Here is a 54,863-nt window from a genome sequence, read left to right as displayed (position 1 = left end):
ATGAGTAATTGTTAAATGCGTGCTTAGCAATCAATCCAAGAAAAAACCATTTCAAACTATTTGTTGTCCACTATTTGTGTTTCGATTTGATAAAATTGAATACACCCTACAGGGTATTGCAGCACTTAGCAGTCTCGTCATATTCATACTTTATACGGACATATATTTTTTTTATTTGACCAACAAACTAAGAATAATTTGAACTTTTGGTGTTTGTGTTTTTTTTCCTCGCATGCGGCTCCTACAATTTTTGTTTTTTTTCTGTTTATACCCGCTACCCATAGGGTAGAAGGGTATTATAACTTTGTGCCGGCAGGAAATGTATGTAACAGGTAGAAGGAGGCATCTCCGACCCTATAAAGTATATATATTCTTGATCAGCGTCAACAGCCGAGACGATATAGCCATGTCCGTCTGTCTGTCTGTCCGTCTGTCCGTCTGTGTGTCTGTCCGTCCGTCCGTATGAACACCTAGATCTCAGAGACTATAAGAGATAGAACTATAATTTTTTTTTCGACAGCATTTGTTATGTTTGCACGCAGATCAAGTTTATTTCAAATTTTTACCACGCCCACTTCCGCCCCCGCAAATCAAAAAAATTGAATAACAAGCGAAATTTTAAAGCTAGAGTTGCGAATTTTGGTATATACTATAACTACTATAGTAGTTATGATTCCTGAAAATTTGGTTGCGATCAGATAAAAATTGTCGAAGTAATTAAAGAAATACTTTTGTATGGGAAAAAACGCCTACTTACTAGGGGTCTGTGTTCCTTTAGCTGACAATCTGGTATATTGTGCCGTCTATGGTATATTTTGAATGCGGTACTATATCGATATACCAAACATACCATTTGGTATATTTTCAGTATTTTTTCAGTATATGCAGCATATTTCGAGAAAAATACCGCAAAATATATTTCTTTTATTCAAAATGGGTAGCGGGTATCTCAGAGTCGAGTACACTCGACTGTAGCTTTCTTACTTGTTTTTTTTTTTGGGCAAACCGAAACGAATTCATTTATTTCAAAATACGGTATTCATTTTTGTTGCCTACTTTTTGTTGGGGGCAGAGATGACAGCAGTTGGGGCAGCGACGTTGGTGGCAACGGCGGCGGCAGCGGCAGCTTCAGCTTTTAGGGTCCTTTCCATTGTGCAGCTGTCACGTCCGTCATCAGCATCAGCTGTCAGACTCGGAAGCCGACTACGTGCCGTGTGGTGGATTTCTCTTTCTCTCTCTCTCTCTCTCTCTCTCTTTTTTATATGTGAATGTGTGTGACATCTAGATGTGTGTGTGTGTGTGTGTGTATGCTGAAATGTTTGTTAGTTTTCATTACATGCTCACTTTTGTTGCTGCTCACTCAAATTGCCATCAAGCCTCCTCGAAAAATTGTGTTTGCCTTTGACAAATGAAACTCGCAGTCAAACTGCAAACTGAACGCAGAGCTCTGTCAGCTCTCGGCTTTAGCTTTTTCTTGTTGCTGCCCCCAGCTGCTAATTATGTAATTAATTTTGCACTTTTTTTCCGTGTTGCCAATGTTAATGCGCTTGCAATCGATACGAAAGTGAAGCTAAAAGCCTGCACACAAATATTTGTGCTGCTCTTCGAGTTCGGTGCGCGCACTTAGACCAAAGAGCATTTGGCTAAAATGCTAACAAAAGCCAAATCATTTTGATGTGCAAATACTTTTGGGGGGAAGTTGAGTTGGCAACCAAAATAAAAAAAAAACACACACACACTAATGACTTTGGCCATTTTGACAGGCAGCAAAACCGCAAAAGTATTTGGCGCTAATTGAGATAAAATACAATTTAATGTGCATGCAAAATGGTTAATTTTTGCATTTCGAATGTATTCTGGCAAATGAATGCAACTTAAAATCGTAGAGTATACAAAATAAAACAGCAAATGATATGGAATTTGAATTAGAATTTCAGCATGTTCATTAATGATTACTATTTTCGTATTTAGTATGTTAGAGTATGTTTAGTATATATTCATTTAGTATGTTTAAAAGAAAAAAAAATTAAATTTCTAGTGAAATTTCAATAAGAATTTCAGCATATTTATGTATGTTTAGTATTTTCCAATTCAGTATGTTTGGGTATATTTAGTACATCATAATTTAGTATGTTTAGAACACGCCAAAACTACAATTGATATGGAATTTCTAGGGGAATTAAAGAAAAATTTCAGTATGTTTATGTGTGTTTAGTATCTTTGAATTTAGAATATAAGTATGTTTAGAAGACACCAAAAACACAAATGATATGCAGTTTCTTGTGGAATTTCGATTAGAATTTTAGCAATATTATACTTTTCTTTAGGCAGCCGCATTAACCAAAAGCTCATCGCTCAATGTGTCAATTGCTGGAACGAACCCAACGAGTACAACTGCCTGGCAGCTGTGGCAAACAAAAGAGGCAGCCAGTGAATGTGAATGTGTTGCAACAGCAGCCACAACAAGTTTGCCATTGCTGTTTCACAGCTGCCACATTGACAATGACAAGTAGAGAGAAAGAGAGAGCGAGGGAAATGCAAGCCGAAAGCCGAAAGCTGAAAGCTGACTGCAATTTATATAGCACTAGGTTGTAGCTGAAGTTGTTGCGGATTTTCAATATGCATTTACAGAGAATACTTAACAAGTTCTTCTGCGTGTTGCAGTGTCTTTACAAGTGCCACAAATAGCGGCAGCTTCACTAACAAGCAGCAAATCGCTTCGCAGCAAAACTAAACACCCTCAAGACTAATTCTCTTTTGCCTTCTCTCGGCACTCCAATTCCAATTCTCCAATCCAAGACAACCGCATTGCCAAAGCAAAGCTTGAATCTGAAACTGAAATGCTAAAATTGGGAGAGGAACGAGGAGGGAGGTGGGAGGAGGGAAGCAATCGCTGGCTGCGCATTGCGGTCAACAATTTTGATTGTTTTGTGGCCAAGTTAAAGTTAGCATGCCAATATCAAAACTGTGGCCCCAAAATGCCGGCCTCTATTTTCATAGATTTTCCCACAGTTGGTTTTGCTTGATTGTCAGTGTGTGGTTGCCATTCGCTCTCTCTCTCTTTCTATCGTTCTTTTTGTCTCCCTCTCACTCTCTGCTTAGCACGCCAATCAACGGTAAACAAGCATAACCGACTCTCTCTCTCTCTTTCGCACCCTCCGGCAGCACACAATTTCCGCACACTCTGTTGCCACCTTTGGGAGAGCCACAAAAAAAAAAATGCCTTTGATAAAAACCAGCTACAACGTAGACAATGGCCGACTCTGAAATATGCTCAATCGACTGCTGTGACTTTTGAGTTCCTCTATGAAGCGATGAAATCTTTTAGTGAAACGTTTCAAAGTGGTTTGCAAACGTTTTCAAAATTGCCTTCATAGCTGTGCTGTTGACAAAAAATTTAGAATGCTTATGTATGTTTAGTATATTAGAATTTAGTATGCTTGTTTATATTTAGTATATTATTGGAATTTTGTTTGTTGAGTTATTTTTGGTATATTCGAATTTAGTGTGTTTATGTAAGTTTATTGTATTATAGTTTAGTATATTTATTTATATTTAGTATATTCAAATATAGTCAATTTATGAATGTTTGGTGTACTAGAATTATTTATATTGAAGTATGTTTATTATATTAGAATTTAGTATGCTTGTTTATATTTAGTATATTATTGGTATATTGTATGCTGATGTATTTTTGGTATATTCGAATTTAGTGTGTTTATGTAAGTTTATTGTATTATAGTTTAGTATATTTATTTAAATTTAGTATATTCAAATAAAGTCAATTTATGAATATTTGGTGTACTAGAATAATTTATATTGAAGTATGTTTAGTATATTAGTTACTATTTATTGTGTGGGCACAAGACTAAGTAGAAGTATATTTAAATATCACTGGAATAAACTTTAAGTTTTAATTAAAAAAGGTCGATTTCTAAATAAATTTATAATTAGACATTTCACAGACCAATCGGTAAAAGAAATCAAATATTCACCAAACAATTCTCATAAGTTGAAGACAATTAAGTGCTTTAAATTGAAAAGGAATAAACTACTATAAACACCTATTATTAGATATTTTAGAGAAAACGCAAAATAAATAAAGCAATAAACTTTGAAAAGTAGCTTAGAAATATTCAGCGAACATTTTTGGTGAGTTAAGTGCTTTAAAACCGAAGGGAATTAATTTAAAAAAAGTCTAATCAACATTTACATGAATTCATTGATATATTAACTTGCCTAAATGAAAAAACCGTTAAGCTTGATAAGTAATTTTATGTCTTTAACTTAGTTATAAGTTAAGTGTACTATTTATGCTTGCCACAAAAAGTAAAAAGCTGCTTTTCCAATCTCTTGACTATTAAATGAAATCGTATGATTAGCAATTCACAAATGAAGTCGAAGCTATTTCCAATCACATTTATAACTAGTGTTAAATGTTAATCGCTTATTTAAGCAGCAACATCTGTAGTTTAACCTACTCTACATATGTTCACAATTTAGCATAATCGAAGAGCACATTTATTCTCGTGATTCAGACGCATTTCATGGACTTGTGCGAGATCGTTACAAGAGACATGATGGATGTGCTATGCCCAAGCCTGGCACTCGCTCGCAGTGGCTGTTAAAAGCCTTTTGGCAGCTTTTATGTTTATGCGCGGCCCAAGTCCATGCCCCACAAAAATTGGTGAACATCGCAGTCGGAGTTGGGAGTTGGAGTCGGAGTCGGAGTCGTAGAAGGAGTCCAAGTGGCATACATTTTATGCACTTGCAATCAATTTGCGGCCATAAATTCCATGTGGCCCCAGCTCTCAACTCTCGACTGTTGGCTGTCTCGGTCTGTCTTGGTTGATGGGGTGGTGTTAGTCTGTTTTGAGTCGCCCCTTGGCGCATCTTGTGCACGTCTGCGACATGGCCAAATAAAAGCTAAAAGCAAGCATAATGGTCCTCCTTACAACCCTTTGCTGCAGCAAATAAAAATTTATTACCAGCCAGATGAGGAGGGCAGAGCAAAAAGAGAGGGAGGGAGGGAGAGAGAGCACGGCACGAGCTCAAATAAAATATTGGCTAATAATCGCATAATAATGCCGAAAGGATTCACATTTCTCGGGGGCAGCAATGGGGCATTATGTGTTGTGTTGTGATGTTATGCTCTGGGGACAGCGCACGCTGCGTATACGCAATCTACTCACTACGCACTGCGAAACCATTTACACTTTTGGCATTTTGCGCTACTTTGTGGCACGTTAATAATGCTCTGGTTTATTTCACTGCCTCCGCCTTCGACTTGAGTGAGTGGGGGGGTGGGCAACATTCATAATGACAACTCGTTTACTGCCCTCGGCATCAAGTGTAGCCTCGAATGTCTGACTTGCTATTCACGAAAGCAGCTTCTGCTTGCCTCGTTCTCCCTCCTTCTTCTCTGCTGCTGCTTATCCTAATTGTTGTTGTTGCTCACTCAGCTGAGCTCAGCGCTCGCAGCCGTGCCGCAAATAAAACGTTGCCCCAGTGGCAGCTGATAAGCTGCCGTCCGTTAAACTGCACACTGAAGTTGCGTTTAAGTGCAGCTTCCCTCTACCTCCACCTTCTCCTCCTCTCCTTCTGCTCTTTTCCACTTTTGCACTTCCTTTGCCACCCCGCTGGCTGGAACACATGTAGTGTGGCACGGCAAGTGCCTATGGTTAAGTTGTTGCACGTTGAGCGCCTGTAAAACTTATCCCTCTATTATTATAAGTATGTAATAGTCCTTGGCCAGAGCCTTGCGCCTTTGTCATTCCGTTTGCCACGCACAGGATTAAGTTTTGCCATATTATGCGCATTTTACTTCTAATATGAATCACACATTTTATGGCACCAACTTAAAACCTACAACTCCGCAAGGCTATTTACCATTTAATAGAAGACTTCGTCTTATAAAGTTTATATCATTGCTTAATGGATCAGCAAGAAGTTGTTAAGTCAAATTCATATGTTTCCAATTCACTTTGCATACTTTCCAGTAACTTATTTTTGAACCTGATAAAATTTGAATTACACTTAAAATATGATTTTTATTTCCACATTAACAACTCCTTAACACTTTTCTTTATATGTCAATTATTTACGTATTTCACTTTAATTTTGGTCTTCAGGTTACTGCTCGAATGATTCTTTTTCGAAAAACCTACAAATTTATATGTTTGTTTTTTAAACTGCAATACTTAAAATTCCTTATTTTAAATTCTTTAGTTTGATAAGTTTGTTTGCTTTTAAAACCTGTTTATATAAATCTTCGATCTTTTGTCAGAAACTTTTATATCAATTAACTTAAATATTCTTTAGATTGCTCTAATTAAAATATCAAAATCGCACACCAAATATACATAATTCTAAAAAATGCATTTTTATTTTAAATTTATTACAACTTAGGTAACGCTTTTTTGACATTTTGTAAAATAAGTGCAACTATTGAATTGTCTGGTTTGATTGTCGTTTTTTTCATCAAACTAAATAAGACTTTGCTTATGAAATTGTTGTTGTGTAGTAGGACGTGTGCCTACACACACATACATACATATACTTTAACTCAATGCTCTCTCGGCTATCCGAACTCTCTCTCTCTCGATATTGGCTCTCTTTATCATTTCTCTCTTTTCACATTCGTATTATACATAATTAAGCTGCGGGGTCAGTCTTGATCGAACAGCAGAATAAATCGGACGCCAAAATACAATTAGTGTTGTTTCTTTAACTACCACAGTTGTAAAACAACTAGAAGAAGCTGTCGCAAATGCGATTATTTTAAGCTGAAGCCGCAGCAAGTGTAATGTCAATTCGTGTGGCATGGCAAGCAACTTATCCATTGCCACTCATTGATGTAGTTGCTGTGCTTGTGTTGCACCTGTGTGTTGCTGCTTGTAGTTGCTGTTGCTGTTGTTGTTGCATTTCCTGTTGCTGCTGCTGCTTCAAGTTAAACTTGTAACTTTTTAACGTTTTTAGTTGTTGATAGTCCAAGTTGGCTAACTCTTTTTGTCAGATATCAAGCAAAGTTGCAGTTTTGCCTTGCAACACGCTTTAATTATGTGGTTCAACACACACACACACACCCGAGTACACGCATAAACACACACACACACCAGTACACACATGCATTAGAAGCACGCAAATCGTTTGGCTGGTTTTTAGCTTTGCATTTTTTATGGGATTTGGCTTCGCCACTTTAAATTGTGCGAATAGAAAAAGGAATGGAAAGCATACAAAATATGTCAGCCACAATATGCTTCTGTCTGTATGCGAGACTGTATGTGTGTGTGTGTGTGTGTGTGTGTGTGTGTGTGTTAACGGGGCCAGCGGCCACAGGCGGAAATCACTAAAGGCGTTTCCTGTCGCAACGCCAGCAAATGGTGTAAAAAAATCATGAAAGCAACACGCAGCTAACATAATGTTGTTGTTATTGTTATAGTACTTGTTGTTGTTGTTGTTGTCGTTGTTCTACACCTATACACAGATAAGCTCGCACGTTAAACGTACTCAGAAGTGGGAGAGCCGAGGTCAATGGGTCGTTCGCTTTAAACGCCACGTTTGCTTCACTTTCTCTCTATTTCTATCTCTCTCGATGCTAGCAAATGTCAGTCATACTTGTCATAACATCCCACCACACACGCACACAAACACACACGTACACATATGCAAACACACACACACACATACATAGTCTAATGCTAAGCCGTCAAATGCCGCAACACTTTGGCTCTGGCTCAGAGTCTGAGTCTGGCATTCGAAATGACGCAAACAAACCGCACAAACTGAAGACTTTCCCAACTGCCGCATGTGTGTGTGAGAGTGTGTGGCACATTTCTAAGAAATTCTGCCACCCAACACACACACACACACAGAGAGAGAGAGAGAGAGGGAGAGGGGAGAGAGCGAGGCAGCCATTCTGGAAGCAGCCATGCAAAATATGCCGACATTAAATAACTTCAATCTACTCTAAGGAACTTGTTTATGCTTAGCTTCCCCCCCCTCCGCCTTCGACCCCTCTCTTGGGATATGGATAGGCAAGCTTTTTTGACATCTCAGCTAGCTGGAATTTCACTGAGAATCCACTTTGACAGCACACACACACACACACACACACGCCTCGTATATGTTTATATCAATTTTTGTAGCATACATTTCAGCGCTGCTGCTTCAGTTCGTTACAAGTCTTTAAGCAGTTGCTTTCTGTGCAACTCCTTCTTTCTCCTTCTTATCGCCTTGTGCATGTGTAAGTCCAGATTGCCAGTGTCCGATAATGTGCAGTGCCTGTGGCTTTGCATTCCCAAGTAAATACAAGATGTGATCACTGCAATCTCTTAGCTTTCAATCCTCCCATCCGATGGTCTGTCTGTCTGTCTGCTTGTCTCCCTCAGTATCGATGGCTTTTGCAAATGACATTGGCAAATGGAGTGCTGACCAAAGCCAAGCTGTGACATTTCGTATGTAAACTGCAAGAATTTGCCAAAGTCAATATTGATTACATATTTCCAGAGGGAGGTTCAAGCAGTTGGACGGCAAGCAAAAAAATGTGAAATTCCAGAGACAAGTTTCTTGATGAATCTAGCTTTCAATAATTTCAAAATAAATTATATTATTTAATATATAAGAGTTATTCTTTATTACCTTAAACAACTCACTTTTCCATAGAATTTGCCTTGAATGCAAAATCCATTTTTACGTATTTCGCTTATTTATCATAAATTTGTATTCAATATCAATTCAAAATTTATTTATAAACGTAAATTTCGTAAATTTCTAGAGAATTATTATCAGTTTTGCCTGACAAATTTTTATTTAATCGAAGCTTAAAATCTTTCCAAAATAAATTATATTACCTTTTCTCGTCTATTCTATTTTACTTTCAACAATTCACTTTTACGAATTCTCTTTGAATACGAACTCTGTTTTGCATATTTCTCAGAGAATTAGTTTTAGTTTGATAGATGCCTTAAAAAATTCACTTTCCCAAACAATTTCCTTTAAATACAAAATCTGTTTTAAATATTTCTCATCTTTATATTTTTATTCAATATCAAAGCAAAATTCATTTATAAACGTAAAAGAAAAAGTAATGTGTATTTTGTTTTGTTCAATATTTTGCTTACATTTAAATGTTAATAGCTAAATAATACAATGGTATTAATATATAGTATATGTCTATGCTATTGAGTAACTGTACAATACGAAAAAATACGAACATAATTTACAATAACGTGTTTCTCATAGTATTTTTTGGCACACAATTTGACTATAAATACAAATTTTGGTTCTCTTGCCGTATGAAAATATTTACATTGTTCTAGAGAGAGACAGGTAAACTGGGTAAAGAAGGAGATAGCGATAGAAACAAGGCGTATGCACTTTTCGAACATTTTTGTGCTTGGCCCACAAAAATGCAAAAGTTTGCCTCGTATTTGTTATTCCTTTGGTACAATGTGTGTGTCCTTTTGCTTGGCCGGATATATAAAAATTACTTCGTTTACATTTGGCAGCATAAGGTTAAGGATAAGAAGCATAAGAGCGAGTGATGAAGCAGACAAGGAAAACGGGTCACGCAGTGACCAGAGAGACAAGTAATAACACTTGACGCACGTCCGGGCTGCCGACGACGAGGACGTGCCTAGGACATTCGCCACTCGCCACTCGCCACTCAGGTGTCCCAGCACCCGAAAACTAGACAAAACTCTCCTGACGTGTTAAATTGAATTTCAGCGACGACGACGATGGCCTTCTGCTTCGTCCACTGCTGCCCGCTTGAGCTTCAGGCGTCTGATGTCCACTGCTAAACGTTGCTCCTCCTCCAGCTCCAGCTCCAGTTCGGACTCCAGCAGCCAGCAGCAGCTGCTCCTGCTGATGGGCCTGCAGCAATTGTCGCGCCAGCTGAGAGATGTCTCCACTGTATCCGCTGCCGCCTCCACTCTGATCCAACTGGGCAGCTCCACCCGCTCCACCTGCTCCAAGCTTGTCGGTGTGCATGGCCAGCGAGTGGCGCAGGAGATCGGGGAGACACCACTGCTCCAAGAGCTCAGCTCCGAGTGTGTGCGAGTGCTGAACGAGACGCGTCAGCGTGTGGAGAATCGCCTTAATGCTGCGCCGCTGGGCATCGCATTCGGCACGTGAGTCGTAGGTCTTGTAGAATTCCGTTTGGTAAACGGACGTGATGAAATTTATGATGATGCCGTTGGCCAAGTGGCTGTGGCACTTCTTGTTCAGCGACATGTTCTGCAGCATCCCAACGATTTGCTCCTGTTCAAACGATATAAAGCACAAATGTTGATGAGCAAAAAAATACATGTAATACAAACGTATAAAAGAGACAGAACGAGAGTGAAAGGAAAATAAATAGAGAGAGAGAGAACTGTTTGTGTGTGTGTGTTCGTTGGACGCAAGGCAAATGAAAAATCGTGGCCAAGATTGTGAAAAAATTGCTTTGCAAATGCACAAATAAATTTTACGAGCTACTTCCAAGCAATGCTTTCAATAAAATTGCCCAGCAAAGCAGCAACCAGGGCTGGCAATCGATGCTCAAAAGCAACAAATTAGCTCACAAATCGATTCTCAAATCGTATTTCAATTATTAGCGTCCTTTAAAGTTTTAAAGCTTTAAACTTATGTGTAGTTAAAGTAGAGTAAAGGAACGAATTCGCGAACTTTAAGAAAAACGAGATATCAGTAGAGTTATTCTAAAGAAATGAGAAGTTTTTACTAATTAATATAATAATCAAATTAAATATTTAGAACTGAATTTAGTTGGGAACCAATTATAAACTTATAAACTTAAACAGTGCTTAATATAAAAATCGTTTAATGATATCTTTGATTTCAAAATGAAACAGAAATATTTCAAATGCTTTAATGAAAATAAAATTATGCATATTTAGAGAACTAATTAATTTTGAAAGTTTATGAATGTTGAGGAGTCTAAATTAAATAAAATCAAACACAATTTAAAAATTTAAAGAGCGTTTAAGTCAAATGGCATCAATATCTCTTTATCCATTGCAAATTTTAATATTAACATTCAATGAAATAACGTGTAATATAGAAATAAAATGAAGTGATATTTGAACTACTTTCGGAACTAGTTCCTTGCCTCACACACACACACACTAAAACATCCATCCCTGCTGCTCAGTATAATTCAATGTTCAAAGAAAGAGATGCAGAGAGTTAGCACTTACATAGAGAAAGACGCTGATGCCGTCGCTCTGATGCTCCAGCGTCGAGATCAGCCTGAAGATGGCCTCATTCGACATGATGGAATAGTGCGAAGTGACCTCCATGCGGCTCAGATTATTCAAAGCTGCCGCACACAGCAACAAGGTCTGAGCACAGCACTCGGGCGTTAACAAAGCAGCCAACCCAGCAACAAGAGTTTCAGCACAATCTTTGAGTCCATCCACACGATGCTCGGGTCCATGCCAGCTGGCTGTGATTTGAGCTAAGAGGGAAACCGCCTCCCTCCGTTCGATGCCACCGCGTTCCACGCTGTTGTTGCTGCCACCCACTTGAAGTATATCCCGGACAATCTCAATGCCACCACAAGCGCCCAGCTGGGCAATTGCTTGCGGGGCACAGCAGAGTGTGGCGAGTGCACGCAAAGCCAAAGCACGCACCGAGCTCAGCTTGTGATCGAGCACAATGATGAGCAGGGCACGCACCGCTTCATTCTGGACAAAAGCATCGGAGAGCGAGGCGAAGCCATCGTAATCAATGTTCATCAGAGTCGCCAACATATTGATGTTGGCACGCAGCAAAAGATCGCAGCGACTCTGCTCGATGCTCAGCACCAAAACACGCGCCAAACGCTCAAAGATCAGACGCAAAGTGATCAAAGTATGTCTCTTAAGGAGCTGCACATCATCAAGCAGCGAATCGAGGTTCATGTAATGCTGACGCTCTAGGGAATAGCGAGTATCTTTGCTCACAGTGCGTATCTGCTCCAGATGCTGCTCGAAGCGTCGCCGCTCAACGCGAGCATCATTGAAGAAGACACCTCGCCGCTCCAGCACACAGGCGAACTCATCCAGATGCGTCAGCAGTCGGGTGGCACCAGACAAAGCTTCGGCTAAAGTTGTGGCCTGCATCCCGGCGAGCACGCGCTCGGTGCGTTCGAAGTGCGCCTGGAGATCGAGCGCCTGCTGCTGCAGCTGACGCATCAGTTTGGCCACCGCGCTCGTCGTGATGGTGAAGTTCTTGTACGCCTCCTGGGCAATCGATTTGTGCTGCAGCATGCACATCACCTCCGGCTCGCAACTCCAGCGCTCCTCGTGCAGCCAACTCTGCACAGCTTTGTTCTGCTCCAGCTGCTGAGGCTCTGGCTTCATGGGTTGCGTTCTCGCTCTCGCCTTGGGCGTGCTTGTGCTGGCTGTGAAGCGACTGCGCAGCGGCGAGAGTGGCTCGAATTTCAAAGTATCCTCCGCATCCTGTTGTGGGGCAATGCCAAAGGTCACGGTTTCGTTGTTGTACGGCGGCGGCGCTTCACCCAAGTAAACTGTTTCGTTGTTGTACGGCGGCGGTGGCGTCACTGGCGACATGGGCTCCTCCTCGTCGGAGAGTTCGTGCTCCTGCTCCAGCTTCGATTTGCGTGCCAGTCGCTTGCGACGTCTCACAGCCGGACGTGGCGGAGTTGGCGCTGGCTCCTTTTCATCTTTATCGTCCAGCTGCAGACTATCGAGTTGCTCGAACAAGCGACTGCGACTGGCGGACAACTCGTCGTCCTCCTCCACATCGCCTTCCTCGCCAGCTGCTGCCAGTGGCTGCTTCTTGGGCGTTGTCACTCCATTGAAGGAGATGCGACGTGTGACGCTGACCAGCGGCGAGTAGAAGGACGAGTTGCCCACACGGCGTATGACTGTTGGCGGAGTTGCCACCGATCTCAAGGATGTGGGCGATGCACTGGGCGTGCCGGTTGCTGTTGATGTGGCTGTGGTGTCTGCCACAGCTGTGGAGCTCTGGCTGTTGTGCTGCTCCTCATTGTCAGAGAATCCCGAGTCCTGTAAAAGCAATACAAATCGAAACTTTAGTTGAGAGCGTAAATTAAATAAATTAACAATGAAAAGGGAAAAAATATTGCATACAATAATAAGGTTTAATAGTAATGTATTTAAGTAAAATCATATTTCAAAGGACAAAAGAATAGAGTCTTTAAATCTACATAAAAATAATTTAGTCATTGAATAGAAGAAATCCATATGAAATTATTCGGAAGATTTCATAATAAATAGTAAGAAAATTGCAAACAAATATAAAATAAGTGAAACATATCGTTAGGAAGAAATAAGTGCAAGATTATATGTATAGTATACATATAGCGTTAGTTTGCATTTTTTAACTATTTCAATATCATTTTCATTTGAGCGTCGTTCTCCTTATAATTCATGTTTATGCACTTACTAAAAAATACTGCACTCATCTGCACAGTTGTACACAGTCAACACACAAGCTGTACAGCGTCTTTAAAAAAGAAGAAATGTAGTACTCACTAACGAAGAGTACAACCATATACTGTACTCACTCAAAGTGAGTACACTGAAAATGATGTGCTATCTTCTTCTGGCCTATAGAGTATACTGTACAGTAAAGAATGAGTGCAGTGTTTTTTAAAACACTTCACTACTGTGCAGTACTGTTATGCTGCAAATGAGTACATTCATGCAGAAGTCTAATGTATACGTACATAAAATCATATTAAATGTATAATATATATAAGGAAAATTATGAGGAATTAAATATCGACTCAGTGAGATTAAAGGAAATGAACCAGTGAAATAAGATTATGAAGTGCATAGTAATTAAATTTAGTTAAAGAATTTCTCTCTTATGAATATAAAATTAATATGAAATCATTGTAGAATGATTCGGAATATTGGAAAGCATATAAAGAAAGCTTACATAGAACAACTTAATCATAAGAAGAAATAAGTTCAAAGTAAACTTTATATAACCTTATTTTGAATCACAAAATGATGTAAAATATTATGACAAAATAAATTAAAATAATCAGAATTGATCTCCATTTTTAATTTACAATGAAAGTTAGGTGCAATAATGTGATGTAATGAATCGAAGACAAAGAGAAATTTTGCTAATAATAGAAAATATGTGTTATTCAATACGAAGAGTTTACAAATTTCAAATACAGACTGTATTTCAATAAAGCAAAAAAACTGGTAAAGAAATATAATACATTCGTTAAGAATGACAATGAACGGAATTTCCTCAAAAATTAATAAGTGAAAATAAAGCTTTGCAGAATTTCTCACTTTACATAAATGTTGAGAGCTGAATTGCAAATTAAAGCGAAAGCTAAAATGGTAATACACATTTCGATAGTATTTCGAGATGGTTCAAGAGATACGCATATAATAAAGTAAAGTATATGTAAAGTATATATATATATATATGCTGGATAACACACCTGACTGCGCAGACTGCCGGGACTGTTGTGTTTGTGCCAGGAGAGCTTTGAGCTGTTCTGCTCATCGTCCACCTCCTGAATGCTGGACAGATTGCCAGCGTTGTTGCCCAGATGCCGTTGCAAGGCGCTGTCCAAGGATGCGGGCTGATGTTGCTCCTGTTGCAGCTGCAGCTGCTGCTGTTGCTGCAGATGCTGCAATTGTGGTTGCTGGTAACCGTAATTGAAGTGCGAGTAGAAACCGCCGCTGGTGAAGCTGCTGCCTGACTGTTGGCCCTCTGAGCCCCACCAGACTTTGCTGTAGCTGCGCTGAAAGGACATTCCTGAGAAGGAGAAGAGAGAGAGAGAGAAATGCAAATCAGTTGCGTGAATCATTTAATAAATTGCCTCATTTGTTTAACCGCTTTAAATTCATTAAGTTTAATGCAATTGACGCCTGCTTAATTTATTTCAACATGCCCCCAAGGGTCCCATGGCATTGGGGCAAATGTCAACAACTATCAGGTCAAGTTTTAAAGTATTTTCCTCGCTCCCACACACACACACACACACACATACACACAAGCGTAAACAAACACAGACAGACGCTTCGTATTAATATCCGTTTGCAGAAAAAAATTAAATTTCCGCCGAGCAGCGCAACAAATCATTATTTTAATCAATACATTTATATATATATATGTATATGTATGTGTGTGCATGTCCTTTTGGGTGTCCCTTTATGCTTGTGTTAAAGTGACCCCAAGATGGGAAACAGCTGCAGAGACTGACTTCAACTTTGATTCGGATGAGTTTTCAGGCTTAATGCAAAGTTGCTGTTATCAAAATGACATTTGACATGTGGCAGAGACATAATTAGAGTGCAGCCTGCTGTGGCAACTTTTGTGCTCTCTCCTCTCCCCCCTCTACCCTCTACTCGTCTCTCGCTTTCGCTCTATCTGCACTTACATATATAATTGTGTTATAATTTCAAAGTAATTGATGTGATGCCAAATTGTGGCCAGGTATTTATGCAGATTTTACTGCTGTTCCCATTACCATTCCCCTCTCATTCCCCCTTGGAAATCTGCGCACCTGTCCAGCCTCATCTACAACTCCAACCGGAGTTCCATCTACAGTTTATACAAGTGGGGGTGAAAAAGGGAGAACAAATGCAAATGTTGGCCAAAAGCATTTACGCTATATTATGCAAATGAAATAAAGTAATTATGCCGCACATTTCTGTGCCGAGTGCTTTACAATATTTGCTACTGCTGCTGCTGCCTGTCCTTGCCCCTCATCAGTTTTGGCTGGCACTTTTTGGTGGTTTTACGACTTTCCTATATATGTATATATACATACATTTTTTGGGTTGACAACAAATATAAATATATATAATACATACAAATATATTTTGCGGCTTTCACTTGTAGCAACATATTTATTACTGTTTATTTATTTACTTTTTGCGCACTGTTTACTGTTCTGTTTTTTTGGTTTTAGCATAATTATGCAATAGGAGTGCCGAAAAACGCAGTTAACCGAAAGCATTTAGTGTATTTTCGTTCGCCACTGCAAAGTATGCAATGGTTTTTGTGCTCGCCGCATATTTGCCATTACAGTTTTGCAAGCATTGCTGCACTGCTGCTCGCTGCTCAAATATTTAACCATTTATGCGTGGACCGATAATAATGGAATAATTCGCAACGCATATGTGCTCTAATAGGTAAATATTTATAAATAAATGCCAATTTAATTGTTTAAAAGCGGAAACACTTGAAAAAAAGTTGAAATATATAACTAAATGGCATACCGGGAAAATTAATTGAAACGAACAGAGGAAATAAAACCTTTTCTGCTCTGCCTGCCATGGGCTGTATTAAAAACTTTATTGCCTCAGAGAATACATGTGTTGACTTGTCTTTATGCCACGGCATAACTACAGGGTATATGGCAGTGCATGTTAATTGTGTTTTTAATTGAAATAAATGCAAAGCAAGTATTATTGTTAATTGTTTTACAAGGCATCTGAGAGATTTTTAATTAAAATGTGAACAATAGAATTTACGCAAATTAATTATACAAATATAAATATCGAATAGCATTTTGTTAACTATTTAAATAGCAATGTTAAATTATACAATTTCAAGTCTGCGCGGATTTCTTGCCAAACAAATTCATGTTGATTTTCGCTTTACGCTTAAAAGTATGCAATGCAAATTTTCATTTAACGATGCGGCATAAAAAAGATGGCGGCGGCTAATTAATGAAGAGCTTTGCGAACACCCAACGCGCTGAAGAGGAGGGGAGAGAAGAGTAGGGTAGGGGAGGGGAGGTGAGGAGCAAGCCCATGGCTTGCACAATAAATATTGCGCAATGCTCTCGTTGGCGTATCTGCGCCGCCACGAACGTTTGCTGCAAGGCGATAAAAATTAACGGTACTTAATACCAATATGGAAAATCATTAAGTGATTTATAGCCGAACGCAGCGCAGCAGAAACAGCAACAACAACAACAGCAAAGGCAGAATAAGGCCGATTAATATTTGTCAACGCTTTTAAAGCACTTCAGTGAGACAGCAAATCAACGAGAAGGCGGTCACATTAAAAGTACGGCATCCCTGGTTTAAGCTTATTAATTGTAAATCTCGATGAAAACGGCGCGAGGCTCATTTATTGAGAATTTCATTAAAAATAAAAACGCAAGATTTTTCCATCACTGCGCGTATGGTATTAATTAACCAACTGGCTTTAATGTTGCAGCCCTGGTTGATGATGGCTTTACTCGAGTAATGCTCTGGGCATTTATGTTTCACTCGATCACACACATTAATCGAGCATATCGATCATTAATTGGGAAATTCATTATTTTTGATAAACACATTCAATACGAATTTTAATTAAATAATATAATGTGAACTCATTAAATGCTCAAATAATGACTTTTTTTGTTAATAATTTCGTTTATTTCATTAAATCTGTTAAGTATATACAATATGATCCTAGCATACAGATAAACGCATTTTATAATACAAAAATACACAGATTAACAATGTCAAACTTGTTTGCGCTAAAGCATTTTGTAAAGTCTTCTCTCGCTATGTGCAGAGAAAACTTGCGACTAACAGTAATACATATAGAGATAATATCAAGAACCTATATCCAATGAAGGCCACAGACAAATATTACGAGTCGAGTTTACAACCAAAGCAAAAACGAACACAAACAGAAAAAAAAAATGGAAAATGGAAAAAGGAAAAAGGACAAACAAAATGTGATAGGAAAATGAAAATAATTATAAATTTTAATGGGGAGACGAAAAGCGAAATAAAAAGCAAATTGAGTCGAATTCTTTTTTTGCTAGGATTTCCTTTTCATTTCAGCTTTTCGTTTGCTCTCTAACATGTTGCATAGTAACGCGAGTGTGTGTGTGTGTATGTGTGTGAGTGTGTGGCAGTCAATTAACAAACGCGCCACATAAATTTTCATATCGAATACACATATTCGTTTTTTTCGTATTTGTTTAATCAAGATAAACGAGCTGTGCGCGCGGCAGCAGCCACATCGAATATGAGAGGCACACTCACACACACTCGCTTTCGCGCTTGCCACATGCCACACACAACGCAGCGGGTGGAGGGGTGTGGGAGTGTGTTGATATTACAGTGTTCTCAGTGAAAGCCAGCACCAATCTGTAGGGTAGGTAAACAGGATATTTATTACACATCGCCATCGCCTTCTCGTTCCTCTCTCTCTCTCTCTCTCTCTCTAATCCTCATCGCGGCACATCGTTCACCAGCAGCGTGGATGTGTAGCTGGGCGCCTGGATGTGCGCCGTCTTTGTGGTGGCATGCAACACCGTTGCAGGCTTCCCATTCACATCCACCATATGCGCAGGCGTCTCCTCCACATAGCCCACCGTGGTCACCTGCACACTCGTCTTGGTCAGATGCAGTGTCCTCGACCCGGAGTTCGGTCTATCGATGTCGATGTCGCCGCTGTGCTGGCGACTCACAACGTTGCCGTTGCCGTTGCCATTGCTGTGCTGTTGGTGCCGCGTCGTGATCTGTGCCCCCCGTCGTGGACTCATCGTCGCTGTAGTCGCTGGTCAAGGCGCTGCTGCTGCGCATGGAACTGTCATAAGAGTACGGAGATTGCAGACGACGCTTCTCGATGCTGTTCCCAATGTTGCTGTTGCTATTGCTGCTGCGCTGCTGCAGCGTTGTGGTGGATACAGCAGCCGTGATATCCTCCTCGGAGATGTCATCGAACGCAGGCGGCGGCGTCGACATGCCCGACAACATGGCCAGATTCACTGGCCGCCCTCCGCCGCCGCCCCCGTTCACCGTCACATTTGCCGCATTGGAGGCGGGAGTGCGGGGGAGTGGCGTGCGTAGTTGAGTGGTGGAGGTCTTGCGCTTCGAGGGGGAATGTTTGAGCGGAAATGTGGGCGTCTTCTTGAACACCTGCTTGCCCATGGCGTCCTGGAAGCGCTTCGCATAGAACGACGGCCGACAAACGGAGACCGTGTCACCATTGTACAGTATGCTCTTGAATGTGTGCTCCAGCTTCTTCTCTAGTCGATACGATTGCAGTATATCAATGATGCCAATGTAGAGCAGCAAGCGTTCATCGTTCGACGAGCGTGCGGGAATGCCGCCCTTTGGCTCATCGTCGCCCTCCTCGATCGTGGCATCCAGATCGGCGGTGATGGACTCCATCGCCGTGGAATGTGCCACCAAACGCTGGCGATTCATGCTGCGCGTCCGATTCAAACCCGCTGCCGAGGTGCCCGGTATCGATGCGTAAGAGGCGACCGCATGCAGCTGATTCACCTGATCCGCTTCGGGTGCATCGTCATCGTTTGACGTGGCCAAAGGCGCCGCCGCTGCTGTGCTTCCCTCTTTGCGCTGAAGCTTCGCTCGCGCATTGCGAATGCGCTCTTCGCGTTTCTCTTTGGCCGCAATGTCCAGATTGTGTATGCCAACCAGCAGGGAGTAATCCATAATCTGGAAACTCTCCAGCACCATGCAATCCCTTTTGATGGTATTCATCAGTGCCGTATAAGTGTCTGCCTCGAGGAAAATGCCATCGGGATGATGCTCGGCAAAGTCGAGATCCTTGAACGTGGGACTCGCCTTCTGGCGCTCTGCCTTCGACGCCTTACGTCTGAAGGTGGAACCCTTTAGATCGTATTTGGAGTGCATCTTAATGTCCGAAGGCAGCAGATTGTTCATGGCCACCAGTCGCACATTCTTCGAGTTGTAGTGAAAGCAGTAGAGGCCAAAGAACTTGGGCAGCAGCGTTCGCGGATTCTGCGAGAGATTCATATAGTAACCAGGCAGCAGTTTCTGCAGAAATTCACACTCCTTCTTCTGCACCGTCTTGATGATGAACTCATCATCGTCCGTCAGATAGAAGATCGAACCCGATGCACCCGGATTGGACAATTCGCGCATGGGCGACGCCACCATGGACATGAGAAAATCGTCCGGTTCAATGTTGAACAGATCGCGGAAGTAACGAAACGCTATCGGTGCATAGACCTTGAACCTAAAGTCGCTATAGTGATGCGCAGGCGTTAGCGAAGAACCCTCCGGGGGAAAGGCAATTGTCTCCATCTCCCAGAAGTCGTTCATCAGCAGATCTCGCTTCGGTTTGCTCGCCAAGCTGCCCACCGTATGCTGTATGCCCAGCTGAATGGAGCCCATGATCTGCTTCGACTGGATCTTCTTGTACGTCACCTCACCGCCCTCCGCCACCCGACGATGTCCGATCTTCTTCTCGTGCTTCGTCGAGGGATTCCTCGACACCGTCGTGTCCTGCATCGAACTGTCGCTGTACACCTTCGGAATTTGCGTGGCCGCAATGTTGCTAATCTCCTGCTGCAGCAGCGCCAACGACTCCTGGCCGCCGTGAGCGTTAGCCGCCTCCCTGAAGAGTTGCCGCGATGTGCCTGCCACGGGCTCAACTGGTTGCGGCTGTGGCAGCGGTGTGCTGGGCGTGCTGCAAGTTTGCTGGATTGCTGGTATCACGGGCAGCTGTTCTGTTGTGGTGGCCACATAATCGTTGATCGAGTTGCTTGACGTGTTGATGGTGAGTTTGAGTTGTGGCTGTTGTTTCGGCTGTGGCTGCTGCTCCTCCACTTGCTGCACTTGCTCCACTTGTTCTCCACTTGCTTCGCCGTTGCTGAGCTGCTGCTGCAGCTTATTAAGGGGCTGCAGCTCCAGCTGCATTTGCTCCTCCATGCTGCGGACTGTGGCAGCAAAGCGTGAGGGGGAAAGAGAGTGGGAGAGTTAGCCAGAGAATGCAATATTGGGTGTTGGCAGTGGCTCGCAAACTGTAAAACGCAACGCTCAAATTGCAGGCAACAAAGTAAATGTGTGTACGTCTGTGTGTGTGTGTTGGGTGGTGATGATTAAGCGTCGTGTCTTGGCTACAATTGTCACGTTTGCAATTCAACACAGTGCGCATTCGCTATGACGCACAGTGGAGGTAAGCAACGAACGCTGACCTTCCAGCGAAGCGAGTGCAAACCGTAAAGCAAACAAATAAATCAACTGCAAACTGCCTTCAATTGTGCTGCAATTGTTGTTCTCTTTTTCTCGCATATTTTCTCGCACTTTTCTACTCAGAGCTAAGGCAGCTGCTGCCACAGACATCGCCTCATACTATATGCTACTTATCAATGTTTACTCTATACAAACAACAAATCGTTTTTATCGTATTCCATTTTGAAGAAGCGTGACTCTCAAACTGTTATGCTACTCAAACTGTAAGCTTCGTCATGGAATCCGCAACAATTTAATAATAATTTGCATGTGCAATGCAAAAAAGATGAAAAAAAACGAAGAGAAAACGCAAAACAATTGTTTGCATATGGCAAAAGTCAAAACAATTAAATTGCGTTAGAAAGAAAAACAATTATTTGGATTTTGATTTGTGAAATTGAAAGCCAAAAAAAATACAACACACACACACATACATTTGCCAAGTGTATGTGTATTTTATTTATATTATTTTTGTGCTTGTCAAGCGCTCTCTTGGCTACAGCTAAAGATACAGATACAGATACGGATGCGGAATTATGTATAATAGCGAATGTATATATTTTGTATAATAGATAAATCTATTAACAACATATAATGACAACGGAAAATTTTCATAATCTCTTTTTGCTGAATGAAAAGCGAAATTTTATGTGTGTGTATTTATTATTAGGGGAACTGTGGGCGTTGTTTTGCCTTTTGACCAGCTATTTGGTATTTTATCTTATCAGCGGCAGAAAAATACGTAGACGCCATTGACAAGCCAAAAAAATGTATTTGGGCTTATGAAATGCGCTAATTAATTGTTTTTTTGCTCCAATTGTTGTTAAATAACAGTTAACAGGGCCGCGTTAACAGTTTTGCATGCTTAACAGAGCGTTTAACAGTCGTTAAAATTAAAGCTCACATCATCGCAGCTAATGTTGTTGTTATTACGTAGATAGTGAGGCAATAGTTAACAGTGGCTTAACAGTCGTTAAAGAGAAGCAGCCGCTGTTAAAGCTACCTAAATAGTCAAGGAAGCTGAGAAACCTTTGGTAACAATACTGTTTTTGTTGTTGTTGTTGTCAATGGGGAATATATGTACACATTTATGAGCTTGCAATTAAACGCGTTGCCTTTTGTTTCAGCCATTTGCTGCCATTTGAATAAATTTATTAGCGTACTTACACACAAAATGCTCGAGGGGAAACGCCGCCAAAGGTCACACGCACACAGCTGACTATGTGCGTGTGTATGTGTGTAAGTTTAGTGTAAGCAACAAGTTGTAGTTGTAGTTGTAGCACTCCAGCCAATTGCTGATGAGAGCTGCGAATCTTATGCGCCTCTCTCTCTCTTTTACTCTTGCACTTCCAACCCTTCGCTGCAGCTGCTGTTGTTGTTGCTGTTGCTGTGACGCGTCGATCAATGAACGCTTTTATTGTTTCGTTGTGCTTCGCGTATTTCTTCTTGCTTGGCCAGACAGTTTGTGGTTTGTTGTTGTCGCTGTTCGATTTCCAGTTGATAAATTGCTTTCATAATTCACATATCCAGCAACAATTTCAATGACTGCTTAGTGCATGTGTGTGTGTGTGTGTTTAGTGTCTCTCGCTATGTATGCGTGTTCGATGACGTCGGCGGCAAACAGCAAATTTCTTTTATGTTTCGCGTAGCAGCGACTGCGGCAGCCGCATTAAGACCCCGAACATCTCTCACTGTGCTTAATACGAGAAAAAGAACAAAAACACAATTGAGACGCGCGCGCACCGCAAACAAACCACAAAAAACTTTTGCTTAAACTGCCACACACACTCGTAATTTCGACTATTGTTTAATAATGTTTAAAAACAAAGTGAAATCTTGATACACTATTTTTTCTCTTTTTTTATTTGCAAGCGCACAGCACAGCTGGCCAAGTCATACGCGCAGTGTGAGTCAACTCTGTAGAATGATGGTGCGACGAAGCCAGCAGCGACCACAGGCCAGACAACTTGTGCGTTAGAGCAGTGCCACTATACGTTCGCACCGTGTGCGAGAATGAGTCAACAGGTAGCGACTGTTTATTTCGAGTGCTGCAAAGCGCTGTGAAACAGTGCTGTGGAATGTTGGCAACTGCTGGCGCCATCTAGCTCTCGTTAGCACAAATGTCACAGCGATCACTCCACCGCCGCGACGTTGACCTATCGATATACATTTCAAGTGAACGTTACTTTTTAAATGGCCAACGCAACGCAAAATCTAATTAGAATTAAGCATTATAAAAATGTAGATATATTTTTGTGTATGACAAGAGCTAAGCGCGTTACTGTCGCGGCTCTGGCTTAACTAATTAGATTATGGGCGACACAAAGTGCGCCCTGAAGCCAGCTAAAGACACTCCCCCCCCTCGACGAAGTCGACTCACATTTTCGTGGTGTTAATTTACAGCAACAATTTAATGCGCCTCATTAGCACCACCAACAGCAACAGCAACAGCTATAGCAGCAGCCTCACAATAACTGCGACTGTAATTTTCAATTGATTAAAAAAGAGAGAAAAAAAACCTTAGCAAAATAATAGAAACAGTAGCGGAGAAACGCCTCAAATCGATATTTATTGTTGGCGATGAGTAATTTTAATAAATGTTCCGCTCATTAAAATTACAACAACACCCAAACAGCTCGTTACAAAAATACAAATGTCGACAATAACAACACAGTCACGATATATTTTGTTCAACAAAATTGCATTTAACAATTGACTGAGCCTCGAGCTGTGTTTAATAGTGTACAAATTGATGTAAAATTTTCAATTTGGAATTCAATTCCTGACTTGAAGCGGGGGGTCAGGGAGGTCTGCCATAAATATGGCTCATTCTATAGGACTATTCTTCCCCCCTCTATTTTGTCCATCCATTATTATCTGCATCTCTCGTCTTTGTTTAATTAGCAGATCGATAAGCAAAAGTGGCGACAAATCAAATTCATATGCAAATTGTAAGAAATGTAAAAGAATCTTAATAAAGTTGTTTTGCAAATGAGGCGCAAACAGGTTTTTGGTTATCATTCGAACGAGTGTTATTCATATTATAGCTATTCGTATTCATAGCCAGCAGCATTCTCGATATGCGATGCGCTTCAAGGGGGGAAACAATTAATTGCGCTTTATCGGAATGCTTAGAAAGGCCATAAAGTGACTATCTTAATGGATAAACTGCTTTCACATACCCTGTAAATTTAAATATATATAAATTGTAGCAAGGAAATACAGCTAGAATAGTATTAAACATTTCTTCATTTTATATAATGTTTCAAATATATTTTTCTTTATTTTTTTTAAATCTTTGATCCAATCCAATTTTTTTATATTTGTGTATTCTACTTCTCATGCAAATAAAATTAAATTGAGCTTAGAAAATGCATTTTTTTTATTATTTTATTTATTTGTTAATTAATATCAGAGACTTCATCATTGGCATTTTTAATTAGAAGTCAATTTGAATTTGTAAAAATCAATTTCTTTTTGTTTGGTCTTTTTTAGAAACTTGTGACTACACATAAAGAATTTCCTCTTCCGATTTTCTTATTTTCCTGAAACGTGTTTACAGACATAGTACTGAGAAAGTAGAAAATGTTAGAATTTCTTGTTGTTTATCATATTTAAGATTAGAAATTTGGCTTGGACTTCCTCTTTCCCTTTAAATTCTTGACCCCAACTAATCGCCTCCTTGTAGGGTATTCAAAGCATAACATACAACCCAAAAAAAAAATAAATACGAAATAATACTCATAATTTATGCAACACGCGACGCAACAAAAGCGACGACTGTTAACGGCACTTTTGCTTTAAGCCGAAATACAATAAGCCAACACACACAATTGGGCCCAAGCCATTAACTTCTTTGGTTGAAAAACTTTCAAGAAATGCCGATAACAAAAGCGATCGATTATCGATAACATATTCGGTAAGTGCTGATTAAAATTGTGATAAGAAATACGCCCCAAAAATGTGCATAAAATACACATTTACAATATTTAATGCAAATTTGAATATGAATCAAGTGAATGGAATGCAATGAATGGAATTGAATAAGTGGATATCTCGAGAGGACATAAAGGACGACGTCATTCAGCAGGTCAGTGGATGTAATTAATAAATGACTATTACCATGGTTATAAAATTGTGAATAATTATGCAAATATCTGAGAGTGATTCACACAGAATTTGGGCTGAATTGAAACGGGTTATTCATTCACAAAGAGAGAGAAGGGAAAGAGTTAAATTTCATTCGAAATAAAGTAAACATTTCATTTGGTTTACAAATATCATATTTCTATTTCCGGAATAATACAAATTTCATAACAATTCTTTAACTTTCAAAAAGATGATAAACTGAAATTGTTGCGAAAGTTTTCTCCCAACTTTTACAAAGAATATTATTCATAAGTTGTGTTCATAATTTCACTGTTCATTTAATTAACAAATTGTTGAAGTATTTTCGGTGTTTTTTGCGGCACATGAAAAGTAGAAATGGGGGATTAACTTAATTAAGCGGCACTTGAATAATTGATAATAAAACAACAAAAATATACCGGGCGCCTTTTTAATAGTTGTCATATTAAAATGGTAAATAATAAATTGATAAATTGAATAAATGTGAAATGTGAAATCCGAAATGCGGAATAAGCGCAATAAATTTTAATCGCTGTGTTAAGCATTTCCCATTTGTTTATACACACACACATTTTGCCAATTCATATTGATTATTATTACTCCACGTAATAATATTATTGCCCGCCCCTCGCTTTTGTTTAAATACTTATTTTGTCGTCTGGCAGCTGTTGCATTGATTATAATGCAAATTATTTATTTATTCATCTTTAAACGGGGCGGGCATCATCATTTATTCAGTGGATATGTGTAAAATGAGAATAATTGGATTCCGTGTTCCCAGAAGCAAATTCGCTTCAATTTCACCAAATCGAAAACATTTATATTTACTCAACTTTAAATATTGTTGTTTATTTTTTAATAGTTTTGAAGATATCTGTGTTTGATTCTACTAACTTTTAAATTGTGGATTAGTGTAAGCCGAATATAATTGAATGATATTTGTTTTTAATTGTTCTATTTCTTAAATTGTGGATATGTGTAGAATGAGAATAATTGAATTTCGTGTTCCCAATTGCAAAATCGCTTCAATTTCACCAAATCAAAAACATTTACATTTAGTCAACTTTAAAGATTGTTGTTTATTTTTTACTACGTTGAACTTTATTTGCGTTGAATTTTTCTGTTATTTAATTTGCTAAAAAAAATTTTAATATAGTTTTTTTTTAAAGCGTATTAAAAAGTCAGTTTTTGAATTGAATTCGCTTTATTTTTGCGACTCTTTTGTGTTGTGCTCTGTGCATATGGCATAATTAATTGTTGTCATTCAAGTGACAAACAATTAAATAATAAATCAGTTTTTATATAATTGTGCAATTATGTTGAATGCGGCCATCGCCTCGATTTAACTAAATATTTTTCTTTCGTTAAACTGCATTCAATCTAGTCAAGTATTCTTTTTTGTTTTTGTTATTTTATGCTTATTTGTTTTGAGCTTGAATGACGCATAAAAAGAGCAAAGCAAACAAATACAATTGTTAACAACAATTGCAACAATAAACAATTGCTAAATGGCCCTTAAATAGAATTGGTTTTTTTTTTGTCAAATGGCGAAATTTATGACACATTACGCAACACTGGCGACAATACTACAACAACACTAAAAAAAAGCTTTTACTATTACAAATGCCTTTCTTTGTTTGCCGTTGTTTCCATTGTTGCTCCATATTGGGGCATCGCGATTGGCATTTTCAATGGAAAATCAATTGAATCGCCGCGCATGAAACATTAATTCAATTTAATTACACCTTTAGAGCAACCACTTTGCCATTCCCATTCCGATTCGATTAATTGCGGGTCTCTCTAACGGTAGCATAATGTTATCGACACCATTGTCATTGATAAACATCTCATCATCAGCTCAGTTGAGAATGTGAATGTGAATGTGAACGTGAATTCGAATCGCTCAGGTGGATGACTTTAACTGGAACTTGGACAGAACTCGCGACTGGTTTAGTTTCGTCTCGTGTGGTCACTCGATTGTTGCATGCCACCGCCATGTAATCAAGTCGTGCAACGCCTTGACATGCTCACTTACTTGCCGTAACCAGGCAGCGATCTCACTAATGACTCCTCTTTAGCACCAATGCTCAATGTGTGTGGCACGTTGCAAGCGTATTCAATTTGCCGCAGTGCCATAATCAAAGGTATCAACAAATTGTCTGTAAACAAATTTCGCTAAGCTTGACAGATTGATTAATAACAATTAAAACTCATTACTCAACGAGGGCAACTCAAAGCGTTCTTGAAACTTGCACAAAGTTCAACACACAACTTCGTTTGTTCACATTTTTCATTGCTCAAGTGATTAATCAAAGTTTTTAGCAAGAGCAAAGCTTTTGAAAGCACTCTAAAAAGTTTTCAACTTAAGACAGTTCTTTGCAATATATATTATGAAGTGATTTTGTGTTTAAGAGGAAATTGCTTCTTAAGTTTTTTTCCATTTTGATCTTAGACTGAAAATGTTTTCTTATGCGCTAAATCTTTTTGTGCTGAGAAGACAATTTATGATGCTTCTTCCATGAGTCACTTATTCACTCAGGTATTCACCCCAGGGAAATGACGTCACAAATGTTGTTTTAATGACAGTCCAATTGACAAACAAGAAGAAACTTCTATTTTAATTAAAAACCCAGTTGTGAAACTTTGAGAACTGACTGATTATTCATTCAACAGCTCATCAAATATTCATATTAAACAGATAAACAAATACTATAATTTGTATTTATTTCAGTATCTTATCAAGGAAACCAAAGCGCCAATGCTTAAGACTGACATAAGTGTGTCACTGATAAGATTGGGACAGTTAACCATACTTCCCTCGTGATTAATTTCGCGAATTTCCCACAGTTTCCCCCCCAGATGATTAATCAAATGGCGAGTGTAACAACCTGAGCTCAACTTGTGATCACTCACTCGCTATGTAAAATGATGGAAAGGGGGAAAGCTCCCCCAAAAGCTCGACGAGTTGTCCCTGTCGCTATGCTCACCTTTCAGACAGTGCGATGACTCACGGGATCTACAATGCGACGATATAAAACCGTAGCGAGAACATTAAGATATAAGAAAAGCAAACAAAGACGCTAAAAATCCCTGAGTCATAAAACGGCGCTTGCGATTTCAGGTTGGGCTTTGGCTTTAGGTTGTGTTAATATTGTTGTTTTGTGGGGTTTGTCAACCGCCCCAAAAGCAAAGTGAATGCTCTCGTTGTAGTCATAGCAATTATATTTTTATATGGCCAAGTGTCAGGGGTCTTTAATGAGGGGCGTACACCGAAACTGAAGGAATGCTGGATAATTTTATTGTTTATATTTGTTTTTGTACTTTTATTGATAAGCTGCCCCGTAATATGCTTGTTGATAAAGCAAAGCACTTGCTTATTGGGGTCACCGTTGGGGCGATGGGACACAAACATAACATAACATAAACATAAAGAGCCGAAAAGCACATTCATACTTGGACGAATACGCGAGTATGAATATGAGTGTACTTATGATTATGGCGCGTATTCGCTGTATTCACTTTTACGGCTGTTGTTGTTGTTGTTGTTGTTGAGAGGGGGCCAAACTTACCGTTGTTTATTGATAAAGCAAAGTCGAGGTAATCCCAGTTTAGTATTAATATCGCTGTTTTATTTTAAGCACGTGTCATTTGATTATGGTCAGTGTTATTTACACAAACAAAGCACACAGCACCAAACACGAAACACAACACACACACAGTTTGTCAATGGTTGGGGTGGGGTGGAGAAGAATGGGAAATAGTTTTACACTGCGCAACGGTAAACGATTCCGATATAAACACGAAAAAACACCGGGCGAAATACGTAAACACTATCGATGAATAAACACAAAATAAACGCGACGATCGCGACGTCTGCGTCTGCGTTGTTCGAATGTTGGCAGCAGAATGACAATCGCAGTGTCACCGTTGCTGTTAGCAAGCCCAAAAGAGCGCCGCTCTCTCAGAGAGAGTGGCAGAGAGAGCGCAAGAGAGAGCTAGGTGACGTGCATTACCTGAGAGCGAAGCACACACCACGCGCTATCAGCCAAGCAGCTGCCGCTGCCGCTGCTGCGCCCAGTTTCAGTCTCCCCTGCCACGGGTAGTTTGTTCATAGTTGTTGTTTGCTTAATCATATTGTACATAAGTTTCGCATAATGCAGCGCATTGTTCGCTCCATTGCTTGTTGTCGTTGTTCGTGGTGGTTTCTGGTTCTGCTGCCGCTGCCGATGCTGTTGCCGTTGCTTTCTTACTACTTCTTATCATGACGTATTCTGCACAGCTGTTCGCTCACCCAAACCGGTAGCGTTGCTTTGTGAGCAAAACAAAGCGTAGCAGAGTGAGCGAGAGGGGCCAACGACAATGAAATTGAGGCTGCAGAAGATCACACCTCTCTCTCTCTGTCGCTCTTTCGTTTTGGGCATGCGCGGCATTCCATTCATTTCAGCTCTCAGCTGCCGTGATTTTCTTGATGTTTTGACGCTGCTTCTTACAACCGTATTGCTGTTCTGTTCTGACTTGCATAATTACAAACATTTTTGGCGCTGTCTTTATTTTTTGCGTTGTGTCATTTGCATAGCTGATGAACACATTAATTGAGTGAGTGAGCGAGGTAGGTTCCAGCAGTTGTCTGCTAGAAAGCTGAGCTTACTCACACTGTGGTGAAAACTAGGGCAACTCACCTCAGCTAAGCTTGTGTGTCAATTTTCACCTCAGACTTTTTTCAATTTGCTGCAATAGCATTTCCGTTTCGAAATTGTTGAATTTATAGTTTAAACACAAGTGCTGATTAGATTAAAAAAATATTATACGAGCAGCTGAATTGTGTAAACGTTGAGGTAGCCGATTGATCAGTGTGATAAGCAAACGATCGAGTTTCAAGTTTCGCTGTGTTGATTCAGCTGCCGAAAACTTTCAATATCAACAATTTGATGACAATTAAACAATTGAAATAAAGGCGCAATAAATGTTATTAATGTCGCGCCCACCTCGAACCAGAGACAAACAATTGATGCAACCCACGCTCAATTGTTAAATAATTTGCCAATTTTATAACAATTTTCAGTCAAGCCAACGCTCTCGAGTTCTCGAGTGCGTGAAAGTAGACTAAAGGCAAATTGTGGCAGAGGGAGAGAGAAGGCGAGAGGATGAGGTAACGTAAGAAATTAAAATTTGAAAACAAATGAGAATGAGCATGCAAATTATTGAAAGAGAGAAAGAAAAAGAGAGAGAGGAAGCTCACGACTTGCGGATATCCTCCAAAAAGTAATGAAATAAATGGAGTAATTCTGTAATTTCTTATTTTTCTGTCGACTTTTATTGTTATTTTTAGTAAGGTAAGCTCTGACACACTTCTGGATAAGGCTGAAATCTTTCCCGCACTCGGTTTTATCAGTTGTAGTTGCAGGGGAAATAAACTTGCGCCGAGAATGTCGAACTATTTACAATGAAGAAATTCGTGCAGGGCAAACACACAAACACACATATATTAATGCAACAGTATACGTGTGTGTGTGTGTGTTTGTGAGGGAGGCTCATAAAGAAAGTTCAGAGTGCACACGGTGAAAGGAATTTCGTAGAGCGAGCAATGTAATTTGTCAGTTCAAAGACCTTTGCACGTAAGCGCATCAACAACAACAACAACACCACGGTGAAGACGAACAAGAAGACGTAGAAGTAGAAGCAGCAGAAAATGTAACAACAACATCGACAACAGGAAGAGGATGCAAGGATCTACGTGCATATTTTGCTCGAGATGTTTACACTGCCGACGGCGACGGCGACAGAGACAGAGACAGAGGAGCCAACGCAGTCGTCGCTGACGTCGACGAATGAGAGACAAATGTGCCAAGTGTGCAGACGTGAGTTGAGTTCCCCCTTTCCCTTCTCCACCATTCCAGTCGACAACCCGCACACTGCAGTGAAGGAAAAGAATGTAATCAATGTATTTTTGTCACGTTAACGAAATTTAGACTGTTGAGAAAACAACAACAAGAAGAACAACTTCAAGTAGGAAAAGGAAAAGGAGACGGAGCAAAGCAAGAAGTTGAAATGTGGCTCGAGCTGTGCAGCTGCCTTTGGATTTCGGATTTGTTTTTGTGCCTGGAAATAAACATAAATTCAGTTGCAGTCGCAGTCGCAGTCGCAGTTGCCGTTGCAGTTGCCGAATTTGCACGGCGCACACAACGAAATCCGAGCAGTACAAAGGATTCAATACACACACAAACGCACACAATATATGAGAGTAATTATCCTCAGCAGCAAACACAGCAACTCAACTAAAATTGTCGCAGCTGCCTTTGGCGCGAGTTCACCTCTGCTCTCTCTCTCTCTCTTTCCCTCTTATTCACTCTCCCTCTCTCGCTTCAATTGCTCAATTGCAGTGATGTGTGCCTTATGCCACGACTTCCGAGCAGCAAGCAGTCTATATTCACCCCCCGATATGAGAGACTGAAGAAAACTTAAGTGCATTATGCGCCATCGTCTGCCAGCTGTCTGCACCCCTAATGCCAGCTCCCTCACTGCCTCACTGCCTCTCCCTCACACCTCTTGTGCTCTCACTCGCACTCGCCGACTCCGTCGAGTAATTGAGTTCAACGTTATCGCAACTGTTTCGATATGCTGCCGTTGCATTGGTAAATTTACGAGCAGCGCATTTGCTTTGGCTATTTATAGGCCAACTAATTGCACAACGCTACCAAAAATCGACTCTATCGATAACTGAACAATCTTACAACATATTTCACTTTAACTTACATACACGATAAGAGTTTTAGGAGCTTTTGTGTTTGAGTACAGCATGTTCCAAGGCTATTCACTTTGAAAAGTTAGTTATAATTACATGAAAGATATTAAAATCGAAAAATTGTTATGCAAGATTTTTCGAAATAATGTAAACTAGGTATGAGAAACATTTACAACCCTCGAATATATAAAAATATATTATTTTGAAAAAATATTACAGTTACAAATTTACAAATATTACAAATTAAAAATGTTCAAATTTTAATATATTGAAAAATGTCTGTTCTGTTTATTAAAAAATTGATGATACTTGGAATTTATGAAATTTTTTTTCATAAAGAAGTTTTTGGGGTTTTTTTTTTAATATAATGTTTACCGTATTGAAATATTTATAGATAAGGTGTTACAGCAATAAGAACTTTTTTAAACTACGACTTTATATTTTATGGAGAACGTATAAAATGAAATGAATTTATAAAGCGCGCTGGTGGCGTCGTCTTTGCTTGTGACATAAATAATTAATAATTATTGATGCAAAAATGTATAATAGTATGTTTTCATGACTCATGTTATAAAGTATAGAAATGTAACCGCCACTGTTATAAATACTATACGAATGAATTTTATACAATATATTTTTTGTTATATTTTATTTAGTTTTTTCATTATTCTTAAAATAAAGTTAAAGTTTCCATAAAATAATAAGGTATGAGTGATATTTACCATTATATTAAGTATATAATTAACTCCAAAGAACAACTGGAAGTCAACTACAAGATAGAATGCTTTGCTCATCACTTAGTGTTTAATAGATTAGTAATCATATTCATTCTCTTTGTTTAAGACTTATAAATGTAAATAGAGTACTATTCATTTGTTATGTTGAGATGAATCTGAAACGCATTTCTCCGATCGCATGAATCATGCAAATTTCAGATGTGTCAGTGAAATGAATAATGGAAATAAAAGAGAGTAAAAGACTGCGATTAGCTTTTCGCTTCAGAATCATCCAGGCTTCCAGGTGCCTTCCAGCTACACAGTCTTCCAGGCAGTCAAGTTGTTGTCAAGTCGGCAACAAAAATAAACAGTTTATAAGCTGAGAGTATCAATAACATCGCACAGCGATAATTTGACTCCTTGTCGGCGCCTTAAATTGCATATTATTATTTATTTCACTTTTTTTTTTATTCCCCCTCACCACTTTTAACGCTGCTTCAGCATTTTCCGCTTATCGGCGGCGCAGCTCTGTGTCATCATAAAGTAATATCACAAAAAAAAAAGAAAAGAATATGCCATGCAGTAAAGAAAAAAGCCAAGCGACGCGTCGCGTCGAGTTGAGTTGCGTCGCAGCGCCGCCAGTGGAAATCAAAAACAAGCGCAGACAGCGATAGCAGCGACGTCGACTGCAACAAGTCAGTGTTAGCAGCGTCAGCAGCAGCGACGTCGACGTTGCAGTCGCAGTCACTTGCTGTTTACCTTGTGTCAGTTGTCAATGCGGCGTGAAAGAACTGACATCTAAAGTTTCACACACAGACTTGAACCGTTATCAGCAAGTGTTGTCGCCCTCCCCCCCTCCTCACACTCTTTGTGACACCCACTCTAGCTGTCACTCTCGCACTCTCTCACCTCCACGCTTCGCTTTAGTGCATTGACATTGTTGCTGTTTTGCCCTGCGGTTGTTTTTAAGCTGCAGCAAAAAGCTTTTGAAAGCTTTAAGTAAATGCTTCAACTTTTGTGCTGTCTCTTTTTTGCATAGAAGTGCAAATCAATGAAATTGCTAATTCGACTAATTAAAGCATGTTTTTGTGTTTTTTGTTCTTTCAAAAGTGTTTAAAGCGTGCTTGAGCTTGGCTTTGTCTTGGCTGCTGCATGCACTCAAGAGTGGCGCTTATTAAGTCATAGCCAAAGCCGAAGCCAAAGCAAAGTTCACAAGCACTTGACGCCCACATAAGTATGCTGCACAATTTATGCATGTATTGAGCTGAGCTTGCGCTGCAGCGCTGCTTGCGTCGCTGCTCCTTGTTGTTGTTGCCTCGACGTAATTTACTATTTTAGTAGCTTACACGCCTTTGTTTTAATGCATGTGCTAGACAGAGATAGCACGCCCACGCTTCACTTGAGGCGCATTGTTGTTTAAACTTGTGCTGAAAAATCACACAATTTACAAGTGCTGGGGAACAACAACGAGACAAGAGTGCTGTGGCCTATCTGCCACAACAAGCGCACCACAAACAACAAAAACAACAACTACAACGGCAACAAGTTAACAATGCAGCGGCTTTTATATATTAACAAGCGAAAGGCAGCAGCAGCTGCTGCTGCTGCGAAAAAGGCGAAAAATAATACTGTTGACAATGACGCAAAACAAGCGAAAACATTGCATAAACTTGGGCGCACACCCACACGTAACCTTGTCTGCATGTGTGTGCGTGTGCGCTTGGCTGAATGTGTTGAAATTTATGCTGTGGAAAATAATGCGATGGCAACGCTGAGTTGAGAACAGAGAGAAAGAAGCAAGCTTTAAGAACGCAGCGTAAAACTCTTTTCGCTTTGCCATTATGGCTGCTTATCGGCATGTTGCTCTCCCTCTCTCTCTCCCTCTCTCTCTCTCTCTGGGTTAGTGCAATAACATATGTAGTCTATGCGTGTGTGTGTGTTTGTGTTTGTGTGTGCCCGTCTGCGGCCTGTGCGTGGATTATGTAACAAACTCGCTGCATTTGAACAATGCGCCGCTTTGTTGTCCTTGTCGCTTTTTGTGCTCAGACAACACACAAATTTTTGCCTTCTCTCTCTTTTTTTATTTGCGAAACACTTTTAAGTTTACTCGTATGTGTGTGTGTATGTCTGTGTGTGGAAAAGCCAAAATATTTGAACAATTTGCGCTGCAGATTTCCTTTTGGCAGCGCAGCGCGGCAGCCGCAAAAGCGCTACGCTAACGGCCTTTTGCTTTAGGTCCTTCTCTCTATCTCCATCTCTTTCGTGTATCGCTTCTGCATATGGCAAACTCTAACTTCCTCTAGCTATCTCTATCTATCTCTTTCTTTCTCTCTCTCGCTCGCTCTATAGAGCTGCTGCACTCGTTTAGCATCGTTAAGCTTTCCACTTTCCGCTTTTGTGTGTCGGCCACATTTTTCGTGCTAATATCGTTAAAATGTTATTACAACGTAGTTTTTGCTTTAAATTTCGTTCTCCTTCTCTCTCTCGCTCTCACTCTTCATCTTTTACTTTTGTAAAATTATCGTTAGTTTTGTTTTTTGCCCCTAACTGCTGCTAGCTGGATTTTCGCTACATCGTGTAAAATTAATTGAATGTAGCTGCCTGCAGAGCAGATGGCCAACACGAGATGGCCAAGGAAATAGCTTGTAGAAGCTGTTGTTCAATCTAGATCAAGGGGGCTACTGTGAGAGGGGGGGACTGTTCGGGGTGTCGGGTTACTGCCAGTGGGGCATATAATTTAGCAGCTTGCCAGGCTGCTCAACTACTTAACTTAACTGAGCCTCGTCTCGCCTCGCCTCGTCTGCTTCTCTTTCTCCTTTTCGGCCCACTAACTAAGTACTTAGTTGAAATGCTGCTCGGCGAGTGCTTTGGCAAATCGTTATTAAATATTTATAGACGCTATCGAAACATTTGAATTATTTTTATAATCCACATTGAGCTACAACCATATTTTGATTTTCTGTGTATTCGCTTTAACTTTTTAGTTGCTGCTAAAGCTTGATTATCAGACTTACTTTTAAAATGCATTAAAATGTTAATTTAAAATCAAACAATTACAAGATTTGAAACAGCATTTTTAACTCTAACTTGCTCTTTTCTGCTAAGACTTGAATAACTTAATATTTCCTTACATGATTCATATTTTATTGATTTTAAATATATTAAGTTTAGCTTAAAATTCCTGTCAATAATCCAAGAATAGTAATTATCTGTGTACCTAATTGGCGTTTATTTAAGTTTTAAATTTTAAAAATCATCTTTAAAATATTAATTATTAAAATCATCTTTAAACTATTTATCCTCATGGAGCTGCAACAATATCTTAACTTTAACTTTCTAGTTTATGTTAAAACTGAAGACTATTCAGTATTATAAGTTAAAAGCAGATAACTTAAAAAATGCATAAATATATATATACTTATATTTTATATTAAACTATAAGTTAAGCAGTGTTCTATTATATTTTGAGTGCACTTTATATAAACCAATATTTAAATTGTATAAATCCAATAAAATTTATTTTGTGTCACAATAATTTGTGCATTGAAATAACTAAGAATTTAAAAAAATAATAATTTGTATCTTGAAGTCATCTGCATTTTCATTTAGATAATATCAATAAATACTCCATCTACATTTTATAAGCACTTTAAAACAAAATTCCATTTGCGGAAATACAGAAAATTTATATTTTCCTTCAAACAATTTGTACATTAAAATAAATGACAAATTCAATACATAAAATTCTTAAATAGAATAATTTATGTATGTATTATTATAACTTTCATTCAAATTCCATTTAAACTTTCGACTATATTTTATAAGCTTTTAACTAAAACAAATTCGAACTGAAATCCAGCAAATTTGTGTTTTATCTAGATAATTCGTTCATTGAAATAAATGAGAATTTCAATAAATTTGTTTTTATTATTTTCTTGTTTGCAAATGCAAAATTAAGCTTTAGTCACAATATGTTTATTATTTATTTTGAATAATAATTTAAATTTCGACAGAATTGATAAATGAGGAGAAAAATCATTAAGAAATCAATTGAAATATTCATAGAGGAAATACGATCACATTCATTTACAGTTTGAAGTGTGATTATCTAGAGTTGATAGTTTGATTTTCTATTTGCCCAAAGCAAACTCAGCGAACTCCATTTGAAGCCTCTTAAGTCCCGGTTTGAAAATACACTCGTGAGACATGTGCAATGTTGTTGTCGTGTTGATACAGACGGTGATACTTGAAGTTGATTTATCTTATCTCAGTTCTCTCTCGGTCGCTCTGCCACAGGCGATTAAATGCCCCATGCAACACAGTCAACGCAACGCAACGCAACGCATTGAGTTGAGTTTTCTTGGTGGAGAAAAAGAAACGTGATAAATATTTGTTTATGCTTTAAGCTTTTGACTTTTAAATGCTTGCAGCGATAAGCGTAGATACTTTTTGTTATTTGCTTGGCTGACTCGAAAGTTTATGCCCCGCACAAACACACGGATACAGATACAGATACAGATACAACCACAACTAAGAGTCCACTTGGGAAAAGGCATAATAAATATAAAGTATATGAGCATGAGAGAGAGAGAGAGAGAGAGAGCGAGTTGTGGCTCAGTTTAATAATGTTTAGCAAATATTTGCACGAATAAAGCAAAGGCAAGCATATTTTAGTTGGAAAATGAGCCAAGTTTAGTTGCGAGTAGGGTTAAGGACATTGCATGAGGCGGGGCAAAGAGTCCTTTGCAAAGGGCGACCTTGGGCGAGGACTACGCAATGGGGGGAAATTGTGGAAAGCATCCACGCACATTGCACTAATGATTGGATTGTACTCGTTGTGTGTGTGTCTGTGTGTGTGTGTATGTGTGTGTGCGCTCGTCGAGTCAGCCAGCAAATTGCGTGGCAGCTGCCACGTTGCGTGTCTATGTCGGACCACTTAATTAGAAGTGTCTGTATCTAAAGTGTTGCAGATACAAAAGTATCTCAGCTATTTAGTGGATACTTATGGCAAAGCGTTGGAGGTGCAATGACTTGTAGCTATGCAGCAAACGAATAACTGGCGAATGGCACGAGAAGTGCAAGAATGAGAGTGCAAAAATAATGTGTGACACACTAACTAATACCCTGTAATTTCGATTATTTCATAAGTAATAAAATACTTTTTTAATTGTCATTAATTTTGCATACGAGACACGTTACTAAGTTTATAATTTTGCAATTAAAAATTTGTTTAGATTTGAATAATGAAATTACATTTAAATAAACTCAATAATTACAAAGAATTTGTTTGAAAGAAATTCAAATATAAGTTTGCAATGTTACTGAATTCCCTCTACAAAATAATATATTTCAGCTTCCTTTTAGTAAGATTCTTAAACTCATAATAATTATTAATGTTTCCTTTTATATATAATTTTGTTGAGTTTAATTTAAAGAAATGCAAATTGTTAGCTGGTAGTTAGAATGAATGTATTTAAAGGTTTATTTGAATATTATATAAATTAGTATAGGGTTTGAGTTTGTCATATTAAAACTATTGTAAATATTTTGTTAGATTGGTTTATACTATAAGTCAGTCTTCTAGTTTGATTGTATTTAAGCAATTATTTATTTCCCTATCAATTTTATTTATTTACAAACTAATTCTGTTAAAAGTACTTAATATAATAATATAACTTTGAATAAATCTTATGCTGTGAAGTTTTTAAATAGAACAAATAACCAAAAGGAAAGTCGAGTGTAATAGACCGTGAGATAAAACCATATTTTAACAAGTAAGAAAGCTACAGTCGAGTGTACTCGACTGTGAGATACCCGCTACCCATTTTGAATAAAAGAAATATATTTTGCGGTATTTTCTCAAAATATACCAAATATACTGCAAAAATACTAAAAAATATATACCGAATGGTATATTTGGTATATCGACATAGTACCGTATTCAAAATATACCATAGACGGCACAATATACCAGATTGTCAGCCAAAGCAACTCAGACCCCTAGTAAGTAGGCGTTTTTGCCCATACAAAAGTATTTCTTTAATAACTTCGACAATTTTTATCTGATCGCAACCAAATCAGAAATCATAAATACTATAGTTATTATTGTATATACCAAAATTCGGAACTCTAGCTTTAAAATTACGCTTGTTATTCGATTTTTATACCCGCTACCCATAGGGTAGAAGGGTATTATAACTTTGTGCCGGCAGGAAATGTATGTAACAGGTAGAAGGAGGCATCTCCGACCCTATAAAGTATATATATTCTTGATCAGCGTCAACAGCCGAGACGATATAGCCATGTCCGTCTGTCCGTCTGTGTGTCTGTGTGTCTGTGTGTCCGTCCGTCTGTCCGTATGAACACCTAGATCTCAGAGACTACGAGAGATAGAGCTATAATTTTTTTTCGACAGCATTTGTTATGTTTGCACGCAGATCAAGTTTGTTTCAAATTTTTGCCACGCCCACTTCCGCCCCCGCAAATCAAAAAAATCGAATAACAAGCGTAATTTTAAAGCTAGAGTTGCGAATTTTGGTATATATAATAATAACTATAGTAGTTATGATTCCTGAAAATTTGGTTGCGATCAGATAAAAATTGTGGAAGTTATAAAAGAAATACTTTTGTATGGGCAAAAACGCCTACTTATAAGGGTCTTAGTTACTTTGGCTGACAATCTGGTATATTGAGCCGTCTATGGTATATTTTGAATGTGGTACTATATTGATATACCAAACATACCATTTGGTATATTTTTAGTATTTTTTAAGTATTTTCGGTATATTTTCAAAATGATACCGCAATATTTTGCCTTTATTAAAAATGGGTAGCGGGTATCTCACAGTCGAGCACACTCGACTGTAACTTTCTTACTTGTTTTGATTTGCGGGGGCGGAAGTGGGCGTGGCAAAAATTTGAAACAAACTTGATCTGCGTGCAAACATAACAAATGCTGTCGAAAAAAATTATAGCTCTATCTCTTATAGTCTCTGAGATCCAGTGATTCATACGGACAGACGGACAGACACACAGACGGACAGACACACAGACGGACAGACGGTCATGGCTAGATCGTCTCGGCTGTTGACGTCAATCAAGAATATATATACTTTATAGGGTCGGAGATGCCTCCTTCTACCTGTTACATACATTTCCTGTCGGCACAAAGTTATAATACCCTTCTACCCTATGGGTAGCGGGTATAAAAATATATCAAACTAATATGCCAAACTATACTATATTTGGTATATTGTATATTATATTCAAAATATACCATAGAGTACAAAATATACAAATTTTCAGCCTATGCAACTAATACCCGATTGCAGCTGGCGTTTAAATTAAAGTATGATATAAAATAATAATGTAGTGTAATAAATTATATTAATTTCCATATAAAATAATGTCAGCTACTCCACTACTATATGTATATCTTAAATGCGTTCGAAACTACTATACTTAACAATGCTAAGTAAAGTTTGTTCGCTACTCGAGTGGACTTACTTTTTATCCAACAGCTATTAGGGAAATGTGAATTTATTTTTCGTTTCATCCTTTCAAAGCAAACCGCTTCCATTTGTATTTAAGGTTCTGTCGAAATGCTTGAACGGTTTACTTAAAATTATTCAAAATTTCTCTACAGCAAATTCCTGGAACTCAGTCGAGTCTCTCGCCACTCACAGCTTGAAAACGAACATTTTTCTATATTTAAAAATACTTTTGGAATTATATTGTTTGGGCGAGAGTTTTTGCCTCTGGCGTTTTGCTTATCAGTGATGAAAAGTGAACTATTAGCCAGTGGCCCATTGGCAGAAGGCGCTCAACTGAGACGCCTCGTGTGGCACGAGGCACGAGGCACAAAGGACACAAAAGGAGAGGCAAGAGGCAGCAGCAGCAACACGTAAGCATAACCCCCGACGAAAGTTGCCTATACTATACTCTCTCGTCTATCTATCAACATTCCTGCCCCGTGTGGGCGCCGTGAAGCGTGGCCAAAAGGGAAGGCAAGACGGCAGGCGACATGTGGCATGTGGCACGGGCGGAAGGCAGCGTCGGGACACGCGTCCTTTGAGTCTATTATGTTAAGAGAAGGAGGAGGGATGGCTTTTGTGCCAGTTTTTCTTGGCCTGGCTTAAAGTTAAAGGAAATTAAAATGCGCACAACAGCAGCTGGGACTCGAGTCGAAGTTGAGTTGAGTTGAATAAAGGAAAAGCCGAAAACTATTCAATTGCGGTTTTCTTTTCTTTTTCTCTCTCAGCTTATCTTGGCCGGAAATGAGGACGCTTTTCGCTTTGACAGTTGCATCATGCAAATGTGCCGCTTATCGGCGAGCATTTGAAGCTTTCTATCAAACACACACACACACATACTTGAACACTCTTTTGTTGTGTGTGTTTATCTTTTTTGGGGCCCGCAGCATTCGCTGAATTTCGTCTACGTTTTGGTTTCGTCAATCAAAAGTGCGTGAAATCAAAAATGTATGCCTCATTGGCAGTTTGGGCACGCGTGAGCGCATATGTAAAGGCGTCCGGGAAAATCACAAGTCAGATAAAAACCGCAGCAAAAGGCAAAAGCAAAAGCAAAGGCAGTCAGCAACAGGAACAGGAGCAACCATCAGATATCAGGCGCAGATATGCGGTCAACAAAGTGGAAGAGAAACGCCATAAAATGCCACAATAAAATCAAGATATTTATATATACGTACATATAACTGCGAGAACAACACAAAAATATACATTTTATGAACCGACAAACGCAGAAGGAACTGCACAAAAAGATACAAAAGCTACAGTTGTAGAGATACTTTTACAAAAATGTTTTAACCACGCACCTCTGGGTGTGTGTGTGTGTGTGTGTGTGTGGTGACCACAAGTCAGCTGCAGCTTCTGCTTCTGCTTCGGCTTCGCATTGTTTGGCATTAAAATTGCATGAACTTGAAGTTGATTTGAATGTGGCAAGCGTCCAGTGGCTGCCTCACTCTCTGCCTCGTTCTCTGTGCGTGGGTGTGTTGAAAAATGTATCACCTGAGCCTTGGCCACATGCTCGCATTCCCAGGCGCATGTCAGGGACAGCATAAATTCATGCCTACCGCCTTCCCCTCGTCCCACAAAACCCTTTCAAGTGTGTGCGTATCGATAAGCCAGGCTAGAGTTGTGCTCTACTCGATAGTAACGGCTTTTTATGGCAGTAGTGAATGTGTGGCATGCCACATTCTAGTTTCAACCCCTCTCTCTCTCTCCGCTCACTTTCGAAATCAACGTCGCGGCAGATGTGCGAGGAACTCAACGCGACGTTGCGACGGCGCAGGACACGCTCGGCAGCGCAGTAGCAGCAGCAGCAGCAGCAGCAGCAGCAGGACATGTGTGCCACATGCCGCATATGCGGGACGCGCACCCTCTCCCCCTCCACCACTCTCCCCCTCTATTAACTACCTTTCCCTCTTAGTGAGCAGATCAACCCTAGAGCGAATTATGCTTGTTGTTTAATTACACTTTTCCTCCCTCCACCCAAATATTCATATTGTAATCATTTCGACATCAAAAAAAAAAAAAATAAAAATAAAACACACTCGCAATATCTCGATGTTGTTATTGTTGTTTATCTCTGGTTGTTTTTGTAGTTTTTTTTTTTTACAGGCGCAACTTGATCATAAAGCTGTTGTTGTCGCCATGGCAGTTGCTGTTGTTGTTGGTGTTGTTGTTGTTGCTGCTGTTGCATGTTTACATGTTTCATATGCTACGGAAATCCTTGATGAAACTTTAAAGTGTTTGCATAAATTTGCAAATCTACTTTTAACACGGGTATATATGCTATAAGTAAATGTTGTTAAGTCCAAGAAAATTGTTGGCCTAGTTAATATTCATTTATGAGATTTGATAATGAAGATGAAGAAAAAATTAAGAAATGAATGTATAACAACATTCATGTGGAAATAAAATAAAATAAATAAAGCTTTCAATATTTACAGCTATATATAGTATAAAGTAAGAAAAGATAAGACTCTATTTAAAAGTTGTTAGCAAATACACTTTATTGATTTTTCATGTACATTAATTGAAGAATAACATATCATATATATTTAATTGGTGTCTAATTTTTATTGTAATATAAAGAGTTGTTAATAAAACTTATATTACCAGGAGATAAAATAATATAAGGACACAAAATATAAAATGAAACTAAATAATAACTGGATTTTCATTTTTATTTATATTTAAAATGTAATATTAGTTATTCTGAGTGATCCAAAAATTATATAATTATCTTTAAAGCAACTGAAAGTCTCACATTTACAGGGTATCAATTAGTCACTGACTTCTCTTTGCTAGTTTGTTGTTCTCTTTTGTTTTTTCTGCTACTTCTTCCTTGTTTGTTACTTTGCTGATTTTTTTCCTTTTTTTTTTTTGTTGAAATGCATTTTATGAGCAAAATATTGGCTTTACTTCTACTGCACAATACATTGTGGCTCCATGTTGTGCAGTGTGTAGTCGAGTGTGAGTAATAAAATTTAATATTTTCACAGCATGAGCGGAAAAAGTTGTTTCATCATTTGTTTTTGCTTTGCACATCAACTCAGCGGCTAATAATCAACAAATAAATACACCAAACAATATTTTGCAATAAAGATTTATAGAAATGTATTTGAGTAATATAGTATTAAAACGTATAAAATCAATAAATATTTAAAATGTTGCTGTCAAAGAAGTAATAAATACTCAACTCGTATTTATTTTGAAATATTATATTAAAAGGTAAAAGTTTAATTGAGTAAAATGGAAATAGATAGGAATTTCTATAATAAAGAAAAAAAAAAACAAATTTTAACGCCACAAAATACCACACAAAATTGCATATCAATGTTATTAGCTTGAAAATTAAATCAAAGTTTTCGTTTTTTGTTGCTTCTTTTGTATGTCATTTCAAAATTGCAAAAGCAAAATTGCAAATTGCCAATTTTCGCAATTGCATAACAGTTTTAGAGTATTTTTATACATTTGCGAAAAATGATTTCTCTGTATATATATTTTTTGCTTATTTTTCTATTTTTGTATTTTACAATCAAACTTGAAACTTTTGCCAAATTTTGCGGCAAACAAGCAAAAAATTTACAAACTGCAGACCACATAAAAGGCATTTTCTTTTATGATTTTCTTTAGTTGTGCATTTTAGCATAGCATTTTTCTATGCTTGCCAGCCGAAGGGTAAAAGAGAATTATGAGTTTGTGCCGAAAGGAAAAAAAGAGAATGTAACAGACAGGTCATAAAAAATATTTAGACATTTGGAATAGCTGTAACTATTTAATTTAACATAAATACATTATTCTATAATATATTAAATTTAATAAATAAATGAAATAAAAGGTAATCATACCTAAACTATAATTCGTGCTTGTACATCGAGTGTAATTTATTAATTTAAAATGAGTAGTAATATTTCTTAGTCGAGCAGACTCGCCTCGAACTTTATCGCTTATTTATTTTTTCTTACAAGGCGATGCGGAACGAAGGAATGAAAAAACTGGTAGAAAAGTAAATTCTGTTGCATAAATATGGAAGGAAGGCAGAGTGGCAAGCAGCTTAAAGTGTCGGCAGAGTTCTTTGGAAAGTGTTAAGAAACTCGAAAGAAAAAATGGGATAGAAAAACGTAAGCGTAAGAGTTGATTCATGCCCATGCATTCATTCATTCATACAGCCCGTTACTCATTCAACCATTCAGTTCATTCATTCATTGGCTATGCAAATCCTCCGACACACACACACACACACACACACACACACGCACAGATACAAATTTACACCTTGGGTGTAGTTTGCAAAGTCCTCGGATAATCCGCATTAGTTGCACAATGCAGATGGACTGCGAGCATATGGCTAGGGTTTAGTTTGGGGTTCGTTTTGGTTTCGTTTCAATATCATGTTGTGCCTCAACCACGTGGCACATTGCAACTCCTGCAAAACTATTGCACTTGTCGCCAGTTGGTTAGCCAGGCCAATGACAATGACAACGACAACGACAACGACAACTAGGAGTGTAACAACAACATTTGCAAGGACAACGGCGAGGACATCGACAACGCAATGTAAATTGAATCGTGTTTTCTAGCATTTCATTTGGCATTTGGCATTTGTCAATTGTCCAAATGTCCAAATGTTAACCTCAATGGAAAGCTCAACGCTCGGCAGAGAAATGCAATAAAATATGTATTGCTTATTGCAATTTTAATTTCTCAATTCATTTTATGTACACTGTTCACACCGACTGTTCTTCGATTGTTGTTTTTTCTCCCATTGCCAAGGTACAACAGCAGCACAAGTGGAGCGAGGAGAAAGTAAGGAAGACAGAGGGGCAGCCACAGGAGTGCCACAAATAACAAATTGCTTGTCATTGGCATCCATCGGCCCATAGACGCATTCAGCAATTTCCAGTCAGTTGCTCGGTTGCCCGGTACACAACCTATATCCCCAGTCGGGGGACATTGCATTTACAATTTCAATCTCTATTAAAATTCATTGAATCCCTCGCATTAGTTACTCCACCGTCTTTGCCACGCACAGTGGCCTCAGCTCTATTCACATGAGTCCAATTAAGATGCAAGTTAACTTCGAGAATAAGTTTTTAATTCTTGACATAGAATTGTGTAGATATTATGTGCTAGAGTTAAATTTTTAGCATGTTTTAAAAAATAAATATTTAATATCATAGTCTTGATACATAAATCATATAATTTTTTGGATTCATTTCACCCTTTCGGGAGGCTGCAGCTGAAGCTGCTTCATTCTCTTTGACATTAGTTAAGTTTATTCTTAATGCAATAATGCATTATTCTGATTACAACAAACAAAACAATGCCGTATTGATGTTAAGACATATTATAAATACTAACCAAAAATAATATAACTTATTTTTTTATCTCATCGCAAGCAAATTTACAGAAATCAAGCTAGTAGTGTCGTTAAACAACTGCTGTCGAAATATTATAGCCTTTTTTCTTATAGTCTCTCAGATCTAGATGATCATACCACCAGACAGACAGACGCTGATCAAAAATATATATTCTATATTCGAAGGTGCCTCCTTCTGTTGACACAAAGTTATTATACAATTCTATCCTATGGGTAGCGTATATAAAAAGTGGAAGTTTTGTTGTTCTGGTCACCTTTGACTTTTAGCAATTAGACACGTTTACGGATCGCGTTAAACATGCATGAATAATTTAAAGGCTCATAAAAGCTTTGAAAAAGTAACCGTTGTATTTTAAACATAATTTTAATTACAGAATACAATTCGAGCAAGTAAAATTAAATTTATTTGGTACTGAATTATATACACATATGTCATAAGTAAAATATTATAAATTAAAGGTTTTTAAATTGCTTTAATTAATAGACAAATACATACATGCTTGTTTAGATTTATGAAATAGATTCACGTTTATTTTAAGGGTTTATTAACTTCCCAGCAAAGAGCACAATGCTCTGCTTATTGATGATATAGTAGTTAAATGGATGGTCTGCGTAGAATCTTTTGGGCTCCCGTGGCATCGAGGGCAATGAGAACCCAACTATGATTGAAGCTGTTAAAATGACAGAGACAAAAACAAATAAGATTGAAGTATATAATTTGATTATGATGGCAGCTCTGCTATAAATGTTTGTTACTGTTAAAATGAGAGATTGAAACGAAAAGAAACTGGTTAGATTCTACCTTTTGATCATGAGTGTGGCAAATTTAATTGTATTCGATTTAAAAGGTGTTTGAGACATAAAAAATGTTTATTTTATATAGTAATTTGAATGCACTTTGGAAAATATATTAAATAAGCTGGGGAACTTAAATAATGCTTATTTAGCATACAGAAATTGAAAACAAAGGAAAAACAAAAAAACAATATGCAACTTCTACCTGTAAAACGAGGATGATGTGCAATTACATATATAGAAACAAAAGCTTTAAACTTACCTGTGGATGCAGCTGCCTCAGTGCCCTTTTCATTCACCTCGATAACAGCCTTGTGAATGATTTTCGACACTTTTAACCGCTCCGAAGTTGTGATCATTCTGCTAAAGTCAGCATTACTCGAAAACATATCGGACATTCCCAGCTATTGATAGTTTCAATTAAGGATTATATTCATTGTTAGTAGAAGTCTTTATGGTAAATATACCTGCTTAAAAGTGTTTTTCAACTCCACCTCGAATTCGGACTTGAACTTTGGCAGTTTGACAATTACGTCCCTCCAGTCAAGTTCTTCCGTAATCTGGCTGAGCGGAGTTATGCGAAGTTTCGTCTCCAGTTGTGGCAAACCAGTATTGCTATTAGGCAACACGATCAGCATGGACAAGTCTGAGTCTTTGTAGGGCAACTCCAGTGCAGTGGCATCAAGATTATCGAGTGTTGCATATCTAAAACGCTTTTCCAAGTTCATCATGGGTACATCGATGCTTTTGACTGTGTTCCCATAGAAAGGTTCATTTCTTGTGTGAATCTTTGGGAATTGATGTACCCAGTTTCCTTTGAAGTGTATCGCATTGATCAACAACAATCGCGTACTCGCCGTCAATGTACTTGAATCAACTATTTTTTTTATGAGGTTGTTGGTTCGTAATGCGACCCAGGAATTGATTTGATCTGCAGCCCTTACATCCATAAAGTCTATGGGCTCGACAGCGGATAGAAACTTTTTGAAGATTATTGAACTGAACTTATCCCTCAGCTGATAGCCAGCTTTTATGTAGATCTTGTTGGCAATGTGAAGAATGCTACTTTTTTCATATGCAGCGAGTACTTCGTGGAAACTCTCGGCAATCTGTGATTCATCATTTGAAATCAGTTTAAGACCGCGATCCAATTGAGCAGCTGTTTTACCTTTGGCACCCATCCGTGCCATGGCTGCACAGGTTTGGATTGAGAAGGGTGAGAAGATGATGTTTTGATTGGAGTTCTGCGCGACTAGTTTGGTGTACACGTTGATGGAGAATTTGGCCAAGCGTCGCGAGAATGTACTGGACTGATCTTGGGCGAAGGGCAGAGGTGCCTGTAATAGGACCAGCATCAGGAGCATCATGTTTGCCATACGGTCTGTGCAAGTGAGAATCAAGTAAATGAATGTGTGAATGCATTAATTTATCTATGTCTCAATGGCCACTCAATATGACCCAATTTTGTGCTACTTCTGCTCTTTTCTCTTCGGCTGTCTTTAAAGCGGCGTTTTTTTTCCAAAATGTTTTAGTTATTCATATTTTTGTTATATACACAAATAATTTATATAAATTGTCGACACACTTTTACTATTATAAGTAGAGTATATGCAATACTCCATTTACTAGAGATTTTAACTACTCATTAATGTAATTTTATATTATCATTAAATCTTACTAATTGTAATTGTGTTCTTTTTGAATAAAATGCAATACTTAGCCATTTACCTCTCATCTATTTGTGATTTACTTACTTAATAATTTTCTTTTTATCAACGCCATCACCTCTAACTCCAAATACTCAAGTTGCTTCAACCAGTGAAAGAATAACTTTGGATATAAAGTGAATAATACTAGTACTTATATTAATTGTCAATGCTGTTCTGCTAATCAAGCTGAATTTAACGGAATTATACACGGAATTATTCAGAATTCCGGATTATTCACGCTACATTACTTATACATTTACGCTTTAGTTAATTTATAAAATAAACCGGCAAACATTTAGAAATTCTTGGTCAGCTTTATCAGCTGAGATATTGGATAACGTAGTCTTGAGACAAATATCGTCTCATTTTATTTGAATACGTTTCAAATTTACAGTGTTTATTAAAGTTAAACAGTTTGTTTGGAAAGGAGTACCTGGATTGCTTAACTTATCCGAAGGAAGAGTATTTTCACATACAACTAAAAGATAATAATAACAATTATGTAATAATACATAATACTCGTTGATCGCTACTCGGGTGTTACGCCTAAGGTCTTGATAAGATCGGGTACCTTGCGCCTCTGTATTTTGTCGTTGGAGGTCTTTGGCAATGCATTAATGAAGAAAACTCCGCCACGAATGTGATAAGCACTGCTCAAATGTCGCTTCACAACATTCCTCACATCGTCCCCCCGCAGCTGCTTTCCTTCCTCATCCGCAGTGCGAACCACAGCGCAGGCGGTAAGATTGCTGGACACTTCGTCATGTAGTCCAAAGACGCAGGCCTCAGAAACACCCGGAAGATTCAGAATAAACTCCTCAATCTGCTCAGGATAAATCTGAAAGTTGTTGTACTTGAAGACATCCGTGTCGCGGGTCTGAATATACAAATAACCCTCGCTATCGACATAGCCAATGTCCCCAGTCCGCACCCATTGACCATCCGGACTGAGAGCTCGCTTTGTGGCCTCGGGATTGCGATAATATCCCGCCCACTTGTAGCGCAAATGAGCATAGATGATGCCCACCTCATTGATGCCCAGCGGCATGCGGAGTTTGTCCAGGACACGCACCTCCATGTTGCGCATCACCTTTCCCTCGCTGCCCAGTGGACCACCTATATTCTTGCTGACCCCGCCCACCTCCGAGAGGCCATAGCCCACCACGAAACGCATGTTGCCAATCAGCTCGTACATGCGCGCAGAGACCGCTTTGCAGACCTTGGAACCAGCACCAATTAAAACCTGCACCGACTTGAGTTGAGCTTGTATCTTGGGCAGATCACTTTGACACTTAGAGAGCAATGCAATCTGATGCGAGGCGAGGAAAAGAAATGTCACCTGATGACGCTCGACGATCTGCAGAAGATATTCGACGGTGTAAGGACGATGTGTGATGATGCGTTTGCTGCCATTGAGCAATGAGGCGAGAAGTATAAAAGTGCCAGAGATCCAGTACAAGGGACTGAAGGAGAAGACTGTGGTATCGCGGGTGTAGGTTTTGGGACTGGATGGAGAATAGAGTTATAGTTGATGAGTCTTTTAGTAACTGCACTCTACTTACTTCTTGCAATTCGAGATGAGACTGCGATGGGAACGCGTGACGCCCTTGGGCATGCCTGTGGTGCCGGAGGAGCAGACAATGAAGGCGGTGTCATCGCCATTAAGCGTGGGACAAGGCACATAACTGCAAAGGGATAAACTTGTTAACATAATTGTATTTAAGACAACTTGAAACACTTACTCCGCTGCTGGAAGGTCTTTGTCTTCTTTGAGTAAGTCCCAAACATCAGACACTCCCTGAAGTTGTCCGTTCACCAGATAGATCAAGGCTGGTTTAACCAAGCGTGCATTGGCCGCCTTGATGATCTCGTAGTTCTCCACATCGCAGAAGATCAGTTTGGGTTCGGTGATGTCGTACATGTACTTCACAGTCTCTAAAAGAATGAGAATCATTAATATTTATAGGAAGTTGGGAACCTTAGACTCTCCCACCCTCATCAAAATCCGGATGCAGCGGATTGAGCGGCGTGCCCGACAACATGGCCGCAATCGTGACACCAGTCAAATAGGTTGTGTTATTGGCCGAGATGCCAATGACATCGCCACAGCTCAATTTGAGTCTTCTAAAAGCCTGTGCGATGATTAGACCTTGTTGTGCCAATTGAGCTCCAGTTAGCTCCACGCCCGTTGGATCGCAATGCTGCAGAACTTTGTCCGCATTCAAGTTGAGCACACGCATTGTCACCTCACCGAGTGTCATTTCGGGACCGTAGAACTCCTTGCCACGCGGTCCCTGCCACGTTCGTGTGGCAGCATCGTAGTGCACCTCACAGCTGGCGCTTGCTCCACCGCTGCTGCTCATCTTCATGCTGCTGCCGAGTTTGTCTCTCAACTAAGTGTTTTATTGCGCCGCACTTCGTTTTTTATACGATGTCGTAAATAGGAAACAAAAGCTGTTGCTGTTAATTGCCTCGACACGCGGCGACATCGTCAGCGACAAGTTTGTTTTCTTGTTCTTCTGGTTGTTGTTGTTTGACACTCTTTTGAGTCATTGCATTTGGTGCAAAACGATGCTCATTGAGTGGCAACATGATCGGGAGCAGACATCTGGCGCAGTCTGGAGTTCTACCGCTAGGTAAATAAAAGTTCAACTTCAATTAGAAGTCTGGCCATTCGTCACTTGAGAGACATCCTCCTGACTGGTCAATTATATCAATTAGTTATTCTAACTGGAAGCTGATGTAATCACTTGCCCTTTTACCCAGACCTCGCTACGTCTGCTCTGTGTTGGAAAAATTCATAGTATTGAGACCTGTTGAAGTTCTTTATTTTCTCGTCTCAGATTTCTCTGCTCTAAGAAGATTTGCATAAATGTTGTGTCGAAATTTTGTACGGATAATTCCTCTAATCTTAGCTTTAGAAACTCTACGTATTCTTTAAATAACTTTCATTACTTCAGGACAACCTTATAATTAAATTATTTAATAAGAAGAACCTTGTTTATACTGAGTTTAATTTTCATAGCCACCCAAATTGTCGTTGGCGTTTCTTTTAGAATAATTTCTTTAATTATAGTCTTAATACATTTGACAAATCCTGTTTTATTCACAGCTTTAACTCTTAATGTTGTTTTTTTTAGCACATCTTTTGCTAATCATATTTTATTTCGCTACAAAATACACTCGTGATAACTTTACTATATTTTTATTGCAACTTTGTGTTTATAAATGCGTGGAACTAGAATTATTCTTAAGTTCAGCGAGAATGCGACGACGCTGAATCTTCTTATTCGTGGTCTTGGGCAGCGAGTCCACAAAGTAAACGCCTCCACGGAGATGGAAAGCCTCACTGAGATGGTCCTCCACAATGCCGCTGATCTTCTCCGCTGTCAGCTGTTGGCCCACCTCATCCTGATCGCGCACCACAGCACAGGCAGTTAGATTCGTGGAGATGTCGTCGGGTATGCCAAAGATGCCCACCTCGTGGACACCCGGCAAGTGGAGAATGACATCCTCGATCTGCTTGGGATAGATTTGAAAGTGATTGTACCGAAAAACATCCGAGTCGCGGGTCTGGAAATGCAGACAACCCTCGTCATCGAAGTAACCATGATCACCAGTCAGCAGCCATTGTCCATCGGCCGAAAGTGTCGTCTGCGTGTCCTGTGGATTGCGATAGTAGCCGCCCCATCGTTGATTGAGACGTATGTGAATGTGACCCGTCTGATTGGGACCCAAGGCATTGCCCTGCTCATCGAGCAGACGCACTTGCACATTGCGTAACAGTTTTCCTTCACTACCAAGTGGACCACCGACATTCTTGCTCACACCTCCGATCTCCGAGAGGCCGTAAAGCACAGAGAAGCGATCGCTGCCGAGTAGCTCGTAAAGCTGTCGCCAGATCGAAAGCGGCAACTTGGAACCGCTGCAGACAATCGAGTTTAGCGACTTCAGTTTAGGCAGCAAACTCTCCGCCTGTGGCGACTTGGCCAGCAGAGCCATGTGATGTGGCACGGTGAGCACAAAGTTGACCTCGTGACGAGCAACTAGCTCTGCAAAATAAGTGGCACTAAAAGGACGATTGGTGATCACGCGTTTGCAGCCATTGACCAGCGAGGCGAAGAGCGTAAATATGCAGGAGACCCAATAAAGTGGGCTAAAGCAGAACATCACTGTCTTGGCTGTGAACAACTGTGGACTGGAAGCAGAATGAACTGTAATGAGTTAGGTAATAGCTTAAGAGTTGTCTACTCACATTTTGGTGTTGTTCAATAAACTGCGATGCGAGCGCGTGACGCCCTTTGGCAAACCGGTTACACCGGAGGAACTGATGATGAAAGCGGTGTCGTCGCCACTTAAATGCGGGCAGGCAAAGCTGGCAGAAGAGTTCTTTTAGTTCACTTTCAGTTAAGGGAAGAAAAAAGTAACTTACAGTGTGCTAGGATCGTAGCCAACGGCGCCGTCTCTGAGCATATCCTGAATGTTGCGCACGCCTGGCAAACTGCCACTAAGCAAAATGAGTTCAGTTTCGAACTTGAGACTTTGCTTAACAGCCGCTAAGGTCTCGTAGTTGTCCACATCACAGAAGATGACCTTGGGCTTGGTGATCTCATACATATAAGCGACAGTTTCTAGAAGGAAAAGAGATGATAAGTTTAAGATGCAACTTTGATTGCTTAGGAAATTTTTCTCACCCTTGTCAAACTCCGGATGCAGTGGATTGATGGGCATGCCATTGAGCAGTGCTGCAATAACCACCTCGGTGAGGTAAGTGGTATTGGTGGCAGAAATCCCGACAACATCGCCACGATGTAGTTTCAACTGCTGAAAGGCGTGCGCCAGCAAGCGACTCTGCTCATAGAGCTGACCTCCTGTTAAAGCTTCCCCCGTTGGATCAAAGACCTGCATCACTTTGTCCGCATGCAGTTAGAGTATGAGCAGCGCCACCTCGCCGAGGGTCATGTCGGGTCCATAGTATTCCTTGCTCTTGGGTCCCGACCAGATCTTTTCAACGCTGTCGTAACTAGTCGCCGTCATGCCTTCGCTTTCTTTCGCTTACCAAAACAGAGATCAACACACACTTCAATCCACCAACTGAGCAAACGATTTAATGTATGCACTCTATATATAGGGGAACAGCTGCGAATCAAACTTCCAATTCATAGCTGCTAATTGATTCGACACGCTATCATCCAAGCTAAGCTGTTGTTCTAGCCGACAATCATAACAACAGCTCAGACGCCGACAACAGATACAAATTTGACATATTCTCTATAACTCGAGGTGACACTGATTAAGACTCGCTTTTACCGATCGCTTTTCAAAGTGATAGACTAGACATCAGACGTCATTTAAAAATAGACTTGGTTTTCTATAAACTGCAAATGGATTGCAAATCAAATCTAGTTTGTCTGAAGATTTGTTGAAGAAAAGGTTTCACGATCATTTACTTAAATATGTTACTGGTGTTGTATAATCATACAAATTATGTAGATCACTTACACTCAGCTCTAATTTTTGACATCTGTAAAGTTTATTCAATGTTAACTAGTTATAATGACAATTTAATATTTGTTTAAAGTAAAGTAAGTCCAAATCTGTTATTTATTTTCTTAGGAAGTGTGATTTATGATTTATAAATTTTCTTTTTCCATATTCTAAAGAATATTTGCTTGAATATACATTTCGAATAACATGAATTTAATATAATGTTCAGAATTATTTGAGTTGAACAAACATTTTGTGATTGTCAATCTCTTTGTACAAGTAGGTGGAAAAATACTACGATATCACTATTAAAGCAAATTATGTATTTTCCGTATTAATATGGGAATGATTTCAATAAAAGTTTATTTTATTACTTATTACATTTAAAAAGTCTTAAAAATCAAGTCAGGAAATCATTTCCTTCCACTAGCATTCCCACATTATCTTGCACCACTGTGCAGCTACAGCGATTGCATAATTTTAACGATTAAACACAGTTTGATCTGATGGCTCTGTGGTTGCTGCACGCGCAGAACTCTCTTTGGATCTCCCTGCCCCCTTCTTGTGTCTTCACATTCAGATTCCCACTGCTGCTACTGCTTCGTTTACTTTGTGAGTCGTACAGGACATGGAACATGGAGGAGACAGGACACTCGCCGATAGAGTGGCGCATCCTTGATGCGTACACGCTTCATTTGCGTGCTTAGTTAGGAAATCAAGCGTGTGCTCCAGGACATGCCACAGTCAGAGATGGAGACTCGTAGTCTGAGTTCGACTTGCAACTTAACATGCAAGGTGCAAGCAAAGGCTGTAGCTTCTCCTCCCCCTCTTTCTTCCCTTCCTTCGCTCTCGTTGAAGTGCCGTTTCAAGGCAAACTTCACTTCGGGGAGGTAGAACAAAGTTGTTCGAGTTGAGCGACAGCTTCTCCTACCTGTCGTTAGCTACTTTTCAAGGATGGATTCTTTGTCTTGCTGGTAGTTGTAGGTGTGAGTGCGTGTGTGTGTGTGTGTGTACTCATATATGTGTGTGTGAGGCAGTAAAGTGAGAAATGAATTTGCTTGAAAGCTGCAGAAAGTTCATTTATTGATTTTCATTGCAGAGCAGGGACAAGGCTCTGTTTCATTGTTGCTCTTTTCGACTACAACTTGGCTAATAACACGGCCCGCTAAATGTGCATACAACAACAGTAACAACAGCAAGAACAACAAGTTAAGTATCTGTCGGGTTGAGTGATGGACTGCAACGTGGCTAATAAAACTTTGGCAACAACTTTGCTATTGGCTTTTGATGAGGTCATTAAACAGTCAGGCAACAAAACGACAACACAACAATACACAGACAGCGCCCACACACACATACTCTCTCACACACACACACATACATACATAGAGTGAGAGGGCGAAAAATTTGTGTAGAA

At 39.3% G+C, this 54,863-nt stretch overlaps 5 protein-coding genes across 6 annotated transcripts; all 5 read right to left on the bottom strand.

Annotated features, from left to right (window-relative positions):
- Positions 1–9,074: 9,074 nt before the first annotated feature.
- Positions 9,075–29,002, bottom strand: LOC133839885 (uncharacterized). The gene is made up of 4 exons (XM_062271513.1): positions 28,661–29,002; positions 14,438–14,757; positions 11,199–13,013; positions 9,075–10,263 (listed from the first exon to the last, which is right to left on the bottom strand). The coding sequence occupies exons 2-4, from the start codon at positions 14,753–14,755 to the stop codon at positions 9,691–9,693; spliced, it is 2,706 nt and encodes a 901-aa protein (XP_062127497.1). The 5' UTR covers positions 14,756–14,757; positions 28,661–29,002; the 3' UTR covers positions 9,075–9,690.
- Positions 17,369–22,892, bottom strand: LOC133839886 (phosphatidylinositol 4-phosphate 5-kinase type-1 alpha). The gene is made up of 3 exons (XM_062271514.1): positions 22,131–22,892; positions 18,454–20,668; positions 17,369–18,371 (listed from the first exon to the last, which is right to left on the bottom strand). Exons 2-3 carry the CDS (start codon positions 20,658–20,660, stop codon positions 18,188–18,190), a joined length of 2,391 nt encoding a protein of 796 aa, XP_062127498.1. The 5' UTR covers positions 20,661–20,668; positions 22,131–22,892; the 3' UTR covers positions 17,369–18,187.
- A 16,906-nt stretch (positions 29,003–45,908) lies between the features above and the next one.
- On the bottom strand, positions 45,909–48,106 carry LOC133842086 (serine protease inhibitor 42Dd-like). Of its 2 annotated transcripts, none has more exons than XM_062275003.1 (4): positions 48,005–48,106; positions 46,718–47,631; positions 46,513–46,654; positions 45,909–46,126 (listed from the first exon to the last, which is right to left on the bottom strand). In XM_062275003.1, the coding sequence occupies exons 1-4, from the start codon at positions 48,030–48,032 to the stop codon at positions 45,990–45,992; spliced, it is 1,221 nt and encodes a 406-aa protein (XP_062130987.1). In that variant the 5' UTR covers positions 48,033–48,106; the 3' UTR covers positions 45,909–45,989. The 2 variants fall into 2 exon arrangements, with proteins under 2 accessions (XP_062130987.1, XP_062130988.1); XM_062275004.1 differs by lacking the exon at positions 48,005–48,106 and adding an exon at positions 47,979–48,000.
- Positions 48,107–48,341: 235 nt separating this feature from the next.
- LOC133842084 (luciferin 4-monooxygenase) lies at positions 48,342–50,365 on the bottom strand. The gene is made up of 4 exons (XM_062275001.1): positions 49,953–50,365; positions 49,702–49,894; positions 49,522–49,644; positions 48,342–49,464 (listed from the first exon to the last, which is right to left on the bottom strand). The coding sequence occupies exons 1-4, from the start codon at positions 50,326–50,328 to the stop codon at positions 48,489–48,491; spliced, it is 1,668 nt and encodes a 555-aa protein (XP_062130985.1). The 5' UTR covers positions 50,329–50,365; the 3' UTR covers positions 48,342–48,488.
- A 787-nt stretch (positions 50,366–51,152) lies between these two features.
- Positions 51,153–53,074, bottom strand: LOC133842085 (luciferin 4-monooxygenase). Its single transcript, XM_062275002.1, has 4 exons — positions 52,654–53,074; positions 52,392–52,590; positions 52,215–52,334; positions 51,153–52,157 (listed from the first exon to the last, which is right to left on the bottom strand). Exons 1-4 carry the CDS (start codon positions 52,865–52,867, stop codon positions 51,182–51,184), a joined length of 1,509 nt encoding a protein of 502 aa, XP_062130986.1. The 5' UTR covers positions 52,868–53,074; the 3' UTR covers positions 51,153–51,181.
- Positions 53,075–54,863: the final 1,789 nt, after the last annotated feature.

The sequence above is a fragment of the Drosophila sulfurigaster genome, chromosome 3 (genome assembly GCF_023558435.1).
Source record: "Drosophila sulfurigaster albostrigata strain 15112-1811.04 chromosome 3, ASM2355843v2, whole genome shotgun sequence".
Lineage (NCBI taxonomy): Eukaryota > Metazoa > Arthropoda > Insecta > Diptera > Drosophilidae > Drosophila > Drosophila sulfurigaster.
Note: the sequence above shows the minus strand (reverse complement) of the source record. Positions and strands in the feature narration are given on the sequence as shown.

Coding starts and splice junctions, on each gene's coding strand:
- LOC133839885 (XM_062271513.1), bottom strand. CDS start 14,755: ATGTCCTTTCAGCGCAGCTACAGCAAAGTCTGGTGGGGCTCAGAGGGC. Junction 13,014..14,437: donor CCGGCAGTCTGCGCAGTCAG/GTGTGTTATCCA, acceptor TTGCTTTTACAG/GACTCGGGATTCTCTGACAA. Junction 10,264..11,198: donor GCATCAGCGTCTTTCTCTAT/GTAAGTGCTAAC, acceptor TCGTTTGAACAG/GAGCAAATCGTTGGGATGCT.
- LOC133839886 (XM_062271514.1), bottom strand. CDS start 20,660: ATGGAGGAGCAAATGCAGCTGGAGCTGCAGCCCCTTAATAAGCTGCAG. Junction 18,372..18,453: donor GACGCGGCACCAACAGCACA/GCAATGGCAACG, acceptor CTCCGGGTCGAG/GACACTGCATCTGACCAAGA.
- LOC133842086 (XM_062275003.1), bottom strand. CDS start 48,032: ATGGCGTTGATAAAAAGAAAATTATTAA. Junction 46,655..46,717: donor TGAAAAACACTTTTAAGCAG/GTATATTTACCA, acceptor AACTATCAATAG/CTGGGAATGTCCGATATGTT. Junction 46,127..46,512: donor TGAGGCAGCTGCATCCACAG/GTAAGTTTAAAG, acceptor TCATTTTAACAG/CTTCAATCATAGTTGGGTTC.
- LOC133842084 (XM_062275001.1), bottom strand. CDS start 50,328: ATGAAGATGAGCAGCAGCGGTGGAGCAAGCGCCAGCTGTGAGGTGCAC. Junction 49,895..49,952: donor GCATCCGGATTTTGATGAGG/GTGGGAGAGTCT, acceptor TCATTCTTTTAG/AGACTGTGAAGTACATGTAC. Junction 49,465..49,521: donor CTCATCTCGAATTGCAAGAA/GTAAGTAGAGTG, acceptor TTCTCCATCCAG/TCCCAAAACCTACACCCGCG.
- LOC133842085 (XM_062275002.1), bottom strand. CDS start 52,867: ATGCAGGTCTTTGATCCAACGGGGGAAGCTTTAACAGGAGGTCAGCTC. Junction 52,335..52,391: donor GGCTACGATCCTAGCACACT/GTAAGTTACTTT, acceptor CTCTTCTGCCAG/CTTTGCCTGCCCGCATTTAA. Junction 52,158..52,214: donor TTATTGAACAACACCAAAAT/GTGAGTAGACAA, acceptor TTCTGCTTCCAG/TCCACAGTTGTTCACAGCCA.